The 72,089-nt window shown below is 32.9% G+C and overlaps 1 long non-coding RNA gene across 5 annotated transcripts; it reads right to left on the bottom strand.

The window, feature by feature from the left end:
* Nucleotides 1-27,643: 27,643 nt before the first annotated feature.
* LOC102667568 (uncharacterized) lies at nucleotides 27,644-40,652 on the bottom strand. 5 transcript variants are annotated; one of them, XR_005889578.1, is made up of 7 exons: nucleotides 40,011-40,447; nucleotides 39,495-39,859; nucleotides 38,768-39,145; nucleotides 36,118-38,650; nucleotides 28,245-28,288; nucleotides 28,009-28,168; nucleotides 27,644-27,911 (listed from the first exon to the last, which is right to left on the bottom strand). It is a non-coding gene; the product is annotated as an uncharacterized lncRNA (long non-coding RNA). The 5 variants fall into 5 exon arrangements; XR_001386308.3 differs by having other exon boundaries at nucleotides 36,118-36,211; nucleotides 36,496-38,650; nucleotides 38,768-39,859; XR_001386304.3 differs by having other exon boundaries at nucleotides 38,768-39,859; nucleotides 40,011-40,652.
* Nucleotides 40,653-72,089: the final 31,437 nt, after the last annotated feature.

The raw sequence follows: 72,089 nt of genomic DNA on the forward strand, positions 1-72,089 counted from the left end.
AGAATATTTTTGCTCGATTTGGGGTACCTCGAATCTTAATCAGTGATGGTGGTTCGCATTTCTGTAATAATCAAATTCAAAAGGTGTTGAGTCAATACCATGTGAATCATAGAGTGGCATCCCCCTACCATCCTCAAACTAATGGGCAAGTCGAAGTATCCAACAGAGAATTAAAGAAAATACTAGAAAAAATAGTGGCGTCAACTAGAAATGATTGGTTAGCAAAATTGGAAGATGCATTGTGGGCTTATAGAAATGCATACAAAACTCTAATTGGTCGGTCTCCTTTTCAACTGGTGTATGGAAAATCATGTCATTTACCAGTTGGAATGGAACACAAGGCATATTGGGCTCTGAAATTTCTGAACTTTGATGAGAAGGCATCCAGGGAGCACAAAAAGATCCAATTGTTGGAGCTAGAAGAAATGTGATTAACAGCTTATGAATCTTCAAGACTTTACAAAGAAAAAATCAAGACTTACCATGACAAAAAATTGTTGAAGAAAGACTTCAAACCAGGACAACAGGTACTACTTTTTAATTCAAGATTGAAATTATTTCCTGGTAAGCTGAAGTCCAAATGGTCTGGACCCTTTGTTATCAAGAAAGTTCGATCTTATGGTGCAATAGAGCTATATGACCCACAATCTCAGAATCCTGATAGAACATGGGTAGTAAATGGCCAGAGGTTAAAACGGTACCATGGTGAAGAATTTACAAGGGCATATAACACTGTTTATTTGATCACCCATTGAGGTAAAAGCGTCAAGCTAATGACGTTAAAGAAGCGCTTCCTGGGAGGCAACCCAGTTTTAATTTCTATTATTTTTGTTTTTCATGCATTATATCATGTGGAACTTGCTTTATAATCTGTACATTGGAGTATATCAGCTTATCCTTGAATGTTAGATACAAGGGTTTCAATTTCTTGAGAGAAGGACTGAAAAATAACTTAAAAAATATTTTCTAAAAAACAGTCCTTTTGCTAAGCGCAAGCCTCGCGCTAAGCGCATCTTTGGTCATGCACTAAGCCGCAAGTCTCAAGCGCTTAGCGCTCAACCCTTGCATCTTAGGCTGATTTGGTCCACTAAGCTACCCAAGGCTGAGCTAAGCCAATTTCAATTCGATCTGAATTCGGCTAAGCGATGGCTTGACCGCTAAGCGTATTGTATTCTTTGGCTAAGCGCGACTCGTGCCGCCAAGCTCATTTCCTTGCGTCCAGAACTGGGGTTCATCGAGCTAAGCACCAGTCATGGAGGCTAAGATGAATTCCTTATGGCCTAAACTGGGTTTCATCGAACTAAGCGCCACTCATGGCAGCTAAGCTCAAATGCTTGTGACAGTGTTAGCGCTAAGCGATTCCTTTTCTGCTAAGCGCATGCTCCTCTATACTCAAGATGCATCATTTTAGCTAAGCCAACCCAGAGCCCGGCTTAGCGAGAGTTGCTCGGATTCCGGCAAGTGCACCGGATTGCACAAGTAGTATAAAATGGTAAGAACCGAGTATCGAACTCTCGGGGAACTTGTGTTATTTGGTAAGCTATTTCAGCAAATAAGTGTCTGGTGTGTAAAGATAAGTGTGAATATGAACATGTGTATAAACTATTTGTGCAAAAAGAAAGAAAATCATGCTAGAGAAATAATGTGTAAAAACAAGTAGAAACACGTTGGACTTCCTAATAGGTGTCTGATGCTGAAAAGATATTCTCTATCTAACAATGCTCATGTGTTCTTATGGTGTCTCCTGAGATACTAAACCCCGATTCCTAATGATAGTTTAGCCTAATCCTGATCAAGCATCATCTGCAAATTCCTCTTGTAAGACTAAACTCAACCAGGATAGCATTAAGACACACATACACAACTAACTTATCGCACCCCAATTCCTCGTGATAGTACGACAACTTAGCCCTGTACTATCAAGGACTTTAGAGTCAGACCAGTTTTCACTGTTAAATGACCCTAACAAAGCATGCATCTACGTGACCAAGGTAAAGGCATACTGGAGCAAAAAGCAGATAGCACAGAGAACACATAAAACATCATTAAATAGATAGAAATATATTTACATCAGGTACCTACAGGGAAGATCCAATAGAGGATTTAACTTTCCATACCAGGAAGCCTTCTTTACAACAAAGAGAAGAACAAGATGAAAGATTGCAAAAACACAAGTGGTAAGGATGTCTCCTTAACCTCTAGGATCTCACAATCACTCATAAACTCATCTCAAGCTCTCAAACCAGCTCCTACTTCAAGCTCTGGTCTATGCAGATCTTCACACAACAAAATCTCTCAAAACTCTCTGGAATTTGGACCTTTCACTCTCTAGAAACTCTAGACATGCAAAGATCTGAATCCCAGTCCAAACTCCCTCTCTAAAATATGATTTCAGGCTTAAATAGGTGGCCTTGTTCGTACTCGTGCGCTTAGGGCAATTATGGACCGCTTAGCGCACATTAGTGAATTTTGGCTTAGCGCGTGCCTTTCTCGCTTAGCGGATGAACTGAAGCGGTGCGCTTAGTGAGATGAAGCGGTGTGCTTAGCAAACCTGTACAACTCATCTTTTTCCAGAGTCTTCCTCGTGCTTAGCCCATGAGTGGTGCGCTTAGCGGATGCTCGCTAAGCCAGCAGATTGGCCTAGCGAGAAGGTGAAAAACAACATTTTTCAAAGCTTTCCTAATTAACCTGAAATTGAGAGAAAATGATTATTAAACACACAAAATGGAAGTACTAAGTATTTAATACCTATACTTAACATAAAATACTTATAACACTACAAAATAACCATAAATTGGAAGAGTTTGATACAATTTACACAAGTTTTATACATAAAAGTTAGTCGTATTCACCGACTAACAAGAGTTGCAGGTATTTTGTTCTCCAGAACTCGCTAAGCGGCCATATCTTCGCGCTAAGCCAATCCCTTTTTTTGTGTTAAAAAAAATTGAATTTGAATTTCAAATGTGGGCTAAGCACGCAAATCCACTAAGCAAGCCTCTTTGAGACAAACGTCTCTCTGACTCGCTTAGCAAGACATTCTGCTAAGCGAGAGGGTCAAAAACTACTTAATTGAGTGTAACGTCAGTTACACTCACATTTATCCAAGATTTTCGCAAACACTTCCCCTGCTCTCTCTCTCTCCCCCAAAATTTGTGCACCCTGCATCTGTGCTTTCTTTTTGCATTGTCTACTTCCAATCACAAAGCATCAACAATACAAGTAAGTTCCTTACTCCCTTTATTCTTCTATTCCGTTGAACTTTAGGGTAGAAAACCTTAGATTTAGCTTTAGATTTTTAGTAGTTAAAGATTAGGATTTTATATATATTTGTACTGTATAGATTATTTGGGATGGTTTGCATGTTTGATATGCCTTTAGAGGCCTGAAAAATGGAAGAAAACATAGTGCGTTTTCTGCATTTTTTTTAAAAATGTGAAGAACTCGCTAAGCGTGCCTATCTCGCTAAGCGAGTTCATCTTTTAAGGATGAACACTCATCCTCTTGCTGAGATGCCTGTGGCTAAGTGAGGCTGAATTGCTAAGCCCAGGTGACTTAGTCAAAATTTTTGTTGGTAGCCGCGCGCTAAGCCGAGCTTTCCTGAGCCAAGCGCATTTCGTCGCGGCATCCGTTGGGCTAAGCGAGCCCCGCTCGCTAAGCTCCCATACTTAGTGTATTTTGTGAACTGCATGGTGCCGCTTAGTGCAACCTATGAGGAGCTGAGCGCATATCCTTGCGGCAGACGTTAGGATTAGCGGACACTTGCCAGCTAAGCCAATTATGCAGAAGCTGAATTTCTGTAACTTCCGCTAAGCGGCCTCACATGTCGCTAAGCGGTAATGTGTTTTTTGTGAAGGTCAGCTAAGCGAACTATGTCTCGCTAAGCGCATAGTGTCTTTTTCAGTTTACTTTTTCAGTCTTTGAACTTGAATAAATTTGGTCTAAGAAGTTTTGAGTTCTTTTTAGTTGCAGATGGCTTCAAGAAAGAGGGCTAGAACCGATGACATCCCTTCATCATCCATCCCAGCTCCTCAGTCAGCATCCATAGGACCAGATGTCCAACACTCACAAACCTTAGTCCCTATGCTACAAAGCTTATTCAGAGGACAACTTATTATCATGCACAGCCTGCGAGAGTTGGCTCACAACAGGCTAATCATACCTATGGAGCATTTTCTTGAGCAAGTAGCCTGGCCTGAAGCTCAACTTCCATTGGTGAGACCCAATGAGGCTGCTACTCTTGAGCCCGCACCGGCATGAGTTGAACCAATGCCAGCTGAGCCACGATCTCCAGCGGTGAATCCACCTCCTTCTCCTGAGCTTGAAGTGGTTCCCCCATCTCCACCTCTGATTATCATCTCCGATGAATTATCGAATGAAACTTCTGCCCTTCCTGATTCATCAGCTGGAGAAATAGTTGATCCCCTTGATTCCCCAGTTGGAGGAATTACCGATCTTTCTGATTCGTCATCTGGAGAAGTTACTGCTCTCACTGATTCCCTAGTTTAGACACTATTGACATTGTTGATTCCTAATGATGCTTTTGCTTTTTGGATTATTATTATTATGATTATGGTTTCAGTACAATATTTCTTTTATGTTTATATACACTGCTATTTTTGTTTATGAGTAGTTGGTTTGTTTATTCTGAAGCATTTAGAACAGTTTGACTTGATTTTGATGATATTGCAGTGAATCACTTTTATCTTTTTGTGAAAATTGGTGTATGATTTGATTTTGAATTGAATGCATGATTGTGATGGAGTTTGTGTTTCTTTTCATAAGTTTGAGCAAATGTGCATGTTAGAAAAAGAAAGAACAAGAATGTGAACTTGCACTTAGAATTGTTAGTCAGTAGACAGATTGATTGAGAAAGAAAAGCTTGAACCAAAATCGGTGAGAGTGTGATCTTAAACTGTGAGTGAACGACTAGCTGTGAGTAATAATCTTTGCATCAATCTCTGAATTTTAGAATGAAATGTATAAATGAAGACATGATGAAGGCCATGATTGTGCATATACAAGCCTTTTGACCAAAGAGCTTACCTTGAATGATAATTGTATCCTTTGCACCCTTTATGAGCTGAATGATATTGTCAAAAATTTGAACCCTGAACTTCAATAATTATCTCCAGATACCCTACTTAGATTGTAGGAGAGCATATGGTTCAAGGCAAATTTACCCCAAATTTGGGGGAGTGGAGTATATTGGGATGTAGAGTAAAAGGTAAAGCATCAACACACACAACAAATAAGTTGTATGTTAAAAAAAAAAAAGCAACCAAAGAAAATGTGTTGTTATAATAAGGTCAGAAGCAAATGAAATGAAAAGCTTGTGAGCAAGCTAATTGTTTTGAAAAGATCACTTGGATAAGTCTAGGATTTGTGCTCTCTTAGAATCTAAGCCTTTGAATCCTAGAAAAACCAATGAATTTTTATAGCCAAGCCTTACTACAAGCCTGGGAAAGTCCTTTTGATTCTGTTTATACATTTTTTACTTTATGGCAAGAGATGAAGTTCAAAGATTGGACCTCTTGCTAGTTGTTATTAATGAATAACTTAAACACTTGTGCTTGAGTGAAACAGTAGCAGTGAGACTGTGGTTTAAGCTACTTTCCTTAATATTTGTCTTATGCCTAACTTCATCTAATTGTACAGGTTACATTTTATTCTTCTCTTTGAATAATTGCATATTTTGTGAAAGACAACAGATGAGAGCATTTTGCTTCATTCTTGTGTAATGCAATCAGTGACTTTTGCTACATACACCTTTTTACATAATCACGGCATGTTATTGTCACTTAAGGACCAATGAACTATTCTTTATTTGCTTGAGGACAAGCAAAACTGTAAATTTGGGGGAGTTGTTAGTCGATGAATACGACTAAATTTTGTGTATAAAACCTAGGTAATTTGTATCAAACTCCTCCAATTTATGGTTATTTTGAAGTGTTGTAATTACTTTTGGGTAAAGATAGGTAATAAATACTTAGTACTTCCATTTTGTGTGTTTAATAATCATTTTCTTTCAATTTCAGGTTAATTAGGCGAGTTTGTATAGTGCTGATTTTCATCCTCTCACTAAACCAACCTGTAGGCTTAGCGAGCCATTCGCTGAGCGCAACACTCCTCAGCTGAGCGCAAGGAAGAATCTGGAAGAAGGATGAGTTGTGCATGTTCGTTGAGCGAAGGGTCATCCCGTAATGCGCACCGCTTCAGTCCATTCGCTGAGCCAGAGAAGCCCACGCTAAGCCAAAATTCACTAATGCGCGCTAGGCGATTCAGAATTGCGCTAAGTTAGTTCACTTTTAGGTGCCTTTTCTTTATTCATTATTCTTTGATTATCTGTGAATATTTGTTCTCAATTCATATTTTTCTTCTCTTATTGAATTGGATAAATGTTGTTTCTGTTAGTATTTTGTATGTATAGAATCTCCTGTAGGTGGCCTAGTTATTCCTAAGAAAGACAAATCTCTTACTACTGTATCATGAAGATTGTTATCTCTATTCCACTAATAAATTGTGATTTTGCTGGAGGAGAGCATTACTAGGACAGTTGTTACTTTTATTCTATAAATAACTTTGACCGGAGACAGGAACTGGCCATGTACAACTATCATGAGAAAGGAAGAGCTCTTGATCTTGAAAGTGTATTGGCAGACTTCATGACATACCAAGCTAGCTCTAAAGGTGACTATTATTCCATGCAACAACAGGGAAATCAGTTTGAAAGGGACTATTCTTCTGCAGATTATCAATAGGAGTCAGAATGGCAATCTTATTATCACAATGAAGTAGAAGGATTGTCTAATCTTGATGACCTGTTAATGCAATTCAAAGATACTATAGATTCAATGCAACAAGCCTTTAAAAGAACTGAAACTCAGATTGGCAAGTTGGTAGATGACATGACTAAAGTTGTGGTCAAAAGAGAAGAAGAGTATGCAGATATTGAAGCACATCAAGAAAGCATTCTTCAAGTTACCACAATCCATCATGAAAGAATAGTATGCATAAAATCAATTTGGAAGCCAATTACAAGCCCGTGAGACAACCTTAGAGAAGATTGAATCCTATAATGAAAGAAGAAGTAAGAAAAAAAGTACTCAAGTTACTAGGGGCAGGGCTCATCTGTCCAATTTCAGACAACTCATGGGTTAGTCATGTTCAAGTTGTTCCAAAAAAGGAGGGATGACAGTGGTAAAAAATGATAGAAATGAGCTAATTCCTACAAGAACAGTCACCGGATGGAGAATGTGTACTGATTATAGGAAGTTCAATGAGCCCACCAGAAAAGACCATTACTTGCTTCCCTTCATGGATCAAATGCTTGAGAGACTTGCAGGGCAATCTTTCTACTATTTCTTTGACGAATACTCGGGTTACAATCAGATTGCAGTAGATCCTCAGGACCAAGAAAAGACAGCTTTTACATGTCCCTTTGGTGTTTTTGCTTATTGCCGCATGTCGTTCGGTTTATGTAATGCCCCTGCTACTTTCTAGAGATGTATGATGGCAATTTTTGCTGACATGGTAGACAAATGTATCGAAGTCTTTATGGATGATTTTTTGTCTTTGGTGCATCTTTTGGAAATTGGTTAGCAAATTTAGAGAAAGTGTTACAGTGCTATGAAGAATCTAATTTGGTGCTTAACTGGGAAAAATGTCACTTTATGGTTCAAGAAGGTATTGTGCTGGGACACAAGATCTCTAAAAGAGGAATTGAGGTGGATAAAGCAAAACTAGATGTTATTGATAAACTTCCACCCCCAATTAATGTAAAAGGCATACGCAGTTTTTTGGGTCATGCTGGATTTTATTGGCAATTCATTAAAGACTTCTCCAAAATTGCTAAACTCCTAAGCAATCTGTTGAACAAGGAGGCTATGTTTGTGTTCAATGAAGAATGTTTAGAAGCCTTTAACACTCTCAAAGCCAAATTGGTTTCTACTGTTGTGATTATAGCACCAGACTGGGGACAAGAGTTTGAATTGATGTGCGATGCAAGTGATTATGCAGTAGGTGTTGTGTTGGGGCAGTGGAAGGGCAGAATGTTTCATACCATATATTACGCTAGCAAAGTTTTGAATGATGCTCAGACTAACTATGCCACCACTGAGAAAGAATTGTTGGCAATTGTGTTTGCACTTGAGAAATTTCGATCTTATCTGGTGGGATCAAAGATGGTGATTTACACTTATCACGCAACAGTTAAATATTTGTTGCGCAAAGCTGATTTCAAGTCGCGGTTGATCAGATGGATACTGCTGCTTCAAGAATTTGATTTAGTCATCAAGGAAAAAAAAGGTTCTGAAAATATGGTAGTAGACCACCTATCCAGATTGGTGAATGAAGATGTCACTTCAAAAGAGGCTGAAATAAGAGATAAATTTCCTGATGAATCTTTGTTTCTGATTGTAGGGAGACCCTAGTTCCCTGATATGGCTAATTACAAGGCAACAGGTGTCATACCTAAAGACCTCAATTGGCAGCAGAGAAAGAGATTCTTCTATGATGCCCGACATTATGTTTGGGATGATCCACACTTGTTCAAAGGATGTATTGGATGAAACAACTACAATTAAGCTTTTCAAAAGGTAGTAGTTGATTCTTGATATGTCTGCTGCATGTTTTTTGGTTGGACATTAATTCTTGGTGCATACCTATTTTCTTCAATTTTATTTATAAAGTTGTGGTAGTTTGTGTATATGAAATTCTCTCGAGCACATGTTATTTCTTTTGCACATTTAAATTCAACGAAAGATGCAAGAAAGTAAAGGATGTGCTTTGAGGATAGAGTGAAGGGTCCAAATCCATGTTTGTTTGTATTGATTAGTTTTGTAGTTCTTTGAGATTTTTGGAATTTTTTGGCTGGACATTAATTCTTGGTGCATACCTGTTTTCTTCAATTTTATTTATAAAGTTGTGGTAATTTGCTTATATGAAATTCTCTTGAGCACATGTTATTTCATTTATTGTACTTTATGTTTTTTATCATCTAGGAATTTGTGGCAAAGGCTACACTTCCTGGCGAGGAAAAAATAATGGACATCATGGGGATGTTGTTCACGTTGTTCAGACTTCCATTAGGAAGTCGCTGAAAATGAACTGAGATAAGAGTTCCTTAGCACAACATGGCCTGTTGTCTGAAGCTCTGGGATTATTAAATATATCCTTCATTTTATGATTCTCCTCCATGTTCACCTTTTTTTTCATGTGGCAAATAATATGAGCTCAAAAGAATGTTTTTTCTTTAGGAAGAAGTCATGCAACGAGAGATAATATTTTTGTTTATATACTTTGTTTTTGTTACCGATGTAACTACTACTTTTCTTTTCTATTTGATTGCTATATTAATATTCTTTTCATGAGTATTGTATTCAAAATCATTGTCAATGTTGTTGCTTTTTTAAGTTCTTCATATTATTAACTCTTCAATTCCAAGAACAAGATGCATCTTCAACCAAATCCACTGATCAATCTTATCCTGAAGTTGGTACGACACAATATGGTATTTGGATTGAAACCATGCCTTTTTGTATAACTCTGAATGTTTGTGCATATCAGCTAGTGTTTGATCACTTATTTCTGCTATCAGTGTATATATTTCCTATTGTAAAACTATATCAGTAGTCTCAATCATAATATAAATGAAATGGAGTGCTACAGGTAGATAAGATGGAGTCATTCAAAGCATGGAAGAACAAAAGGTCCAAAGAAGAGAGACACCTTGGATGTTGAATTAATTGGAGAGGAATAAGAAGTTAAGTTGTTCTTACTATATATATATATATATATATATATATATATATATATATATATATATATATATATATATATATATATATTAATTTAAGGCAAAAAGTTCATCATACATGCACCATGTTGATTGAAAGTACTACCTATTTTGCGGACATTAAGTAGATTGTCTACTTAACTATTTAAAGTAGAAACCTCTAAAAGAAATCATAGACTTAATGAAGTGTACATTGTTGAAAACTATGGAGTTTTCTCATGGACATGGATAAAGATTGAAAATGGGATTGTCATGGACATGGTTATGTGCAGGCTAAGTTGAAGGGTGTTTCCTCATGTTTTCTTCTTTAATGTCTTTTTGTCTACAAATGAGTTTTATATTCCTATGACCATTTCACTAATGTTAGTTAATGCTTATGCGTTCTAGCTTTTCACCACTATCACTGTTAATGAACCTGCTCCTGGTCTGGAGGCTATCTTTAGTTTCAAAGTTCCTGACCAAAGGTCTAAAAAGGTAAGATAGTCAACCATTTTGCATAACAAGCTTGGAAGTAATTTGTATTGTTTGTTTTATGGAACAGGTGGAAGTTCACTACTTGCATGACTATGCTAGAATAAGCACCAGTGTGATGGTTGACTGCAAATCCAATTGTCAACTTCTCTGGTGTTATAGGATCTAGTGTTCTTGCTCTTGGTGCTGATCTTTCTAAAGCTATTGGAGCCATTAGATATGCTGCAAATAAATTTGCTATACGTAGGATAAGAGAATGTTGTTAAGATTAGTCTTTTGTTTTAAAATGAAATATGAATTCATTGTGTTTATTATTAGTGTTCTTATCTCTTGCAACATTGAAATCTTCTTTTGGACTATGTTTAAGAATACCCTTATAGTAATTATAAAAAAAGAATACCTCTATAGTGATCGAGATTGCAATTGTTCTAAAATTAAGTACTGTTCTAAATTGATACTTCTGTTGTTGAGTGTTAATTATAAAATATAAAATGCAGAGGACCCCGACGATGAAAATCCAAACAAAGAAATCATGTGAGTGTTAATGAAAGAGAGATATATATTATGAAAATAATCTTTGGTATAAGACTTTCTCAAACTATAGAGTTGTGAGGGAAAATTGAGTGTCAATTTCAACTCAATTTTTTTATAATTTTTTTAGGTTTGAATTCAATCAAACCATAGATTAAATCGTACAATTACAATTGAAATTAAAAAACTAAAATTGTACAATTAAGTCATTAGTTTAACAAAAAAATATTTTCAAATTATCAAGTGTAAGTTTTAATGTTAGGAATTTTCCCACGAAGGACCGTGAGTTGACAAAGGTAAAAAAAGTTGTGAAGTGATGAAAAGATCTGGAATCTAAAAAGAAAATAGTACACGACACACACAAAAAAACTCTTCTTTACACACTGACAAGTAACACAAAAATATTTTCTTTTATTTTCGATAATAATAATAATAATAATTGGAATATTTTATTTTTTATTCATAAAAAACACACGGACATGGAGTTAAAAAATAAAAGAGAAGATTATCAGAGTTATAGCGTCGCTGTTCTAAGAAAAAATTGAATTCAATTTGAAACACCCCGTTACAGTTTTGATTTCGAAAGAATTTCAATTGAATAGGGTGTTTCCGATTTCAAAACACACACAAAAATCGTTTATAAAAGTTAGGTTTCCCAATTTCTTCTTCTTATTATCAAATCTTTGGTTTTGGATCCGCACAATAATCATGGAAAACATAATCAGCAAGCTCCACAACCTCGTGTGTATCCTAAAATCAATGAGGATTTCTTCAACTGCTCGCTCTATGGTGATGTCATCACACTTTCTTCCTCTATTCTCATGTTCTTGCTATTCTACTCCGAGCTCCGTATGACACCTCTTCTAGCATCATAACAATGACAATTCAACCTCTTATTACTGATATACACAATTAATTATTTTTTTAATTAATGTTATTGGGATTCATATATCCCTATTACTTACTTTTGATACAAAATACTATATTGCAAAGATATGCATCTCTGCATCAATCAGTGATCATGCTTCCATGCAAAAGTATAATGTAACATATAATATGAAGCATATCTTATATGCAATATTTATAATATTATTTTTTTAGATTACATGAGCAATTTCCTTAAAAAACATGAATAATTGGTTTATCATTGTAAAGTAGTTTCATGATGATCTATTAAATGTAAAGACATTTAGTTCCAAAAAATATTTGTGAACATAATCAAATTTTTTTCTATATTATTTTGATGTTTAATATATAAAAGTCATTCTAAAACATGCATAGAGATGAATGCAATCCATTCTTATGCGATGATTCATTGTACTTTTATAAAATTCATATTTTATTTATTCTAAAGATTTATATTGTCTACTAAAGTTTGAAGTAACCATTAATTATAATATAGATGACCTAAGATTATAATTTTATAACATTCAATTTAATTACATTTAAAATTAGACAAAAAATATATTGTTACAAAATAATAATCATTTTTAGTTGGTTAGGATGAAGACTAGACAAGTATATACAAAGTCGTGGATGGATACAAAAAATTTATCGTGGTCAAGTACAAGGAACAGGGGATGAATACGATATTGGGAAGCAAAAATGACAAATAACCTACAATCTGGTAGTGTTCCATTGTCATACTTATCATAACCACTATTTATACGGTTAAAAAAATTATATATAAACATAAGATTAAATAATTTTTTAAAATTCTTTGGGTTTAATTTTGTTTTCTAAATTAAAAAAAAAATACTTTGATTTGTTCTCATGTTTTTATTAAATCATTTATCATATGACATTGCCAAGTTGATGCTCCAGAAAGTATTGTAATTGTTCCTCAATATATTTATCCTGAATCTATTTCATTCAATATGTTAGCAGTTTTAGATTTTTACTTCATATTTTAGTCTTTTGTAAATAATATATGAACAACGCATCTAATGACAATAACCTCAATAAAATTAAATATGTATTTCATTGTTTATAAAATTTTAAAACATGAATAATTATGAATATCATCGAAGCTAAATAAACGGTGTTATTTTATAAAATATATTATATATTCCAATCATATTAGTTTTGGTTCTCATTAAATAAGGTTTACACCGTTACAATTATATTATACAAGTATCTATAGTAACTATTATTGTTATTAATTTTCATTTTCTCTCTTTTATATTTGTTTATTATCATCGTCGAGAATTAGGGACGGGATGGAGACCATGTTAGGGAACAAGTACAAGGAATAACATCCAATCTCTGGGTGGGTGCTCCATTGTCATGCTTATCTTAAAAATCATCTATACATTTTTTTAAAAAATTAATTATATATAAACATAAGATTAAATACTTTTTAATTTTTGTTAATTTTTTGGGTTTAATTTTTTTTCTAAAATTTAAAAAAATACTTTGATTTGTTCTCATGTTTTTATTAAATCATTTATCATATAATATTGAGAAGCTGATGCTCCAAATTAGTCTTGCAATTATTCTTCAATATATTTATCTTGAATGCATTTCAATATATTAGCAATTTTAGATTTTTACTTCATAATTTAGTTTTTTGTAAATAATATACTAACAACATATATAAGAAAAATAACCTCAATAAAATTAAATATGTATTTCATTGTTTATAAAATTTTAAAATATAAATAACTATGAATATTATCGAAGCTAAATAGACAGTGCTATTTTATAAAATATATTATATATTTCAATCATATTAGTTTTGGTTCTCATTAAATAAGTTTTTTATGGATACAATTATATTGTGTAAGTATCTATAATAACTATTATTGTTATTAATATTCATTTTCTCTCTTTTATGTTTGTTTATTATCGTTGTCTAGGATGAAAGAGGGAAAGGGATGGAGACGATGTTAGGAAACAATACTAAGAAATAACATACAATCTCGTGGTGCCCCATTGTTATGTTTATCTTCATTATCATTTATACATTTTTTTCAAAATAATTATATATAAACATAAGATTAAATATTTTTTTTTAATTTTTTTCTATTTTTTCGGTTTAATTGTGTTTTCTAAATTTTTTAAAAAAATACTTTAATTTATTCTCATGTTTTTATTAAATCATTTATTATATGACATTGCGAAGCTGATGCGTCAAATTAGTCTTGCAATTGTTTTTCAATATATTTATCATGAATGTATTTCATTGTTTATTAAATTTTAAAACATGAATAACCATGCATATCATCGAAGTTAATTAGATAATGTTATTTTATAAAATATAGTATACATTTCAATCATATTAGTTTTGGTTATCATTTAATAAGTTTTAAACAGTTACCATTACATGTATACAATTATATTTACCTGTTAGTAACACTGACGATTCAAGGGAGACAAAAAATGTGATTTTAGGAAATTCAAAGAAATACAATTTTAGAATGAAAGTATAACTGCATCCTAATTACCAACCTATTGAATATGTGAACTAAATGTGAACTCCGAAAGGTGTTCATTGGGGAAATTACAATATTGTTTCAGACCCGTGTATATGAAATAATTGAATATGTGAACTAAAAAGGGAAATTACAATATTGTATAATATTATAACTATATAGTTCACACATATATTGTAAATTGTATTTTTCATCTTATCCATGCGAATGCATGGGTCACTTGCTAGTTTTATATATAAGGAATGATTGCTTATGAATAAAAAAAAAGTTTTTGTTGCTTAAAAAATCAATATTTTAACGGTGAAACAAAATAATACAAATACAAGTATAAACTTGTGTCATTGTAATAAAATGTGAGTAAATTGCTTAAACATGACATGAGATAGTAAGACTTACTTTGAATATACTTAAAAATCTAAAGTGAGTTACTTAAAAGAGCATAATTAGAGATGGTCTTAGATAAAGATAGGAGTGTTTATTTACTAAATGTTGAATTCATTTAATTATAAAAAATAATTAATTTGTTAGATTAAAAAACTATTTGTTATTTGATAAATAATGAATTATTTAATATAATATTCAATCTATTGAATTACATACTACAAAGTTCACCAAGGAAGTGTAAATCACTTAATTGAGCAGAGTATATAAATCCTTGTAAATCTCTTGGTGCCTATTTTTTATTCTTAGAGATAAAAAAATACTACAAAGTTAATTTAGTAATCTTTGAATCAATAGTATTTAGGTATAAAAATATATAATATTAATCTTTATTTTATATTTTTAAAAAATATAAAATATAATATTCTTCGAATATTCATCTAAAAAATAGTGAATAGATGGATTAGATCATTTTTTATTAAACAAGTCATGGATAGAATACATTTTTTAATACATTATTAACAATTCATATATTAAATAAGGCTAAATAATCATATTAGTCATTTAATTTATTTTTTTGTTTAGTTTGATCATTTATCTTTAAAAAATGTTTATTTTAGCCATTTATATTTTTAAAATGATTCAAAATGATCAATCTGTCAAGATAAGCATAACATCGTTAATTAATATAAAGATATTGATGACTAAAAATTACCACAAATTGTCAATTTTCTTCTCAAATATCTTTATAATATTATTAACATATAGTGATGGTTTTTAACCGTCACTATAATATTTACAACTTTTTCTTTAAAAAAATGCAAGAACATGTTCTAACTACCAAGAACCCAAAACATCCCCCACAACCCATAACCCATAACATGTTGCATCAATTCTTAAAATTGGTTTAGGGCTTTTAAATTGTAGATCTTTACAAATAAAATTCAAACACAATCTTTGATTTTGATTCAAAAAATTGAGAGAATTTCTTATAAACTCTTGTGAGCTACAATTAATTCTAATATTTTGCTTTGTAAAAAATGAGTTAATCTTATGATGCATTTGATGATACTTAAATCCACTAATAATGTGATTAATGTTTACGGGCTTTGGACACCTAATCTAGTCCGTGTGGGAAACAATGTGGGCTTAACCATTGGGTCTTTAATGGGAGGTGTCTAGGGTTAATAAACAACAAGGCTAGATCCTCTTTGCCGTCACGTTATTCAATTCCTTGCTAGTGTTTGCCCATTGAAAACCTTAGTATTTGAAGCGTGTGGTTAGGCAAAGGAAGGCTTGACTTCTCGGTTTGCCCCATTAATAATGTTCTTGCAACATCAACAATTTTGATACATTTGATCTTGTCTTCAACAAGTAAGCATTTTAATTTGTCTTCTACTAGGAATTCAACAAAATTTCATTGACGGGATCACGAACCTCGTATTTCAGTTATTGCATTATGCTATTGGATTTCAATTGTTAAATTGATGCACTAATTATTGATTGCAACACACACACACACACACCCATTGTAAATAATAATTGCTACCCATATGATAACAATTGTCAAGTGCTATTACTACAATATTTGTTTTACAAGCTTGCTTATTACCCTTATGCTAGCTTTTGATTTTATTTACAATTATATTAATTAACTATGCAGATAAACATATGAAACTATATGTACAATTGTCCTATAAAGTTACGATTGTAAATGCAAAAAATTAAAGATTATATATAAAAAATTAGATTGTGTTTCTTTTTTATCTATAAAAGTTGAAAACAATACATTTAACTCAATCCTTTTTGCTAGGGTTTCCTTGATAAACCTCTCTTGTTGTTGGCTGCCATGGAATATCTTGTAATCTGTCCATAGGGCTTCCTTGCTACCCTAATGGAGCCTCCCCTTCCCCCTTCCTCTCCCATTCTTGTGCAACAACAATCTTTCACACAAACCCTCTGGTAATCAATTGGCATTCCTTTTAGTTAACTGCCATGCCCTTGTATGAAGGGTGAGTCAATGTCAATTGAGATATTTGAAGATGAGTACCTGAAAGGTATCAATGTTAGCAAGAATAATCTGCACGGTCACATCATTCTAGCTAAGTATGATAAACCACTCAAGCATGATTCCATTGGGTAAGGGATACCATGAATTCGGTTTTTCCTCTCTTGAAGATCTTCATAATGTTTGGACACATGTCTAACTATCATATTATGTCATGCTGATTCTTTACTCCCAGAAGATTTCACCTTTTGAGCAATTAACCCAAGTGCATCCTGTGAATGTATGTATACATGATTTTGATGATGTCAAAAGAAGAATCAAAGAAGGCTCATTTTGCTTCAAGATTAATACAAGATTGTTTCAACAAACAAAGCCTTGATTCAAGATTTCTTCAAGATCAAGCCTTGCCTCACAATGAAAGGTTTCAAGTCATTCAAGGCACATGTAATCGATTACCAATACATGTAATCGATTACCAATGGTTTGAAAGCGTGTAATCGATTACACATCATATGTAATCGATTACCAGAGACTCTGAACGTTGGGAATTCAAATTTTAAATGAAGGGTCACAACTGTTCAAGAAAAACAACTGTGTAATCGATTACACTAATTCTGTAATCGATTACTAGAGAGGATTTTCAAGGAATATCGCCAACAGTCACATCTTATCATTTGGATTTTGAATGGCCATCAAAGGCCTATATATATGTGTGACTTGGGACGAAATTGAAGAGAGAGTTTTGCTTGGAAAAAATGTCTTATCCTCTCAAAAGACAATGAGAGAGATTCCAAAAGAACTTCGTTGTCAAATGCTCTCTCAAAAGAAATCCTTGACCAAACACTTGCAAAATCTATAAGGATTCTTACATGATCTTCATTGTAATATTCTTCTCTTGAAGAGAGAATTCTTCTTCCATTCTTCTTATTCAATGAGATTGACTAAGAGACTGTGAGTCTCTTGTTGTAAAGCATCTAAACACAAGGGATGGGTTGTCCCTATGTGGTTCAGACATTGTAAAGGATTTTACAAAGATAGTGGAAATCTCAAGTGGGTTGCTTGAGTACTGGACGTAGGCACGGGAAGTGGCCGAACCAGTATAAAATTGTGTTTGCATTCTCTCTTCCCTTATCTTATTTATTTTGTTGCAATCAATTGTGTCTTGCATGTTTAAAGAACATTATTAAATTGATTGTTGTTGCTTCTTCAGCATGCTAAGCCTATCCCTCTTAAGATTATTGAGGCCACAAGGTCCAACAAGTGGTATCAGAGCAGGATTCTTGTATAAAGTTTAAGAACTTCAAGAATAGATATGGCCTCATCCAAATTTGCATTTCCTGAGGGAAATTATATCAATAGGCACTTATGTTCAATGGTGAGGGTTATCATTATTGGAAAACCCGTATGCAGATCTTTATAGAAGCCATAGATCTAAAGATATGGGAAGCCATTGAATTTGATTCATTTATTCCTACAATGGTAGAGAGAAATGCAACTACATAAAAAAAACTAGAGAAGAAAGAAGATGATGATGAAAGAAGAAAGAAGAAGGTTCCTCTTTAGCCCCAAAATGCTGAGTGCGATCAACTTGGGCACATGAGATTCAATTGTCCTATGTTTAAAAGAAGAATGGAAAAATTCGACAAGATAAATTTCAAAGAGAAGAAAGAAAAGAAAGGGTATATCACTTGGGAAGATAATGTCATAAATTATTCAAGTGATTCAGAGAAGAAAATCATAAGTTAGGATATCATGATGAAAGACTATAAAAATGGAGAAGAGCAAAGTCGATACATTGATAGCAATTTCTCCAAACACATGGCATGCATCAAAGTTTATTCATTTTTCTCTCCAAGATAAATGAATATGTGATTTATGGAGACAGCAAACGAAGGCCACATTTCTCCCCAAGAAAAGTGAATATGTGATATATGGAGACAACAAACAAAGGCCACTTGATCAACAACCCCAACAAGTAATATCAAATGATACCAACAGGTCACTTGTCTTGGATTGATTACTTTTGATGCTTGTTTTCTACTTGAGTTTAGACTGTTCTTGATGATTGTGATTGAATTTGATTGACTGTGTTTGATGATTGATTGATTGTATTTTTGATTGTGTGTTTGATTGTATTGTCTTTGATGTTTGTTCCTGATTGAGTTTTTGATTGTTTTTAAAGAATCTATTAAACTTTTCAAATTAGTTTCATGTTTTAAGAAAACTATTTCAAATTTAGAAAAGGAAATTTTGAAATTGAAAATTGAAATTTGAAATTGAAAATTGAAATTTGAAAAGTTAAATTTGAAAATTGAAAATTAAAATTTGAAATTTGAAATTAAAATTTGGAAGTAGAAGTTATTGGAAGTTGAAAGTTAAAAATGGAAGTTGGAAGTTGGAAATGAAAGTTATTGGAAGTTGAAAGTTGAAAATGCAGGTTGGAAGTTGGAAGGGGAAGTTACTAAAAATTGAAGTTGAAAGTTGGAATTTAAAATTTAAAATTTGAAATTTGAAATTTGAAATTTGAAATTTGAATTTTGAATTTTTTTAATAGAAATTATTGTGTATAGTTAGTTGATTGTTAATTTAATTAATTTGATTTGAAATATTTGATGATTGATTGTATTTGATTGTGTTTGATTGATGTGTTATTATACTTGTTTTTGCTTGATTAACATTGAATGATTGTTTTAATGCCTTTTGGTATCACTTGATTCTCATACATTGCAACAAGTGGTAACATCTTTCTCCTCTATTCATGATTTGTTTTTGATGTTGACAAAGGGGGAGAGAAATATAAAAGATAAAATAGTAAGAAAAATTATCTATTGTTTATGAGACAATTTGTTTACATATGAAAAATATGAAATCTTCAACTGTCTCATATAAGTAATCATTGCAAAACCAGGGGGTAGTAAACTATATGCAAATAGATATTTTTTCTTTGTTGTTGCTCCTAACCTACAGGTGGTTGTCATCATAAAAAAGGGGGAGAGTGTAAATCATGAAGATTTTGATGATGTCAAGAAGAATTAAGAATTTGCTTGAGAAAGGGGGAGAATGTAAATCATGCAAGCTTTGATGGTGTTGAGAAGAAATCACATGTTTGTTATCATCAAAAAGGGGGAGAATGTGAATGTATGTATACATGATTTTGATGATGTCAAAAGAAGAATCAAACAAGGCTCATTTTGCTTCAAGATTAATACAAGATTGTTTCAACAAACAAAGCCTTGATTCAAGATTTCTTCAAGATCAAGCCTTGCCTCACAATGAAAGGTTTCAAGTCATTCAAGGCACATGTAATCGATTACCAATACATGTAATCGATTACCAATGGTTTGAAAGTGTGTAATCGATTACACATCATATGTAATCGATTACCAGAGACTCTGAACGTTGGGAATTCAAATTTTAAATGAAGGGTCACAACTGTTCAAGAAAAACAACTGTGTAATCGATTACACTAATTCTGTAATCGATTACTAGAGAGAATTTTCAAGGAATATCGCCAACAGTCACATCTTATCATTTGGATTTTGAATGGTCATCAAAGGCCTATATATATGTGTGACTTGGGACGAAATTGAAGAGAGAGTTTTGCTTGGAAAAAATGTCTTATCCTCTCAAAAGACAATGAGAGAGATTCCAAAAGAACTTTGTTGTTAAAGGCTCTCTCAAAAGAAATCCTTGACCAAACACTTGCAAAATCTATAAGGATTCTTACATGATCTTCATTGTAATATTCTTCTCTTGAAGAGAGAATTCTTCTTCCATTCTTCTTATTCAATGAGATTGACTAAGAGACTGTGAGTCTCTTGTTGTAAAGCATCTGAAGACAAGGGATGGGTTGTCCCTGTGTGGTTCAGACTTTGTAAAGGATTTTACAAAGATAGTGGAAATCTCAAGTGGGTTACTTGAGTACTGGACGTAGGCACGGGAAGTGGCCGAACCAGTATAAAATTGTGTTTGCATTCTCTCTTCCCTTATCTTATTTATTTTGTTGCAATCAATTGTGTCTTGCATATTTAAAGAACATTATTAAATTGATTGTTGTTGCTTTTTCAGCTTGCTAAGCCTATCCCTCTTAAGATTATTGAGGCCACAAGGTCCAACACATCCCTTAACATAGTCGCATTCTATGATATAACCATTCGGGAAGACTTGAATTAAGCCTATGGAAGAACTGTGGTTTTATCGAAAATGGATGAGCATGGGTAATGGCTTACCTCAGTAAGGCTTGGAAAGACCTTATCTTATCTAGGAATTTGCCACCATGACAACATCCAACACTAGGTTGATGGTCATCTTAGCACCCCAAACTTATGTGCCTACTCACATGCGATGTCATTCCTCAATACATGTATGTTATGATCATTCAAATCAATATCAGAAGTCCTCATAAATTCATTCACCAATCTCAGCATCGTAAGAGTTTATAACATCATAGGTTCACCATTCATACGTTCATCACACTCATGAATCCACATATAGTTCAATAATCATAGCAAGATGTTCCAATACCTTGAATTCTTGCAAACAACTTGTATGAATATGAAACTCATGATGTCAACTTAAAGTCAACTCTAATAATAAAATAACATCAACTCAACTCATCCCATATCATCATCAATTCATTAAGATTCTCAAAATAATTAATTTATGCAAGGAAAATAAACATTAATCACCTCTACATCAAACTGGCCATGGGACTCAAAATTGGTCACTAGACTAAAAAATGGTTATTTGGATTCAAAATGGTCACTAGACCTAATTAGTCATTGGACTCAAAATGGTCACTGCACTCAAAATTGATCATTGGACTCAAAACTGGTCACTGGACTCAAAACTGGTCATTTGACGTGAAAATGGTCACTAGACGCAACATTGGTCATTGGACGTGACACTGGACACTGGACGCAAAAATAGTCACTGGACGTGAATTCTGTAGAATTTCAAAATTTATGTAGAATTACCTTTCATGGCTTCCAAATCATCCCAAAACAAACCCAAACCATTTCCTATCAATTTCAAATACATAAACAACATCAAAACTCTTCACAAAAGGAAATTTTGATCAATATTCATCAAATAATCAAGAACCCAAATTTCAAAACTCAAAACCTAAAATACTTAAACTTCCATTTTTAACATGATTCATTTTCTAGGAACCTTGAAACCAATCTACAACAACCTAAGCATAGAAAGGTATAAAGCTTCCCTTACCTACATAAACCCAAGATGTGACTCTTTGAAAAAGAAAGGAAAAAGGAGTGAGCTTTGAGTTCAAATGAGGAACTTTCCTTCAATCCGACAACAACCACATATACCAGCATCAACTGAACCCTAAAGCCAACCAAAAATAGAATCAAAACCCCTTAAAACCAAGCTTTTCCATGAAAGTTCATGTTTGCTCTAGGGAAATGAAAATGAACTCAAAGAGAGGACGAAGGGGAGATTATCTCGCATAGGGTCAGTCAACAACCACTAAAAGAAGGAGAAAATAGCTCTCTTTTTCAAGAACACCAAAGTTCAAGGTTCTCTAATGGTGGTTTCTTGGAGAAGAGAGAATTGTGAAGAGAAGTGTGTTGAGAGAGAGTCTCAGCACAAATAAGGATTAGCACAAATAAGGATTTTAAGGAGATATAGGGCTGAAAAGGTTTTTCCTTCTTACACCTAAGTATCTGCTAAACTCACACCCCTTTCGCTAACCATCATAAGCCCACCTTTCTCCAGGCCAAACTCACCAAAAACTCACTAAACACATACATATATAAGTAAAGCACCATCACATCAATCATTAATTAATCATAGGCACTTAAATATAATTTTAATTACTCTTAAAATTTAATTATATCACTTGAAGGTCCTCTATGGGAATATTAAAGGTATTGCCAACTTGGATTCTAGGTTGGTGTTAAAAAATATTTGTGCCATTCACAAGTCAAATTTCCTTCTTATTTTTTAGCCCTTTGATTGCTATAGATACATTTTTCTTTCCTTTTGGAATGAAATCAAGTTGTTTCTCTTTCCTGTAAATGACATGAATAATCTTTTGCCTAATCTTTAGTGATTATGCTCTAACAACTTTGCACCAAAGATTCTAAACATCTCAAGCCAACATGTTTCCTTCTTTCTGATTAAAGACTAGCAGAAATTTTCTTTGCAACCATCTATGCCAATACATCTTATATTACTTGTAGAACTTTGTGGACTTATCTGGCCTTTATGCAGTAACCTTGATGAGGATCAAACAAGGAACATGGAGAATGAATCACTACAAGGACTTGGTGGACTGATTTGCAAGATAAGATCCATGAAGATATATTATCTAGTTTTATTTTTCTATCAAATAAAGTTGTGAATATTTAATATGGCAAAATAGGAGTGGTTGTTGGCTTGCTAGCAAATTAATAAGGCACTAACTTAATATAATTACTATCATTAGGAGTTCACTATAATTAGGGACTCTTAATATCCCTTAGGACAACTATATGTACTCAAAATTTTATCAATGAAGACAAACTTAGATTTGGAAGAAATCAAAACTTAGCTTTGTGCTAAGTGTGAGAGAATTGTTCTTTCTTGATTCTTGTGTAAAACCCTAAATTCTTATAAAAAAATTCATATTCTTTGTGGCAAATTCCTATTCTTTGAGAGCATTGTTTATTTTTATTTCTCACCTTAATCTTCTTTTCTTTTTCTTCTACAAAATTTTCCTTTAATTTTGGGTTTGTTAATATGTTAAATTGTGATCCATGAAAAAAGGTTCTCATCATTTGGCATCAAAGCAAAGGTTTAGCATCAATTCTTACTGCCTTGGGTGAATTGCACTAAATCTGTCCTTGTGTTGTGCGTTTAGACTTGTTCTACTTTTGTGAGTTTCCTTCCATTTAATCCTTGATTTCTAGTTCTACTGGATGTTCACTCCTCATTTCTACTGCATTTTCATCAATTAATTTTATCACAAAATCTTATTGGTGCTTTGAAGTTCTAGAGTTGTTATGCGCGAGTGCATGAATTGTATCTTTAGGACTGTGCCTTGGTTTTTGTGCTATTATTTAGTCCAATTAATTTTTCGAGTCACTCATTATCAATTGGAATTCATTTTCTTGTTTAATTTTGAATTCATTCCAATTGGTTTGTCCTCATATGTTATTGTTTTGTTCAATTGAGAACATTCTCATGCTGGAATTACAATTTTTGTGCCTTGACCTGATTGGCTAGTCAATTTTTCCTCATTGTGTGTGTCACATTATAGTTCTATTGATTGAGTAAAAAGAAAACAAAGATGCACATATTCATAGTGTTCTTCATGTGTTCTTGAGAGACTTTGACAAAATTTACTTATTTGATCCATAAAAATTGAGTTTAGGTGAGTTAGTTGTAGACCAACAAATGTTGATGAGTTTTACCATTGGAAAATGTAAAGATGTTGTGTTGTGTGATGTAGCTCCTGTAGAAGCATGTCACATCTTGTTGGGTAAACCATGGCAAATTGAAAGAAATGTGAAACACCATTAGAAGACCAATAAGATTTCTTTTGTACATAAAGGACACAAGATCAAACTTGCACCACTTTCACCACCTAAAGAAGCAAGTGAGGATCAAGTTAAATTGAGAAATAAAATAGAAGATGAGAGAGAAAAAAGGCAAAATAAAAAGGAACAAAAGATAGAGAAATGAGAGAAAAAGAGAGTGAAAAGGAGAGAACAAAAGATAAAGAGAAATATGAATACTTTTTTTTTTGGCCCTTTGTTTGTTTGTGAAGATTCTTTGCTCAAGGGGTTTCGAGAAGAGCTTCCATGTGCAGAATTTAAAATTTGATGTTCTACATCATTGTTTGATGACGAAGTCTCTCATGTGAAGATGGAGAATGAAGATGGGGTTTCAATGGAGGAATGCAAGACTCTAATTCTTTCTTCTAATTTGAAAGATGAGATTAATTCGTATTGTATTTTTGTTTATGCATCTAACCATGCAATGTCTTTTGTTTTGTGCCTAATGAAGAATTGTACATCAAGGATCCATTGGCAAGACAATTTGGAGAAGAGGTTGATGCACATGAGGATCAAGGCAACCATTGGGAGAAGAAGATTTTGAATCATCTCATCTCTAGGCCTAATGTTTTCAAGAAATACAACCTGTGTTAATTCTTGATTTGCATAATACTTGTGATGTTCTTAATGCATATGATTTTCATGATATTGTTTTAGGTGATGGTGCCAAGTCCTTGAGTTTTGAGATTAATGCACATTATTTGGAATTGTGTGGTCATGAAGAGTATTCCTCTATGTGGTTTGATGTTTATATAGAAATTTAAAATTATGAGTTCTATAGGCATGAAAAACATATTTTGAAAGATGTTACATTTTATGTGCCTAAATCTTTTTTTCCTAATTCTTTGATTAGAGGAACTCATGATGAAAGTGTAATACTGCATGGACTTTCCCTGGGAACTTACATGGAACATGAAACAAATTTAGAATATCATGAAAATTTATGTGATGGTTATATAACAATGCTTACATTAGTCTCAACAAATGACTTGTTATTGTTACAAATTTAGAATATCATGATGATTTGGATAGTCAATTTGTTCACTATCCCTATTTGATTTTTTTTAATATAGACTACATGTATTCTACTAGAGGTAATCATATGATTGTTTACTAGTTGGATTGGTTTTAATTAGTTTATGGTGAAATTAAATTGGAACCAATCATATCTAATTTATTTGGTTTAGGTTTTGCTACTACAAAAGGCACATACAATGATGCTTGTATAAGACACTCAAAGATGGTTTTCAACTGTCTTTGTAGCCAATGTCGTTGAAAGTCAATAATTTCAATGACGGTTCCAAGAAAAAATCGTCTTAAAAAAGGATACATTTCTAAGATGATTTTTAGCTAAAAACTGTCTTAGAAGACTACCCTTCTAAGATGGTTTTTTAAAGAACCGTCTTAGAATGTGTTTTTTTTAAAAAAAAGTAATGAAAATAATATCTTAGAGCTTTGCCAATATGCATTGTGCTTTATAATGCATATGCATTTACATATTTAAACTTGCTCAAATATGAATGGATTCACAACAGTATCATGACTGTATTCAATTTCATATTCAATTTATCTATGAATGTCATATTCAATTTCTTTTCAAATCAAAACAATAAAAGAAAACAAGAAACTAGGAAGTAAAAAATTAATTAAATAATTCCTAATATAAAAAAGAATTCAACGAGCTACAGTATAGGGTCTCGAAAAATGTAGCCTACCTTGCTGCTACCAGCCATATAGCTTGTTCATTACTGCTGCCATTTTCTTTTGCTTCATTTGTTCCAATATTATCAACATGTAGATTATAACATACAAAGTTGTGTTAACGGTTTGGCAAGTGTACCAATAGTCCCAGTAGTAAAGACTCGGAAGTCCGAGTGTCGATTTCCATAGGGACTTTGTTTTGTACTTGTATTGGATAATTTTCAATTTATAAGAGGAAAAGATAAGATGAGGCAAAGGAAAAGTAAAATAGAACAGTAACTAAATAATAGATATTAGTAGACAAAGGAGATAATAGAAAACAAAAGAGTTAATAGGGAATTCGATGAGATGAGAATGTTATAACCTAGCATGCCTTATTTGCCTAAGATAGAATACTTGCCCCTGATGTCTCACGATGACAAGCCTATTTTACCTATCTATCTCCTAAATGTCTTTGCAAAGATTCAATAGATAAAATGCATGAAGTTCTAATTCTAGATACTTGCTTTGATGCATGGGCATAATGCAATCATTTTATGTCTACCAATGATTTTATTAAGATACCCATTTTAGTTCTATTAGAAATTACCCTCTATCGAGCAACTAATTCCTAAAACGGATGCATGCAAAACCTTTCTTGTATTCCTATTAAGGATCACCCTCTATCGAGCACCTAACCCCCAAAATAATGCAAGGATGAATGATGCATGAAATTAAAAGTAAGAAATGATAATACAAAAGAAAACACTTGTTGAATTGATAAATATGAAGTATACAATACATCTTTTGGCTTATTAGGCCTTCCAGGCCCTAACTAAGGGTTTAGCCTCTCATAACCATAAGGGTTACACTTGAAAAGGAGTTTAAAAAATGATGGAGGAGAAGGGATGGAAAAAGGGAATAAAAAGTGATGAGAGAGAAGAAAGAATTCCCTAACTGTGCATTTGGATACAGTAATTTAACGAAGCAAATCAATTATTTAATGAATTTAAATTACTGTGCAATTTGTTAAGTTGTTTGGATAAAGCATTTTGAGAGAATTTGAATTCACGTCATTTTGGAAAAGAATTCTGATCACTTCAAAAGGTGAGAATTAAAATTAAACATAAATAAAGAGAATTTGAAATTCTCTCTCACGTCTCCAACGACTCTTCTCTCTCATTGACCTCATTTCTCCTCTTTCACGGACCTCACTTCCTCTCCAGTGACCCTTTCTCTCGTGTGACTCTCGTTCTCCCTCACTCGGTTCGCTCTCTCTGCGGTGGGTTCTTCTCTCTCACAGTGGCTCATTCTCGTTCTCCCTCACGTGCTCTGTTCTATTCTCTAGGGTTTTGTTCTCCACACTTTGTTCATCACTCTCTGGTGAGTCTTCTTTTAATTGTATTATGATTTTTTCCTTCAATGTCTCATTTAGGGTTCATCACCCTTTGTAGTGTAGCTGCTTTTTTTTTTGTTTGTTTTTTGTCAATGAAGGGGTTTATGTTTATTAAATTGGGAGTTATTATTTGTTGAGCTATTTTATGTCACAATTGTCTTATTGGGGGATTGAAAATGTGAATAGGGATTGATGTGCTTTCTTCCCAAATGGTTCTTTGACTTAGGAGCAGAAGAAGGTTTTATGAATTGTTTATAAGCATAGTGTGTTTGCTGCCAATTGGTCCAAATTATATGTTTTCATCATATGTGTGTGTACCTAGCATTCTGCTGACCATTATACGAGCACATTTGGCATGTCTCAAGTTTTTGTGAGCTCCTCTACTAATTGAGTCTCAATGCTCATCCTAATATAGCACACTTGGATAGTGAAACATACAATACAATAGATACAATCACCATTTAAACCTATTTATGAATATTAATTCAAATGAAAATTCTAACCCTGCTATATTCTTCTAGCCAGCGCTCCTCATCACATGCTAACTTCCACTTCTCCACTTTCTCCATGATAGCCTTCCTGCTAGAAGCCTCTTCTTTTGATCTTGATATCTGTTCATCCATGCTCAGGAGGAGATCATAATGATCAATCTCCCCTGTTATAGATGTAAGTCAATTTCTAGGCTGGTCTTTTAAAGTAAATAAACACCTATATTTTTTGAAATTGAATACACACACATTAGTTAGATTCACCTGAGTTTATGAGGTTAATTATATTGTTCATCTCTTCCCTTGAAGGAATCTCCACATGTGATTTCTTGCATATCAATTCCAGTTCCTTCCACTTCTTCTAGAATAGCTCCTTCATCTTGCTTGATTTTAGTTGATCCAGTCTCTTTACTTCAGCTTCAATCTTGTAAAAAGTTGTAGACTTTTTAAATATTTGAGTTTCTAATATTTTCTATGGATCATTTAAGTTAGATACCTACCTGCTGGACTATTTCTAAAGTAAGACTTCCCGAATTTGTTACTTCTGCATATGAGAGTGACAACAAATTGATTACCACCATCTATTAAAAATATACAATACTGCAATATACTAATAAGCTACATTTAAAGAATCAAAACATCAATACTAATAAGCTACTATAAATGATCGATGAGATACTGGGATACGTATAATAATATACTTATTACAGACAGATGCTAATGAATTTAGCTGGCTCCAAAAGATGTTTAAATATTTTTTATGGATTTGTAGATCCATGTATCCATATCAAGCAAGACCAAATCCAAATAGTTTTACTGGAGTTATACGGGACATTTTTAAAGATTTTGGTGCACTTATAATAGGTAACAAAGTTTTCTTTCTAGATTTCTAACTTACATGGATTTTCTTTATTAAACTAAACATTTTTACAAGTGAAACATAATGATAATGCATTCAATGAAATGTAAATTAGGTTCTTGTTCACACAGGCAGATCTTATTTTCTCACAATAAGCTAATAGTTATAGCTTCCATATTTCAAACGTAATTTCTTACATAGCAACACTAGCAGGTTTCCAAACACACTAGTAGTAGGGATGCAAATGAGTTGGTCTAAGTTGAGCTAGGCTTCATAAGGATTCATCCTAACTTGCTTTCCTAATAAATAAATAAAAACCAAACCTAGCTCATTGAAATTTTTCACTACCTTTTCTCTCTGTCACAATCTGTATTTTAAGGCAAAAAAGTTGAAATTTAACAAATTTTTAGCCACTTGCTTGCAGTCTTTCACTCTTTCCATAGGTTGTCTTCTCCTTTTCAACAGTACTTCTTGCAGCCTTTTTTGGGTGATCTAGTTTAGGTTTTACACAACATGTATAATCATCATGGTGAGAGTAAGCAAGAACTATGTAATCTTCTTGCAGCCTCCTTTGTAGCACTTTGAAGATTTTCTCTACCTTTTCGCTCTATCATCATCTGTATTTTAATACCTACAAAATTACAAATTGAACAAATTTATAGCCACCTACCCATATGTCGTCTTTTCCTTTTCAATAGTACCTCTTGTAGCCTTTGATGGGTGACTTTGGTCATTGTATACTGAAGTGAATTATCATGGTGAAAGTAAGCAATTAAGAAATCTATAATCTTCTGTAGGTTAGAATATATTTTTAGATTGCTCTTGATTACTTAATTGGTGGCTTGCTGAATCATTGTTTCTTGTTTCATTGAACTGATAGTAAACTTTTTTTTGTTGAGTAAATTGATAGTAAACTATGATCACTGCAATCTGATGTTTTATGTTGGTCATTTGGAACTATTGAGAGAGATGACATTTAGTGCTATGCAAATGAATTAGTATTAATGCCTATTTTGGGAAAGAAATTATGATAAATGGACAAGTGAGCAGATTCAGGCTATGGGATTCTATGAGAATTCTTAATTAAAACCTGAAATTACAAGATCTTCTTTCCTAGTCTCGGTTACGAGTAATTGAACACCTATTAAAAGTTAATTATTATGACACTTTGAAAGGAAAAGTGAATGGCAGATTATAGAAACCAATTGAGTACTATTAAAAGAGGTAAATAAGAAATGACTTTCTTAGTAAAGTAGAAATAAATAAAAGTGATTAAAATAATGCTTTGAACCAAAACGTATAACGGTAAAACACTCTAAATGTAGAACAGTAAGTGTACAATAACAAGTGAACTAATGATATTAGGGGACTTGAAGTGATTATAAATAATAGTAATTACATAATTGGCATATGAAAGATAATACACTAAGAGTAAGTGTACAATAAGTATTTTTTTTATAATTTTTTATATATGTTGAATCTAAAGCACTTCATTATAGAGTTAATTTATCAGTACTTTAATTACACACTTCTAATTCTAACAGATAATTTTAACAAATCTTAAAAGTAGTATATCTAAAACCTGTACAATCATATATACCATATCAATCACATCCCCTTGGCAATTGCCTAAAGTGTATTGGTTGGATCAAAGGGACTAGCAAGTAGCAACAGTGATTTATACGTATGGGGATAGGGAACCCTGCTAGTATCCGATTTTTATGAATGAAACTTGTATGTGATACATCTATTATCTATCAGCCACAAATCTATAACAAGTTGGTCGATGCTTCCATATGGAAAAGCCACAAATCATTAATATGAGTGGAATTAAACTTGAATTTCTTAAGCTCCCTATGTCTCGAGTTTAATTTTTTATTATAGGGGTCTAATCAAACCCAAAAAGAAAACAAAATTTTACTTCTTTTTTTGTTGTGTATATATAGTTAAGAGACATTTCTTGTTATCCAATTTATACTCTACTAAAGTTAACCTCTAGGCTCTTGCTTGTGACAACCTAATGTAGAAAAATATGGGCATTAAAATTTAGAGCTTATTTACATCTTTTACCTACATATTTGTTTTAAATCTCAAAATATTATCTTATGTCATTATCATGCAGTTTGGATTGAGAAGAAATGGATCCTAGCATAGTTGACACTGTAATTACTTCAAGAAAACGTAAAAGAGAAAAGTATAAGAAAATAATGTCATCAGTTGCTGCTTGTGTTGTTCATATGGTCATTGGTGTAGTGACATAGTATCATAATAACTATTTTGTTAAGGAACCAACCCGTAATTGGGAACTAGAACATCACAACTTCCTTAATCGTCTTTATAGGGGGGCAAATAAAGATTGCATTGAACAATTGAGGTTAGTAAAAATGCATTTTGTAACCTTTGTAGAATTTGACAAGAAAATGGTGGATTAGTAAGAACAAGAAATGTTCCAACGACTGAAGCAGTAGCAATGTTTTTACATATCCTTGCTCACAACCTAAAGTATAGGGTAATGCAATTTAGTTATTGTAGATCTAAAGAAACCATAAGTAGGCAATTCAATGATGTCTTGAGAGTGGTAATGAAAGTGAGCAAAGACTATTTGAATTTTCAACCTTGTACTTTAGAAGGAGCGGAAGCAAACAAGTGGAGATGGTTTGAGGTAAGTTTATCAATTGTTAGGAGAGATTTGTTAATTATAAAATTTTCTTAGAATCTAAAAAAATTGTCTTGTTTGTAAAGATGTATTGGAACACTTGACGGGACTCATATTCCGGTTTCAGTTTCTCCTGATGAGAGACCTAGATATCGTAATAGAAAGAGTGATGTCTCTACATATGTGTTAGCTGCTTGTGGTCCAGATTTAAGGTTTATTTGTGTTACCTGGGTGGGAAGGGTCTGCAAGAGATTCTCGAGTATTACGAGATGCATTACGTCATCAAAACAAACTTGAAATTCCAACTGGTAATATTTCTTGGAAATAATTTTTTTCTTTTTTTTTTGGTCTAGTTTAAGCCTATGTTTATTATTTTAAACATTGTAAGTAAGTACTTTCTTGTGGATGCGGGATATACCAATGGTCCGGGATTTTTAGCACCATATCGAGGGACTAGATATCATCTCAATGAGTGGATTGGAAACACCCCTCAATGTTACAAAGAGTTATTTAATCTTCGTCATGTAAGTGCCCGAAATGCAATAGAAAGGTCATCTTGAAAAAAAGATGGAGTATATTAAGAACTCCTTCATTTTTTTATATAAAGACACAAATAAGAATTATCAATGTTTGTTTTGTGTTACACAATTTCATAAGAGACGAACAACAAACTGTTCAACTTTTAGAAGTTCAAGACTTAGAATTCTTCTCTGTTGTTGATGAAGAGTTGGTCCATCAATCAAGGAAAGGAGTTCAAAATAATGTCATAGATTGGATTTGACTTTTTCCTTTTTTTCCAGACGCCTAAATGATGCAATCCTACCCCGCAAGGGCATTGGATAGAAAATTCCAAGTAGATTGGGCCAGAGATGTAAGAGAAGAAGACCATATGGTTCTTATGAGCTTTAGGGTAGATTTCGAGCCCATGGGCTAAGTACAAGCCCACTTATCTTTGTAAATATTAGATTAAGGTTTCATTATTTTTTGGCCTTGTATTTAGGGCTCCATAATGGAGGTAGGGTACCCTAGAAATATAGGATTTTTCATCCCTTATATTTTAGGGCACCTAGACTAGTTTTTGTATTAAGGGTAGTTTTGTAATTTCACATGCACTGAGTGAATATTTGATGTGTGTTGGAAAATAAATTTAATTAAATTGGTAAAAGCCCAATCCAATTAAATTTTAGAGGGGGAGGAGAGCATTTGCTTACTACACCTCATTGCCACATCATATAGTCACACTTTGTGCATGTTCTTCATGCTTTACATGCCTCATGACACCTAAGCACACTTAGTGGAGAATCTTGTAATTGATCTTGGATTAGTGGGCTGAACCATAACTAAAATTTACTAATCATAATTAGTGAAATTTTGGCTCCAAAGTTTGGCTCCACAAATTCAATTTCAAATTCAAGTGAAATTTGAATTTCCCTCCAATTTTGGGTGACACTTAGACTATAAATAAAGGTCATGTGTGTGCATTTTTTTTAACTTTGATCATTTGAATATTAAATTCAGATTTCAGAGCTCTTTTAGAACACAAAATTTCGTGCTATTCTCTCCCTCTCCCTTCATTCATCTCCTTTTTCCTCCAAGCTCTTATCCATGGCCTCTTATGGTGGTGAGCTTCTTCTAGACTCATCTTCTCCTTGAAGTGGCGTCTCCTCTCTCTTCCTTCTCCATTCCGCTGCCATTTATCTTCCAAGAAGCAAAGGAATCCATTGATGAAGAAGATCCTAGGCCTACAAGCTCCAAAGGAGCTTACATCAAATTTATTTCCCAACACACATCAAATAAATTTAATTGGATTGGGCTTCTACCAATTCAATTAAATTTAATTGGATTGAGCTTCTACCAATTCAATTAAATTTATTTCCCAACACACATCAAATATTCACTTAGTGCATGTGAAATTACAAAACTACCCCTAATACAAAAACTAGTCTAGGTGCCCTAAAATACAAGGGTTGAAAAATCTTATATTTCTAGGGTACCCTACCTACATTATGGCGCCCTAAATACAAGGCCCAAAAATAATGAAACCTTAATCTAATATTTACAAAGATAAGTAGGCTCGTACTTAACCCATGGGCCCGGAATCTACCCTAAGGCTCATAAGAATCCTAGGGCCTTCTCTTGCATCTCTGGCTCAATCTACTTGGAGTTTTCTATCCAATGCCCTTACGAGGGGTAGGATTGCATCACTAAACCATTTCGATTCAAGGTACTTCAAAACTGGGATGATATAGTGGATTTGTGTGCTAAAGATAGAGTCACTGGTCATGGAGTTGAAACTGCCATGGATGCTGAGATGAGTAGAGAAACAAATGAAGTGGAATTCATGGGGTTATGTGATACTGCTACCATAAACTTAGAAGAACCAAGCTCTAATACAAAAGAAAAAAGACAAGGTTCAACTTCTTCGGGCACACATTCTCACAAGAGAAAGATGAGAGAAAAAGTAGGAATAACAACTTCTTTGGATAAAATGGTCGACTCTTTTAACCGAATGGTAGAAAAAATGGATGGTAAAGTTGATGATGAAGATATTCAAGAAGTGTTACTTGAGGCAGCTTTGATACCAAATCTTAATAGACAACAATGGGCTAAAACTATTAAATGGTTAGTTGACGATCCAAAACAGTTAGCTATTGTGAAAGCCCTTCCAATTCACGAAAAGACAGATTATGTTTTAACACATCTTGCAGAATGAAACTTGGTGAATAACCTTTTTTATGCCTAGTTGAAGTCATATTTTCACTATAGTTATTTGTCCTGTTGTGACTTATATTATATTGTTTCTTCTTCCCTAAATGGCAACATTGGATGTTAATTATTCAGGCTCCTCGACCTTTACACTTGATGATGAATGAAGATTAAGGAATGAAGAACATTATTTTTTTAATTTCTTTTAGTTATTAAGATTATTATGTACTCGGTTAGTTGATCTTAATTTGGACATTGTAATTCTTGTTTAAGATCTTTGTTTGGAACTTGATTAATTAGGACCTGCTTGTGTTGATTCATGTTTATGCGTTGGTGCATTATTAGCAATTTGAATTTTCTTCCCTCAGGAACAATGAAATTAATATCATTTGAATTTTGTATGAGATAATTGTCCTTAAATTAGATAATTATTTAATTTTAATTTTTTTTTTAAAATTATTGCGAGACTAGGTAATTAATTTTTTTAACAAGAATAACGAATTACATATCATTCATCTTTTAATTTTGCATTATTGTTTAATCTAAGTTTTTTTGTGTGTTACTTCAAGAATATTGTATAAGATTCAAAATTGTTTAGCATTAAAATTATTTTGATTATTTAATTATTAAATATTAAAAAAATTTATTATTATATATTGTATAACATTAAATTTATTTTGAATATTTAACTATTTAAAAATGACTCATGTTTATTTTCATTCAATATTGAAATTTTAATTTTTAAATAAATATTTAAAAATGAAAATTTGAATTTCATTGAAATTGAATTACTTTGTCCAAACAAGGATATTAAAATACAAGAAATTGAATTGTCTCATCCAAACAAAATATTTACAAAATGAAAGGAATTTAAATCAAGACAATCAAAATGCTATGTATTTGAATTTCCTAGAAATCTTTAAATCCCTCATCCAAACACATGGTAAGGGATAGTTTTAAGGCTTTGGGTGTGTATTAGAGTGCTCTGAGACTTGATGTGTCTTTTCTCCTTGGCTTAACTCTTTTTTTTATAACTGTTGGAGTGGACTTGGACCTACGTGCGGGTGCTTCTATTCGCGCTTAGCGTGCCTCTCGCCAGTGCTTGTTTTTGTTTTCGCGCTGAGCGCGCAATGGGCTGGGCCTTATTCAACTTTTTTTTTTTGCTTATTTTCTTTAGCTTTTATGTTTTTAATCCTTCATTTTCATATCTGCAAGCCATGAATAAGAAAAACATCAATTTTTAACAATTAAGCATGAATAATTGCTAAATAATCATTTTTAAAGATATTTCCATTATATTTTTATCATAAAAAATAACTCATATTTAGCCGTTATCAAGTTGGTTAATGATAATAACATACAATGTTATGGATAAAATGTCTAGTGACAATTAAATTTGTCTTACAAATAATTAACAATAAATAAATGTTTGTATACAATTACCAATTCATGTTTGTGACTCTAATGATTAAATATTAAAAGTGTTTAATAGTATAATGTCATAATATTATTAAAATATTTAATGGTATATTTAATTTTTTTTACAAGTAATTAAAAATAAATGAATGTAAATGTTGTATACGGTTATTGATTACACTTGTGAAACTAATATAGTTAAACTTAAACATGTCTCAAATAATTTATACTATATCACGTTATTATTCAAATATATCTAATAATATAAAGTGGTTAAATTAAATGTCAGGGGATGTTGAGCGAACAATATTTGTCAAGAGACATCTATTGCGTATATCTAAAAGGTTTAATACTTGATGAATAAAGTGAACTCAAATAATTAATAATCCGAGATGTATAAGAAATTAAGTCATGCAGGCTACAGCGGACATCTCTTCTCGTAGTCTAACCTCCCCTACATTGGTCTAACGTCCAAGTATAAACAAGCTAGTTAAGCAAAACCTACCCCATAGTATGCTTTCTTTATTTCAGGGGAAAGACCAAAATAGAAAATGCATAGCTAATTCAACAAAAGTAGCATTAACTTCAGGCCACTTCTACTTCATCACCAAATCAAAATAGTAGACAAAATGCAAGCTATGAATAACCAAAGCAGCTTTCCAAATGCATTTCCATGTGACTCCATAAAGAATGAAAGGTAAGGCAACCATGCGAAGCATAATTCAATATTTTATACCTGGCCCACGAATGAATCTAGATGTCCCCCAATATGTATTTGTGGCTCCAAAAAGCAAATAGTTCTTCAAAGTTCAAATTACCACCATTTCTAACTGCAATTGGATAGGGCGGCAAAAGATCAACAAAAACAACACCAAAATAATATAGCCTTCATTTTTTTTAATAAAAAACTCAATATAACATCACAACAAAAACAATAAGAATAGGACCAATAATTGTCAAACTAACCTATTCAATACGTTCTCATTCCTCTATATGATTGCATAACCAAATCAAAAAAGAAAAAAAATCGAAACTTGACTAAATAATTTTAACACATACCATTTGGAGAAAAATTCCCAACTGGATGGATTACAAAGACCTATTACAGACATACCTCCAAAAGCAATTTGTTTTGAGGCAAAGTTCTGACACCATCAATTAAGACATCTTCAACAACATCCACACTGTTTGTACTCTTAAAACCAAGGAAGGAAAAATGATCAAAAAAAATAGTTAACTACACCGGACAACAACATTCATCATAAAAGTGATAGATTTTTTATATTCTCATTTTCCATTTTAAAGAACTCTTCTTTGTATAATTATGATATGATATACCTGCTTCAATCCTTTGTCAGACATTTAATAAAAATAAAGTTAAAAATAAAAAGTTGAAAGAACTTATTGACTACACCTAACAACGACATTCATCATAAAAGTGACATTTTTTCTTGTTTCCATTTTAAAGAACTCTTCTTTGTATAACTACTATGATATGATATGCCTACTTGAATCTTTTGTCAGAAATTTAATAAAAACAAAAGTAGAAAAAAGTTGAAGCTTGAAAGAACTAATTGTTATGACTAATGATAGCCTAGAAGGTAACAAAGCCAATCTTTTAACTCTAACCAAAGTGAAGTTTGCATCCTAAAGCAACACATGTTAGCCCCATTCGCATCTCAAGGTTATGCTTCTTTTAGATCTTTTATTTCCTTGGGTTTCAATGATGGTTACCATATTAAATTTCGAGAGGACCATTGGGTGAGAAATGTTCCTCTTTATTATACTCAATGATATAAAATATTTTATATGGAAAAATAATTGTCATTAAATTACGGAACTAAAGGATGTACCGTGTGCTTTTAGCTCAAATTCCTAAGGAAGTATAGAATATAGATTATTCCCTCCGGTGAACTTTTCTATTGTACTTGGATTCTCACTAGTTCTAATTGGATTATCATTAGTAGTGACATCCAAATAACTAAATTGCATCTAATTACAATCTAGAAGGAAGAAATAAAAGAAAAAAGGAATATAAGAGTGTCTAAAAAGGACTTTATCACTGCATATATGGGCCTAACTGACTGAATTCAAATAAAAGAAATAGCAGCAAATAGATGATTCTTCCTCTCGTTTTTTTGGTTTAGAAATAGAGAATTTTGGGGGGAGATTAATAAAAGTAACAGAGCCAAAGAGGCTCTAAGGTTTTACACAATACTCCTAGAAATGACTATTGTCAGACAAATTTGTTCATTAGAATAATATTCCCAAGCATGATATTCTTGGAAATATGATTCCCGAGAATAAAATTTCTTACCTTGTATTAAAAGCATCTTATTTTTAAAATACAGAGAAAGATCTTATGAACCTAATGTTTTAACACTCTTTTAAATTCACTTCTTGATTATTAACAAGAGAAATAACATAATTTATAAACTAGTCCTGAATATAATCTATATGGCCTGTGGCCAATTCCAAAAAAACATATTGACATTGGAAATATTGGTGCATCAAGAAGCACACACCTGAGAACTATTGCAATAAAAGCATGAGAAGAGTTATAATTAATTCAGAGCCATATTGGGCAGATATCTCTACAGTGTGTATACTCATGCTTGTGTGGGACCTATCTTCTTCAAGCTCAGGCCGTCAAGGACTTGTAGGAGTTGTTTCAAAATTAATACTAGTACACAAATCCTAAGAGAGATGTTGAATTGAAGGTTCAGAATCATCAACAGCATCACAGAAGACATGACTCGTTATTTTAAAATTATTGATGCAGTTTCTAAGTGCATATACGGATATACCAGTATGAGCATGACTTTATTGAGATTATTTACTTGAATTGAATTATCATTAGCAAGTGTTAAATTCGGATGCTGAGACAGGTCCATCTCAAGTTTTACAAGTTATAGTGATCTCAATTAAAATTTGTTAAAAGAGAACTATGTCAAGTTTGTGAAGGTTATATTATGTGTAGTGGGAGAGAACAAAGGTTACAAAGTAGTGAACCCAAGACAAGAAGAACTTGAAGATGGTTGATCTACTGCAACAAACAAGGCACAAGAAAAAGGGACAAGGAATAAACTAAAAAACCCTATCCATAAAAGATTAAAACAAGAACTACCATGAACTCCTTTATCACCAGAGATGGTTAAATCAAACTGAACTTGTAATTGTAAGTGAAGTAAATAAGTACCTGAACAAGCCAACAACAAGGAAAAATCAGGTTAAGAATGTTACAGAAGAGTGGTAGTAGTGTTTTTTTCCTGTACAAATGAAATTTAGAAAAAGAAGCCAACACATAATAAGTTTGAGTGTGGATTAGAAAATTAAAAAACATCTAAAAGAAAATATATGTCATGGATTACCAACATGTCACTTACAATTATTACCAAAGCTAACAGTTATGCTAAAGTAATTGGTAGTTTCAACAATTTGCTTTGAATGTGACAGTGAACCTCTCAAGAAGCTGCACAGATCCTGCACCCTTTGCCTGCAAAGAGACCATATGAATATAATGCTTTCTTTATCATATGAATATATGATAATCAATATTCAATAGTGGCCACATAGAAGCAACAATCTAAAATTTCATTTTATGTCATATCTGAGAATAGAGCGAATCATGACCACGATGGAAGGCAAGAAAATCAGGAATCTTTTGTGTGTTATTCAGCACAAAATTCAGTCAAAATTTGACACCATAAAAGATAATCACATGCGAATTGGATCTGGAACCCGAAAATGGAATATAGCATAATCTGCACAAATCATATTGAGACCATTAAAAATGAACTGCAGTAGGTATGCTTGCACTTGTTATAGTGATGTTATTCCTGAAAACCACGTTTTCATTTTTCCTTTCTTTATCACTTATGTAAGTCATATTATGTTCTACATAACATTAAAATTAGCATCTATAAAAAGTTCTGGCAATGCTGCAACTTCAAATGTCAATAAAATTAGGTGGTCAAAGTAATCAATCAATGAAAGAAATACAATCAAAATAATTTCTAAGAATCCAGAGAAGTTAATAAACTACTCAAACAATTATCGCAACAATCATCATAGCCAGTAAAGAAAAAGAAAATATGGGGAAGTAAAGTGTACATCTCATCCACATGACTATGTACTTAGATACCCTTTGCTTCATTGGGTACTGGAATTAGAGTTTATCCTTTTAATGCACCCAATTTCAGCCTTGTTCTACTGTAGAGTATATATGGTTCAGATTAATTCGCCAAAAGTAATAATCCATGCGGGCTAGCTCCCTGACTGAAGTGGTGGAATCAAGAAAAATAAGAGCTTTTCAAAGCCTCTAATAGTAATAATGAATTCTTTCTCTCTTTTGTTTCTAAAAAAGATGAAGATTCGGGATCAATGTTGCTGTTGTAATGTAGGAAACACCATGGGAGGAAGATTGTGTCCATGTTTGTGCAATACCGAGACCAATTCTGTTAGAAAATAGGAGATACCTAGATAAATATAATTAGAATGAGTCAAAAACCAATTAATTGATTAATTAATAAGCAATAACCAATTAAGACTAGGTTAATCTCATGATCATGTTTAAGAACACAAAAACAGGGAAATGAAAATCAAACTAAACAAAGACCACAAACTCACCTTATCACTTTCTTCTTCGTCATCTTCCTGGTGATTTTGGGGAAAACGGATTTTGGGAAGAGAACAAATATTGTGATGCTGTACGAGCAACATCCGACAGCGCAGGGTTCGAAGCAAGAAATGATGGTGGTTCCGTCGCTTTCAGCCGCCGTAGGGCTTTGACGCCAGCGTCATTGCTAGTGTTCGCCATAGCAGGGTGCTCTGATAGTAGTGCTACTCTATTCTTTCGACAATATATGGGTTTGGGGTTTTAGGCTTTTAGCCCAACTAAAAATAATGGTGATTCCTCCACTAGCTCCACTAGAGGATATCTTGTTTGGGTCGAACATAGTTACTATGGCAACAAATCTCTCCCTTAGAGTATTTAACGTGATTGCATATATAAAAGATTCAAACTTGAAACCTTTGATTCAGCTGGAACAACTCTACATTAGTTGATCCCCACATTTGGTAGTACTAAATAATAGTATATAAGATCATAAGAAGAATAAAATAAGTGAAGGAAAAAAAATACAAAACTAAAAGAAAATTTTATGTACCAAATAAATATTGTTAAATAGCTAATATTTAGGGATCATGTTCCATATTATATGCTTAATTGCAGCATCCTTATGACTACAAATAAACCAACATGCGTATGGTACAATACATAGTTTATGTATACTATAATATGGTATCACAAGTATCCTAAGGTTCAATCTTCCCTCTTTCTTTCCTTCTCGCAATGGATGCCTTTTTCTCCAACACGACCCAGGGATCGGAACCACCACCCTCTAACGTCAGAGACTTGCCAGCATCCAACCTCTGATGCACTGCCCCTCTCCAACGTATGCATTTCATGCACTTATAGCAGATCAGTGTGTGACAATCTTTCTAGTTAGACTCATTCATGTGAGGCTTTTGCTAGCCTCATCTCCTTTCGACAATCCCCCACCTATAATTATTTGGCATCGCCCGCACTCCGACAACCCTTCTTGCTACTGTTTCTTCACATCAATAGCCAAATAGCGGTGTGATGCTCGCACTGCTGACCTTCCTCCAAAGAACCCAATGTCACCAACAGTGACCCTTTCTGCCACCTCACTCATCGCCCCACCCCGGTGTGTGAAGCTCAAGCGCTTGCAACACTTTAGCACGTGACTCACTTCTTCTTCTTCATCGAACCTGTTTAGGCTTTTGTTTGGCCATAATTAGGTTCTGTTTGGCCTTGTTTTGCTACATTCCATGGTCCACAATGGCATCTCTGATTCCACTTTATTTACCAATGTGTCGTTAATCCCTTGTGAAAATTGAATGGGACAGCCAACTACAACCCCAGGCTGCACTTGCCCCACCTACAAATGTAACTATTTCCGCCTTTTATTATACGTATTTTCTTTGATTTCGAGCAGCCAACCAACCTACCTCACCTGTTACTATCGTAGCTCAGTCTGGTAATCTAGTAGCCTTTGTCTCCCAATCCTCTGCCCTTAGCACTTGGATACTTGATTCTGGCGCCTCTGATCATATGACTGGTAACCAATCCCTTTTCACACAATTGTCTTTTTCTGATTCATTGCCTTATACTACCCTCGCAAATGATTCTCAAATTAAAGTTTGTGGCATTGGTTAGACTTGTCCACTCCTTAACCTTTCTTTAGATTCTATTTTGTTTGTTCTTGGTTGTCCTTTCAATTTAATTTCTATTAACAAGTTAAGTCCCTCACTATACTTTTATGTCCTTTTCGTTAGTAATTTTTTTTCTTTTCCAAGACCGATGTATTGGATGAATGATCAAAATAGGACATGAGCCTCGAGGATTGTATTAGCTTTCATTATCGATTGTCTGCGTCTCCACTGCCTCCCCAGATCTAACTCACCAGCATCTTGGTCATCCCAGTTTGGAAAAATTGCGTCTTTTGATTCCTAGTCTCTCTACTCTTAAGTCACTATAGTGTGAGTCGTGTCAGTTAGGAAAATATGTTCATCACTTTTATAGTCCTCACGTCAATAAAATTATCACATTACCTTTTATGTTAGTTCATTCTAATATTTGAGATCTTATTCGAGTATGTTCCTCTTTAGGAATTTACTATTTTGTCACTTTTATTGATAATTTTTCTAGTTGTACTAAGGTTTTCTTACTGGAAAATCAATCAAATGTTTTCTCAGTCATTCAAAATTTCTCACATGAAATTCAGAATCAATTTGGGACATCTATTAAATTTTTGGGGACTAATAATGTCTATGAATACCATGTCTTCCCAATTTAGTCTTTTCCTATCTCACATGGAATTATACATCAAATGACATGTGCCCACACAACACAACAAAATAGTGTTTATGAATGGAAAAATTGTCACCTAGTTTTGATGATGCCAAAGATAAGCGCTTCTCAAGTTTGATCCAAGTCAAGAGTCACAACTCTTCAGAAAATAACACCCAAGAGTCACAACTCTTCAGAAAATAACTCCCAAGAGTTATATTTGTTCAAGAGATTTTTGAATAATCATCAAAGGCCTATAAATAGGTGACTTGGGACACAAAATTTCTAAGAGAGTTTTTCTGAACTAAATTGTCTTATCCTCTCAAAACCAAAATGTCTTATCCTCTCTAAAATATTCCTTGGCCAAACACTTGCATATTCAATAAGGAATCTTGATTGATCTTCAATTGTAATATCTTTCTCTTAAAGAGAGAATTCTTCTTCTTCTTATTCAAAGAGATTTGGTTAAGAGACCAAGAGTCTCTTAAGATGTAAGGATTTCTGAACACAAAGGAAGGGTTGTCCCTGTGTGGTTCAGACTTTGTAAAAGGCATTTTACAAGATAGTGGAAATCTCAAGCAGGTTGCTTAGGGATTGGACGTAGGCACAACGCGTGGCCAAACCAGTATAAAAATTGAGTTTGCATTCTCTCTTCCCTTAAACTTCTTTTATTTATTGCTATTTATCTTTTGCTTTAAAGAAGTTTATTTTGAATTGTCTTTTGAGTAATTCATATTAAGGGTGCATTGTTAATCCAAAAAGAGAGAGTGAAATTTTTAATTGGGGAATAGTTTTTGTACCTTAATTCAACCCCTCTTTCTTAAGATAACTGAGGCCACTTGTCTACAAGTGGTATCAGAGCTTCATTTCTGTATAAAGTTTAGAAGCTTCAAGAATAATGGCTTCAGCAAACTATTTATTTCCCGAAGGGAATTCTATAAATAGGCCTCCCATTTTTAATGGCGTGGGTTACCATTATTGGAAAATCCGCATGCAAATTTTTATAGAGGCTATAGATCTTAATATATGGGAAGCCATAAATATTGGACCCTACATTCCCACTATGGCGACAGGAAATACAACCATAGAAAAACCTAGGGATCAATGGAGTGAAGAGGAAAAGAGATTAGTTCAATACTATTTAAAAGCCAAAAATATCATTACATCTGCATTAGGAACAGATGAATACTTTAGGGTGTCAAATTGAAAACATGCAAAAGATATATAAGATACCTTACAAGTAACCCATGAAGGGACAACAAATGTAAAAAGATCTAGGATAAATACTTTAACTCATGAATATGAGTTATTTAGAATGAATCCAAATGAAACTATACAAGACATGCAAAAAAGATTTACCCACATAGTAAATCATCTTGCATCTTTAGGAAAAATATTTCCAAATGAACATCTTGTCAATAAAGTGTTAAGATGCTTAAGCAGGGAATGACAACCAAAGGTAACAGCCATTACTGAATCAAGAAATCTTACTAACATGTCTCTTGCTACCTTGTTTGGAAAGTTACAGGAACATGAAATGGAATTGAAGAGATTGAATCAACATGAGAAGAATGATAAGAAGAAGAAAGGAATGCTCTTAAAGCTTCATCTTCAATCCAAGAAGAAAGAGATAAGGAGGATTCAATTCAAATAGACGAAGATGATGATCTTAGTCTTTTTGCAAAAAGATTCAACAAATTTCTAAAAGTCAGAGGAAATCAAAGAAGATCAAATTTTAAATAAAAAAGAAGGGCAGAAGATTCATCTTCTACTCCAAAATGCTATGAATGCAATCAACCTGGACATCTGAGGGTTGATTGCCCAATATTCAAGAAAAGAATAGAGAAATCTGAAAAGAAAGTTGTTAATGAAAAGAAGGAAAAGAATGCCTACATTACATGGGATGACAATGATATGGACTCATCTGAAGATTTAGAAAATGAAATTGTAAATCTGAGTCTAATGGCCAAGAGTTATGAAAGCGATGAAGAGGTATCCTTGAAGAAGAGTTGGTACATATATAGCGGATGCTCTAAACATATGACGGGAGATGCATCAAAGTTCACTCATATCTCTCCCAATAAAAGCGGACATGTGACTTATGGCGACAACAATAAAGGTAGAATTCTTGGAGTTGGAAAAATAGATGATGTTTCAGAATCATTAGAAGTCATGCATATTCATGGAGAAGATCACAAAAGAAAAGAAGATGGAAATAATGAAAATTCTCAAATTGATGAAATCAAAACAAATGATGATCTTCCAAGAGAATGGAGAGCTTCTAGATATCATCCTCTTGACAACATCATTGGTGATATATCAAAAGGGAATTCTCTCAAGACATGCAAAGTGAGTTTGAAATGTCAATGATGGGAGAACTAAATTTCTTTCTTGGGTTGCAAATCAAGCAAACCAAGAATGGAATTTTTGTCAATCAATCAAAGTATTGCAAGGAGTTGATTCACAAATTTGGGATGGAGAATGCTAAGCATATGGCCACACCAATGAGTACTGCTTGCTATTCGGATAAAGATGAAATCGGTCAGTCAATAGACATTAAGCAATATCGAGGTATGATCAGATCACTTCTTTATTTATCTGCTAGCAGACTAGATATAATGTTTAGTGTGTGTATGTGTGCTAGGTTTCAATCAAATCCCAAACAATCACATCTTAGTGTCGTTAAGAGAATTATAAGATATATGTTAGGCACTATGAATATAGGATTATGGTATCCTAAAAATTCCACATGCGATTTAATAGGATATTCTAATTCTGACTTTACCAGTTCTAAAATTGATAGAAAGAACACTAGTGAAACTTTTCATTTCATTGAATCTGCTCTAGTTTCTTATCATAGTAAGAAACAGAATAATGTTGTTTTATCCACTGCTGAAGCGGAATAGATTTCTGCTAGTAGTTGTTGTGCCCAAATTCTTTGGATGAAGCAACAACTTTCTGATTATGGAATATTTCTTGATCTTATTCCTATAAGATGTGATAACACGAGTGCTATAAATCTATCTAAGAATCTTGTTCAGCACTCAAGAACCAAACATATAGAAATAAGACATCATTTCTTGAGAGATCATGTTCAAAAGGGAGATTGTGTTCTAAAATTTGTTGACACAAAGAATCAGTTAGCTGATATCTTTACAGAACTTCCTCCTAAAGAAACATTCTTTGTTGTTAGGAGAGAATTAGGTCTTCTAGATGTCAATGACCTAAGCAATAGATAACTCAAATTGAGTCTTATCCTCCTTATGATCAATAGATTGTCTATGAGTCTAGTTGCTTGTGTTATTTGATTTTGTTTGTGAATGATGATTGTTGATTGAATGTGTTTGATTGTTCTTCTGATTGAATGTTTTTTTATTGTGTTTGTGATTGAATATGTTTGATTTTGTTTGTGATTGAATATGTTTAATTGTGTTTGTGATTGATGATTAAGTGTTGTATTTGACTTGAAATAGTTAGCTTTAAGTGAAAAAGCCTTGTTTAAAGGGTCTGGTAATCGATTACCATTCCCTGTAATCGATTACATAAGAACAACAAGGTTGTAATCGATTACAGAAGCCTGTAATCGATTACCAGTAGGCACTATTAGTTACAAGTTACTCTTATAATTGATTACAATGGCCTGTAATCGATTACAAGGCGTCCCTGTCTATAAATATCTGAATTTTCGCAAAACCCTTATTCTCCCTTTTCGTGTGACGGCGCAAAACCTTCCCCAATCTTCAAATCCATGTATCTCTCTCATTTCTTCACCAAATCACTTCAAACAAAGCCCAATCTTCATCATTTTTCATTCTCTTTCAAACCCACCGATCAAAATCAGCTACAACATCTTCAAATGGCAAAATCATCGAAGAAATGAAAAAGGTCTTCCTCCACCACCACTATTGTTGGTCACCGCCACCAAGGAACCTCTGGAGACCCATCCGCACCAGTTCCTCCTTCTCTTTCATCTCCTAGATCATCCACATTGTTTTCCTCGGATGATCAACATCAAAGATACTATTCTCAATTCTGTAATAGAGTCATTCTAGATCCTAAGTACCTTGACCTTGAATTCTTTGATGAAGAAACATTTAATTGTTACCAAGTGTTTCAAAATTCTGGTTTGATTGATTTCATGTCTTTGAAACTGCTGTACTTTCCTGAATTAGTTAAGGTGTTCTATAATAACTTGAAAATTCAGGATGGTATTCTTTACTCTGAGGTGCATAATATTCCCATTGTCATTGATCAGTCCTTGTTCTTTTCCTTGACTAAACTGCCCAGTCAAGGTGTTTCTTTTGAAGGCACCCTTGTTGATGACTGGAAATTTGATTATTTTAGTCATGATGCTCGTAGAATGATATGCAATGACCAGGCTGACATGACTGGAAGATTACTTGTTGGGTCATTAACTTTTGATTGTATGCATTATATTACTGTTCATATTTTGCTTCTTCGGTCTTCAAACCTTGCCCAAGCCTTTGAGGAGGATTTGATTCTAATGTGGGCTTTTCAAACTGGTCGTCAAATCGACTGGGCCCATTTAGTTCGGTACCAAATGCATAAGGCATTACGGGCCAATGCACCTCTTCCTTATCCCCACCTTGTTACTCTTTTTCTTCATCATTTTAATATTCCTTTGGATGATGAACCATATGTCAAGGTTAAGAGATCTTTTTCTATTGGTGTTGATGTGGTTACCTCATTTGGTTACCGAAAGGATGTTAATGGCCAGTGGATTCGCAAACAAGACTTGCCTCCGTCTATTCCTTACGAGCGTACCCCATCTCCTCCACCACAATAGGGTGATTCCACTTCTCTTCTGACTGAAGTCCTCACAAAACTTTGCGGTCTTCGAGCTTTTCTGGGTGAACGCTTTAATGCGATGGATACTCGCCTTGATGCAATGGATACTCGCTTTGATGGGATGGATACAAGGATCACTTGACTTGAAGATGATATGAGCTTCATTAGGCGTTGCTTCGATCCCCCGACCAACTCTTAGTAATCTTTATTCTAGTTTATTTCCATAGTTCTCTATTTATTTCAGCCTTGTATTTTGGCTTTTATTGCTTTCGTACTTTGATTATGGTTATCCTGGTTATTTATCATTATGTTTTGCTTTGTGTTTGGATAATTTTAGACTTTGTTTTGGTTAATTAAGCCTTGTTTGGTTTATTTTATGGATTGATTTAGTCTATGGATGGCATTTGATATGGTTTTGATGCTACCTTCGCTCCTTGTAGACGTTTTTTGGCTTTTTGATGTTGCCAAAAGGGGAGAGAACAAGGGAAGAAATCATAAAACTTTAGGCATAAATTCCAAACTTAAGGGGGAGTAAGTGTTGTGAGCACGCTTTATCAATTGTATATAGTTTATCTTGATTTCATGTTATTGTCATCATCAAAAAGGGAGAGATTGTAGAAACATATATGATATGAAGTTTTGATGATGCCAAAGATAAGCGTTTCTCAAGTTTGATCCAAGTCAAGAGTCACAACTCTTTAGAAAATAACTCCCAAGAGTCATAACTCTTCAAAAAATAACTCCCAAGAGTCACAACTCTTCATAAAATAACTCTCAAGAGTCACAACTCTTCAGAAAATAACTCCCAAGAGTCACATCTGTTCAAGATATTTTTGAATGGACATCAAAGGCCTATAAATAGGTGACTTGGGACACAAAATTTCTAAGAGAGTTTTTTTGAACTAAATTGTCTTATCCTCTCAAAACCAAAATGTCTTATCCTCTCAAAAATATTCCTTGGCCAAACACTTGCATATTCAATAAGGAATCTTGATTGATCTTCAATTGTAATATCTTTCTCTTAAAGAGAGAATTATTCTTCTTCTTCTTATTCAAAGATATTTGGTTAAGAGACCAAGGATCTCTTAAGATGTAAGGATTTCGGAACACAAGGGAAGGGTTGTCCCTGTGTGGTTCAGACTTTGTAAAAGATATTTTACAAGATAGTGGAAATCTCAAGCGGGTTGCTTGGGGACTGGACGTAGGCACAACGCGTGGCCAAACCAGTATAAAAACTGAGTTTGCATTCTCTCTTCCCTTAAACTTCTTTTATTTATTGCTATTTATCTTTTGCTTAGTTGTCGTTGGGTTTATACAATGAAGGTTGGACCGGATGGCAATATTGGGCTATACCCATATCTTTGGCCTCGACTATGAGGACACTTTTCCCCTATGACCAAGATTACATTTGTTCTTTTGTATCTTGCCATGACTTCCATTAACCATTGGCCACTTCACCAACTAGATATTAAAAATGCCTTCATGCATGGTGAGTTACAAGAAGAGGTTTACATGGATCAAACATCTAGTTTTACTGCTTCTGGTGGATCTCACCTTGTTTATCGCCTTTGACACTCTCTCTTCAACCTAAAGCAGTCTCCTTGTGCCTAGTTTGTCCATTTTAGTTCTACCTTTCTTCAATTTGGTATGATTTGTTGAGGCTGATCATTCTATTTTTTCTCTCCATTCTCCACCTGGTCTGTGCATTTATTTTGTTGTTTATGATGATGACATCGTTATTATTGGTGATGACTATGATGGTATTCGCTAGCTCAAATCCCATCTACACAGCCAGTTTCAGACAAAAGACTTATTACCGCTCAAATATTTCTTAGGCATTGAAGTTGATCAATCCTCTACTGTCGTTGCTATTTCCTAGTGGAAATATGCTTTGGATATACTTAGAGAGACTGACGTGCTTGATTGTCGCCCTAGTGGCACTTCCATGGATCCCAATGTCAAGCTTCTTCCAAATCACGGGGGAGCCATTGGAAGACCTAGGAAAATATCGATGACTTGTGGGTGGACTTAATTATGTCATTGTCACCAGACCAGACATCACATTTACAATAGGTGTGGTAAGCCAATTTCTGAATTCCCCTTGTGATAGCCATTGGAAACTTGTCATCTACATTCTTTGATACATAAAAAATGATAAAGGTCACGACTACTATATGAGGAAAAAGACAATGTCAAGATTGTTTGTTACTTTGATGTTGATTGGGTAGGTTCACTGTTAAATAGAAGGTACACGCCTGGTTATTGTGTTCTTATTGGAGGAAATCTGATTTCTTGGAGAAGCAAGAAAAAAATACAGTAGCTAGATCCAATGTTGAAGCATAATACTCTGCTATGGCAGCAACTACATAGGAGATTATTTGGCTTAGGAAACTTCTCCAACATTTACAATTTGGAGACACTAAGGACACTAAGCTTATTTGTGACAATCAAGTTGCTCTTCACATTGCATCTAATTTTGTCTTCCATGAACAGACTAAGCACATAGAGAGCGATTGTCACTTTATGAGAAAGAAAATTCTCTCAAGAGAAATCACCACCAATTTTGTCCGCTCCAATGATCAACTAGTGGATCTATTCACTAATCTATCGAGGGAACTTTGTTGATTATATTTGTAACAAACTTGGTTGATATGACATATATGCTCCAGCTTGAGGGGGAATATTAAATTGCTAATATTTAGGGATCATGTTTCGTATTATATGCTTAATTGTAGCATCCTTATTATTATAAATAAGCCAACATGTGTGTTGTACAATAAACAATTTATATATATATATATATATATATATATATATATATATATATATATATATATATATATTAAAATATCTTTCTCAAACTTTTAAAATAATTGATCAGGTTATCCATGGTGTTGGTTCAAATTGAAAAAGATAAATTTGAGAACCAAATTGATTATAATTGGTTTGGTTTACATTTAGGGTGAAATCAAATATGATCATATTTAATTTATTTGTATTGGTTTAGATTTTGAATTTTTTTATGTCCAATCCAAATCGAACCAATTAGTTGTAATCATGTTAGTTTAGTTTAGATGATCATCTTACGATAAATATAAATAAATTATAATATTTTTTATAATCTTTATCTCTCATTATTCACTATTTTAAAAAAAATAGCAATTTGATATTAATGAAAGTAAAAATATTATTGTTCTTTAATGACTAATATTTTATTTATTTAATAATTACCACTATACATCTAGTTAATTTATTTAATCAAAATATAATTAAAAAGTATACAATAAATGTGACCAAACTACTACAAAATAATAATAGAATTTGTAGTGTTAAATAATTTGAGAGCAGTTTTTTTGTCTTCTTTGTTAAGAAATGAAACTGTGTAATGCTTCCGATACTAAAAAAATATATATTTCAAAGTAATGTATAAAAAAATGGTCATATATAAATTTTTGATTGAATAATAAAATGTAAAATTATTGTTTATTGTTTATTGTTTATGATATAATATATTATATTTTTTATATATCATATTATAATCAAAACATAATGTTAGTAAATAGAAGTGTAGATAAAAAAAGAAAAAAAAAAAAAAAATATATATATATATATATATATATATATATATATAAAAGAAAATATAAAAATATAAAAAAATGGGGAGAAACATAAAAAAATGTGAAATGAAAAAAAAAACATAAAACAAAAAGTTATAAAGGAATAGTTGAAACTCAATCGGGAAATGTTTCAGCTTTTATTCCTACTAATATAATTTCCATTACAGATGGCCAAATATTTTTATCTGCCGATCTACTCAATGTTGGAATCAAACTAGCTATTAATGTTGGTATTTTCATATCAAATTGAAAAATGGAAAGATTTATACAAGTTATACCCTTCGTCGAAAAAAAAGTTTGATAAAAAAAACTTTCTAAATTTGTGACACTTGTAGTTATACTCAAATACATAGAAAAAAAGTTTGAGAGAAAAATTTTCTAGATACTTTACTTTTCTTATAGTTATATTCATAGACATTGAACTAAAATTTAAGCTGATAATAAATTACAATTTAGATTTGGTCAGTTTATATTGACTTGATGGTGTTAGAAAAATATATATTTTGTGACTATTTAAAACTACTTAATGATAGTTTTAAATCGTCACCAAATGCAATTTTTTAACACAGTTCACCCAATTTAGATGATAGGACTTAATTGAATCAATTTTAAAAATCAGAGGACTAAATTAAACAAAAAAAAATAACTAGAGGACCAAATAACTAATTCAACCAAAAAAACTACTGAAATTTATCCAAAAAAATCAATCTTAATTCTTTTTATTTTAGTATGGACTATAGGTATCTTTCATTCATTAGGAAGCACAAACACATCTTTTGAACAACATGTTGGCGTGTCAAACACTTTCCCAACATGTGTATGTCACGTGCTGAATACCTCTCAACGGTGTCAGAATTTAAAATTTGTTGACAAAGTTTGGACACCTCTCTTACACGACTAGAGCGCGAGTTAAGAGAGTGAGCCAACATTTGTTCTTGGCTAAAGATTTCCTAGACAATCCTATCATTAAAAGAAATAGAAAAAAAAAGTCAACTTACATTATAAATATTGCAAGGCTCATAGTATTTTTTTAGAGACTTGTTTTCATTAGACTTAACTAGTTGTTTTAACTATTAAGAAATTTGTTTCTTAGTATATTCTATGTAAAGGCAAATATCAAAAGAAGTACAGTTGAATTGTGATTTTAGAATTTTTTTAAGCCTTTTTTGTGAAGAACAAAGTTACAGTCTAAAAAGAAACTTTGTAAGACATATAACATATTTTTGCAAAAATATATTTTCAAACGATGAAAACAAATTTTGCTAACATACAAAGTTTTCAAAACAAAAACCAATTCAACCCCTAGGTCAATTTAAAGCATAGAAGAAATGAAAACACATAAGACACAGTGATTTATACAAGTTTGTTTCTACCACTCAGACTACGTCTAGTTCTTGGCTAACCACCATGTTCCACTAACTTCAACAAGTTACAAGTATTAATCATTGCCACTTCTGGCTCTTACAACTCAAGCTTTACACCAAGCATGTTACAACTAGTATTCATAGCCCTACTAAGCCACCGCTAGTTTTACACTAATAAAAAGATTTGTAGTTTGGTTGCACAATGACTAACTCTTAATTATATTACAGACAAATATACAATCTCAACACTTAGTCTTTTTTCTCAAGGTGTTCAAGGTGTTTTGAGAACTTTTTTTAATTATACAACAATTTACAAAAATCTTTTTATAGAAAGAATTTGAATGAAAGCATGCAAGTTTGTATGCATTTCAAAGCTTCTGATATTTATCAGCCTTCTTCAACAAGTGTTTGTTGTCTCTAAATGGATGGATTCCTTCACTTAAGCTTGCATTTTAAGGTTGTGATGTTGGAAAACCACTCTTGTGAGCTTTCGTTTTGACCACTTAAGCAGAAAATCACTTGCTTTAAGTCAGAGAGCGGATCTATCACCAGTAGTGCACGTCTTCTTATGGTGTTTGACAACTTCCAGATTTTGAATTTCATTCATTCTTCATAGGATTTGATATATCCTAGGAGAATGTCTCTACAAAATGAATCTCAGACACAAGGCAATAAATGAATTCTTAAATGGAATCGATTTAATGTTGAATCAGATCATGGCATGTCTATTCTATCATTTGATAATACAAACAAAGATGTATGAGGCATGATCTGATATCACATAAGACACAACTTTCAACCTTTGTATTTATTTGCATATAATCAAAATATTTAAGGGTCTTAATTCATCTTAAGACACAAATATCTTTTGACTTAACTTTCTATGTGAAGGTTATAATTATATGAAAATTGTAAGGCTTAACAACTTTGATCTCAAAATACATATAAGCAGCATTCTTATGTCCTATAATTTGGACATTAGCCATGTTTGAGTGTTTGTGTCGGAGTCGGTGCTTAATTTATCCAAAAATAATTAAAGATTAATTTATATACTAGAAGCCATAAGTAATAATCTAATAGATAAAGGCCTATTTTTGGACTCCTTACGCGGTCAATTAAGCTTTCAGGTGATTCAACTTTGATTCTTGATCTTCTAAACTAAGTACACAGTAGGGAGTTACTATTGGTCCCACTCATATTGTTATTGGCCCCTACCAAGGGGTTGACCCCTTTTTATTCCTAAAATGTCATTCCTATGGAATCATGGTTTCATTGTAGGTTATCCACAACAGAACCATGATTTCATTGTGAAACAAGTTTTGCACCCCCCCCCCCCCTTAACACAATGAAATACTGATTGTGTTGTATAAGGTTCAATAAAATCACAATTATGTTGCATATTTTTGTCATCCCAAACAATTCAACGAAATCACGATTCCATTGTTGTTTTTTGGCACCCCCTTAACACAACGAAATTGTGATTCCATTGTAATTTTTTTTCGCAACACAATAGAATCATGATTTCATTGTGTTAAGGGGGGTGACAAAATAGAAACAACATAATCATGATTCTGTTGTATTTTAAAAAAAATTGAAAAAAATAAAATTACATTTGACATTTTTTATTGACTAAACATTTTAACATTGTAATAATTGACTAACTAATACTTTTTAGGATACCTATTGACTAAACACTACTTTTTTTTATATGCATACAAACCATATTAAATATAGATCCAATCTAAATCGTTATTTTTTCGGTGCGATCTCAATCGTTGATATGTCTCACGAGAGAACAGTAGATCATCTAATATAAATAGCAATAGGAGTTTGATGCAACTCAACACCTTTGGTTGATATTCACCATATTGCTGAAAACATTGGGAGTGTATCTATTGTTGTGTATTGCGATGGTGACATGATTTCATCATCTGAATGGTATTGTTTGAATGCCCTAGTAGTCCTAAAGCCATCACAATAAGTGAGGACATGTCGCTTGATGCTTTACGGAAAACAATTACGTATGCCATCGAAGGTAGCAGAATTTTACTTGACCTTTTTTACTGCCAACCTGTTTATGTAGGTAATGGTTATATTGAATACAGGTGTATGGAGCTTAAATGTGATGATGATGCGGGAAAAATGTTTTTCATTTTTTGGAATTTAGCAGCAAATGTTTTATTTAGTTCAATGCAACGTTTGATCGACCTCTAGATGAAATTCTTTCCCTATTGTACCAACCAAGGAAACCAAGATCTGCTTATTAGATCATTGCTCTGATGCGTGATAAGTTTGTGTAGTCATGTTTTTACTTTATAAAAATCGTAAGCTGGTTTTTTTTTTAAAAGAAAAGTTTGTATCAATGTTTCTATAGTTATTTATGTTTGTTTTATGAATCAATTGAAGAGACCGTTGTTGTTACATTGCTAGGTGTTGTTGTTTAAACAGTTGGTGAACACAAAAAAAGTAACTTAACTAAAACATAAACTGAAAGAAAATTCAAAACAATATAAAATATTGTACATACTACATCAAACCATAAAAGCATAATAATAATAATAATGATAATAATAATAATAATAATAACAACAACAATAATAATAACAAGAATAATAATAATTATAATAATATATGTTCAATACAATAATCAACCGCCTCTACAACCCTTGCCACCATCCTTGTCAACCCTCTTCTTAGATCTCTATGTGTCTGTCTTCCACTCAACTTCTAAGTCCTCCTACAACAATTGCAAAGCTTTCTATAGGACCCGATGATGACTCATGCCCTTTGGCATAACTCTGATATCTAGCAAGCTCTACATAGCTCTTAAAATAATCCATAATTGATTTAACAATAACAACAATTACAATTAGTAACAATTTTTTCGGTGATAATTTAGGGAAAAAATCAACAAAATCCAATTTGCATTACCTGGCAAAAGCAGTCTCAACCTAGTTCATAGTTTGTCAATGGCTACCCAGGCTTTGGCTATCATGGGATGGGTGGTAAATGTACAAGACTACATGGTGGTTGTCCCTTCGTTGGCGGAATGACATAAGGGTGAGAAACCTTGTAAAACCAAGGCAAATAGTCTGAGGTGCAAGTCCAATGACCCTGAGGTGGCACAACATTGCCTAAAAGAATGATATGTCATTGCCACTCCACCTATACAAAGGATTGGGAGTGGCTGGCATGGAATCATCTGTACATGGCCAAACTACCTCAGTAACCTCTCTAGACGATAATGCCTCACGCCAGTCCCACATCTGATGAAGCTAGAGAAAAGGGTCTCCTATGTGAAAGGCCTCAAAGATCTATGTTCCTCATATGGACACCAGATGATAGAATCCATTTATGGGTCATCCAGTCTCTCCCTGACCCGAAGGGCAAGCTCGGAACCTCCCAATGACTTCCATCTAGAATCCATTATCAATGTAAGCCTTTGTTTTCCTATAACCAATAGTTGGAAAATGCTCAAACACCCATGCTTGTAAAAATAAAATTTTGTTTAAGTACAATAATAAAAAAAAATATTAATGAAAATAATGACAATACTAAAATTATTTCATTACCATGAGTAACATTATATAACCTCTACCATGCTTATTGTTGTATTGGCTCGCATACGAGAGATGGTCATAGGGGTACGCTAGTACAACTACTCCCTATGTGTACTCGTGGCAAGCAGTTAGGTTGTTGAGGAAGAGGAGGTAGGCGACATGGACATGAGTCAAGCTCTTGTCACCAAATATCATACTAATAATTAAGTGCAAGAGATAAGCCCTCACATCCCAAACATATGAGACTGACATAACATATCTCTGATATATATCTATCAGCCACCTTAACCCCACCCAGGCACTTACGTTTGTTGTCGCTATAGTCTCTATCTATCGAAATGCCAAGATGAATCATCAACAGAACCTTCACTGCCTCTCTGTCAAAGAGCGAGGGGAGATGATCAATGGGTCTGTCTGTCACAAGCAAGTGCAGCAGACAAGAGGCATTATCCAGAGTGATGGTCATTTCTTCAACAAGCAGGTGGAAGGAAAACATCTCCTAGTACCACCTTTGCAAAAAGGCATTCACCAAGCCCTTGTTTTGGTAGTAGGATATCGCATCATACCAAGGGTTGCTAAGCCCGACCTATCCACGTAAGCCCAAACTTGTAGATAAGTAAGGTACAGTAGCACTTGGGCACCATGACTGACAAGCTTCGGCTCTGGTTGCTCCTGACGAATCCAAACATGACCAACATAGTGGTCCATGTATAACCAATAAGTGACAAATCAACTAGACCTCCTCCAAATGGAGGTCCATGGATCTTATAACAGTTGGCCTTAACTCTCTCTTTGCCTCTGTCATTGGTTGTTGTCGTCGTCGCTCGTCATCACAACACGCACGCGCTGATGCAGTCACCCTATAATGCCTTTGTACAACATCTTCCCTTTCATGTGAGAGGTCTTCATGGTGGGGTGGCGAGGGTTGCCTCCTGCAATGTATGGTGTCTATTTCATGAGAGCCATCACAAATTAGAAATAAAATTAAAAACATTACATTAGTCTAAATACACTACAGATTCATGTTTTCTTCATGCATTTGTTCAAAATACACAATAGAAACACAATTTTTCATGAACTTTGTCCAAACACACAACGACATTGTGATTTCATTATGTGGTTTGATGAAACACACAACAAAATAGTGATTCTACTGTGTCACTGAAAAGACAAAAGAAATAAACAACGAAATTGAAATTACGTCGTGTATTTCATCAAAATACACAACAAAATCTTGATTTCATTGGGTGTTCATTTTTTATTTTTAAAAAATAAAATGGAAACGTGATTCTTTTGTAGACGTATGTACCATGAAATCACAATTTTTTTTAACACAAATACGAAGAAAAAAAAATATTACCAACAAAGGAGAAGGGAACGAAAAGGCTGGGAGAGGAGAAGGGAAGAGAAGTGTTAAGCGAGGAGAAGGGGAGTGAAGGGTCAGGAGAGGGATGTGAGTTTGTTGACGAGGGAGAGAAAGAGAAAGGGGGCAAAGAAGGTCCGGGGGGGAGACGGAGAGGTGGAGAAATTTGAAGTTAGGGACATAAGAGTATTTTCCCACTAGGCAGGGGCCAATAACAATAATGATAGAGGCCAATAGTAACACCCTACACACTATAAAGTGTAAAACTGAATAAACTTGTGGATTGTCTAGGAGGTTTGGGCTTTGAACTCTTGAGCCCAATCACATTTAATAAATAGGTGTGACTCTTCTTAATCACTTCAGGTCACATAGAAAAGGCTTACTATAATGTTTCTTGAGAACTCGTTAGTATCCCGTATGCTTGACGTCAACCAAACTATTATGTAAAAATCAATTGTTCAAAATTACGAGTGGGAATAGGCCAGACCGGCCTACAGGGGCCTACGACCTGACCCACATAAAGCCTAGCCTGAACTGGCCTATTTAATTAAAAGATTAGGCTCAAGCTTTTTTAAAAGCCTATTAAATTAAATAGACCTGGCTTAGGCTTGTTAAAAAGTCTTTAATTACAATTTAGGTGTGAGTCATGTGTCCTTTTATATTACTCATTATTTTTATTGTCTTTTCTATTCTTGTTAACGTTTCATTTTCCATTAACTTTCCTATTATGTTCCTACTCTAGATCAAAGAAATATTTAATGTGAAGAAGACTTTTAAAAAGGCTATCAGGCTAGGCTAGGCTTTTAAAAAGGTCAAGCCGAGCCAAAATAAAAGCCTTTGATAGGCTATAGGCCAGGCTCAGGCCTTAAAAATTCATCATAGGCTAGGCTCAGGCCTTTTAAAGCCTAATCTGGTCTATTCCCACCCTTATTCAGAATTGAAAAAACAATCCATAAATCATCTTCACTCCACTTTATTCAAAGGTTAGCACAATGCAACTAAGATAAAACACATTATGTAAGTTAATTTGTCTATGGCTTTAGGCAATAAGTTAGGACATTTCACGGTTATAAAAGACATGTCATTGCCTTTTTCATGTCCTCAATGACTGAGCTTGACCAAATATTTTAGAGGGGTCAAATAATTAAGATTATAATATATAAATTAAATTTCATATTTTTTAATAGTATAATTTCTTATGGATAAACGTTAATTATTGATGATATTATATAAATATTAATTATTTTTATAGTATCAGATTTTTTTCTACTTAATTAATTACACTCTTTAATATTTTGAAAGACTTTTGTACCCTTGTTAGTTACTAAATAAAAATAAAGAATTTATCTTTAAATTCTTTTGTGGAAAATATACAAGTCAAATTAAGTTATAAAATTATTTAATACAAAAAAATGTATGAGAATACCAAAAATATTAAAACTTTCAATGAATTTTTCAAAATATTTAATGAAATAATCTCATTAATCCCAAAATTATAGCAAATTTTGAAGAAAAATTTATAAGAAATAAAAAAAATGGACATAAAAAGCCTACAAGAAAATTCTTCAAGGAAAAACAATTGTAAATCTAAGTTACATTATAAATTTTCCGATACAAAATTAGAATATTAACGTCATGAAAAATAATTTTGAAGAGTGCAAAAAAGTTTTATATATATATATATATATATATATATATATATAAAGATAATTAATTAATAAAATAGTTAATGTATGAAAAATATTAGTAATGCTTAAAATTGGCCATAAGTATTAATGATATCAAAAATAAAAATTTAAATTATAATATTTACATAAAATTGTCTATAGTGATTATGACGATAACTAAATGTTACTTTGCATAAAATAGCCATGATCCCTTTCCATCCCTTAGAAGATCCGTCACTACATGTGATCAACTTAGACAAACATAATTAGATGTAGGCAAAAATCCTCAAATGGTGCTCTTTTACAAACTTATTCCCCAAATGGGGTTGTTTTCAAACTTATTCCTGAGGGGTGCAGTTTTTTTACGTAAACCCCATGCATGGCGCCACCACCATTGGCGCTTTCGCGTAGGAGCTGACACGAGGCCTTGGAGACACCAGCAGCACCAGCGCCTTGCCTTTATGCTTACGTGGCGCATTGAGGAAGGCGCCAGTCAAACTGGCGTGTTGGGTGCAGCAGAGATGCACAGAGTGTAGTGCTACAGCAGGAAGCTGCAGTTGCAGCAGGAAACAGGAGCAGGAAGCGCCATTGGAGGCTGCGGGTTGCGGACAGGTGGGAGGTGCCATCACGAGGAGCGCTTTGCTCCTTTATATTCAGTTCTCATCCACTGCATTGCTACCCGTTCTCCTCAGCCTTCGACTTTCTTCAATCTTGCTTCCTTTGCTTCTTTCGTTTCTGCTGCTTGTAACTTCTTGGTAAGTTTATTTTAATTGATAATAAATTTTATGTATGTTTAGGTTTTAAATTTTAAGTGTTATGTGTTAAGTATGTTTAGGTTAGGTTTGTTTTATATGTTATATGTTATGTATGTTTAGGTGGTATTTATAAATTTTAAGTAGTAATTCGAAATATTAATATTATTTATATTATATGTATATGTTATAATTTTAGTTAGTATATTACTATTTGTATTATAGGATACATTAGATTTAGTTTATTTGTTAATATTATTAGTTATGTTCTGTATTTTATATAGTAGATTAGATTTAGTTAAAAAATTTATATGGTAGATTAGGAATAGTTTTAGGTAATCTAAGTTATTAATTTTATATGATAAATTAGGAATAGTTTAAATTTTTATATGGTACATTAGGTTTAGTTAAAAAAAAAAATTATATAGTAGATTAAGAATAGTTTGAGGTTTTGAAAAATATAATTTTAGATTAGGTTTAGTTTAAATTTTTTGTATGGTACATTACATTTAGTTTAAATATTTAATATAATAAATTAGAAATAGTTTAAATTTTTATATGATAGATTATGTTTGATTAAAATTTTTTATATAGTAGATTTAAAATAATTTTAGGTTCCATAATTTATTAATTTTAGATTAGGTTTAGTTTAAATATTTGATATGATAAATTAGGAATAGCTTAAATTTTTATATGGTAGATTAGGTTTAGTTAAAAAAAAATTATAGTAGATTAAAAATAGTTTTAGGTTCCGTAACTTGTTAATTTTAGATTAGGTTTAGTTTAAATTTTTTATATGGTACATTACATTTAGTTTAAATATTTGATATGATAAATTAGAAATAGTTTAAATTTTTATATGGTAGATTAGGTTTAGTTAAAATCTTTTATATAGTAAATTAAAAATATTTTTAGGTTCCGTAACTTATTAATTTTAGATTAGATTTAGTTTAATTTTTTTATATGGTACATTACATCTAGCTTAAATATTTGATGCTAAATTATTTGACTCGTAAGTATTTTAAGTTATTAATTTTGTGTATATATATATATTGTTTTAATTTATTTGTAGAATATATTTAAATTTTATTGATTGTGTAATATATTTTGTTATTGAAATATTTGGAATTTGAAAAATAAAATTTGTTATTTATTTGAAATTTGGAGAGTATGTATAATTTTTATCGTCAGTTCATTGTATTTTATTTTATTTTGTTGGATCAATGGCATCTTCGTCGTCATGCTCATCAAGTATACAAACTAGGTCTGGTCCAATTGATGGTGACGTTTTGTGGATGCAACCCAAGCATGTTTCAAAATATGTTTGGAATGGGGAACCAGACAGAAAATTACACATCAGCATTGAACATGTCTCAGTAGTTTTAGTAACTAAATCCAAACTAAAGTAGACCATAGTTCATCATTGTAGATAGTTCTCCTTTAGTATCAATTTGAATACCCTTAACTACAGCATTGGACTTCCCATTTTCACTGAACCTAGGTTTAGGGTTGAGGTGTTATGCTGTAGGGTTCATCGTTTTAGGGTTTGAGGGCTAGGGTTTAAGGCATTGGGTTAGGGTTCGGGGTTTATGGTTTTCGGTTTGGGTTTAAGGTTTATGGCATATGGTTGTGGATTAGGGTTTAGGTTGAGGGCTTAGGGGTTACGGTTAGGGGTTTAGGGATTAGGGATTAGGCTTAGGGGTTACGGTTTAGGGATTAGGGATGTGGGTTAGGGCTTGGGGTTTGGGTTTAGGGTTTAGGGGTTTGGGGTAGGGTTACGGCACAGGGATTGGCACTAAGTGTATTGGTTTTCGGGTTTGACCGATGCGTTATGGTTTAGGTGTTTGGGGCAGGGTTAGGGTTAGGGCTTAGGGGTTTGGATTAGGGGTTAGGGTTAGGTTTTAGGGATTAGGGACGTGGCTTAGGGCTTGGGGTTAGGGTTTAGGTGTTTGGGGTAGGGTTAGGGTTAGGGTTAGGGCTTATGGGTTTGGATTAGGGTTTAGGGGTTAGTGGTTAGGGGTTAGGGTTAGGGTTTATGGTTATGTTTTTAACTAACGAATTAATTGAACCCCAAAATAAGTAATGTACACAAATCAAAATAAGTAATGTTATAAACTAACAAATTCATTCAACCCGACAAATTCAATACATTTAAGAGAACTTAAACAAATACAAGTCAATTCACTAACATACATAAATCAATCATTTGAACAACTCCCATGCTCAGATTGCATTGGACAGCGACGCCTGTTGTGCCCTTCGGCTCCACATCTACTACATTTTTGTCGGTGCTCAGATGGTTCGACCCAATCCATCTCATTTCTTATCCTTGTTGATTTTGGCCGACCTTTCGCACGAATTGTAGTTGGGTCAGGATAAGTGTCCATGCGTCATTAGAAGAAGGAATAGCTGCTTCATTCCCAAGAGGCCACCATTGTGCGGAGTAAGCTTTTAAGATGTGTTCATTTGTGTAAACAACATCTATATATTGGTAGTAGTTCATGCTCACGTAACCACAAGCTGCAATAATGTGTGAACATGGATAGTGAAGTGCAGAATACCTTCCGCATTAACAATAATGACCATTCAAGTTAACAACCCACTTTTGTCCGCCACGTTGCGTAATAGGATTGAAGGTCTCCTCAACTTCAAACCTTGTGGAGTGGATATCATACACACGAACGATGTGTGAAGAAGGTTGTTCTTGATTTTTTCTAAGTTCTTTAACAAGCTTTGAACAATATACTTGTCCTTCATTTAACTGTCTTTGGGCTTGGCGGCCACGCTCAACAAAGTATTTTCAACACCTACTGTACGTTGATTTGACCAACGCTGTTATGGGAATGTTGCAACAATCCTTCAAAACCTTATTGATACATTCTGAGAGGTTGGTTGTCATGTGGCCATATCGACATCCTTCTCTATCATAAGCCATCGTCCATTTTTATTTTGAAATGCAATCAATCCATGTTGCTATAGCTGGACTCAGTTCACGAAATTTTTCTAGATTTTGATCAAAAATGTGCTTGCAAGGAGTGTAGGCTGTATAAAATTAGTTATGAATAACAATTTTAAGTATATATCAAATTTAAATAAACGTGACCATGAAATATGAAATCTTACCCAATTTCTTCAACATTTCTTTTTGTTTGGCATTATTGAATTTCCGATTGAAGTTGCTTGCTATGTGTCGCACGCAGTAGACATGATATCCATGGGGAGGTTGCCAACCAAGTGCTTCGTTAGCGACAACGGACTTTATACTCGCATGTCGATCAGATATTAGACAAATATCATTTTTATCTGTGACGTGTTCACGCAAGTGTGTCAAAAACCATGATCACGCTGTCAATGTCTCACCTTCGACCACCGCAAATGCTAGAGGAAGGACACCACCATTTCCATCTTGTGATGTGGCCATCAAGAAGGTCCCACGGTATTTGCCGTACAAATGTGTGCCGTCAACTTGTATGATTGGCTTACAGTACTTGAAAGCCTCTTTACATTGGTCAAAAGTCCAAAAAACTCTATGAAATTGACGATGTTCGCGACTAACCGTATTCCCAACAGTAAAATCGTCATGTAGTATTTGAAAATGTGATCCAGGGGAATGATTTTGCATATGTGTTAGCCACGATCCAAGTTTCGCATATGACTCATCTCGATCGCCATATTCAATTGCAATGGCTTTTTGTTTGGCTAACCAAGCTTTTTTATATGACACCTTGTAGGCAAATTCACTGTTAATCCTCTCTTAAATCAAAGAAATTTTTATTGATGGATCTTCTCTGATCATGCCTGTCAATAACATAACAAAATTTAAATGACAATTAACAAAAATGAACATAATATGAACATAAAATACGTACCTACTACACAAGTGGCAATTAAATTTGAATCAAGTTTCTCGTGATCTTGTGTCATGGTCATATTCAGACATGTGTGTGGTCCACCCCATTGTGTGACTTTCCACGTATCTGTTTTTTTAAATAAAATTGCCCTCATATAGAAAGGGCAAGGACACTCTGCACTTTTATTCATGCAACAAACCACATACTTGTTCGATTTGCTTTCAACAACTTTGAAACTTTGATGCACCTTCATAACATATTGTTTGACTGCATTTTTGACCGCATCTTTACTATCAAATTCCATGCCAACATATAATTCTTGGTCAATATTAAAGGTCGACGACAACTCCAAACCGCAAATGTCCTCTTCATCAGGATAACTCCTGTTGATATTGTTATAATGCATAGCATCATTCCAAAATGGATTTTCAATTCGTTGTGCACCTAACAGTTCAAAATAAAAATTCAAATCATACTTATTTAGCATTAAATAGAATTTCCATCAAATAATAAATGTATTGTCTAATTTTTTTTACAGCAAATTATACCTTTTGTTGGGTGAACAATCCTTACTGGTTGAGGAATGTTGGTGACTTCATCGTCGGTATCAGATATACCGTCAACACTGTCATCTTCGTCTAAAGACTCTTCAACGTATGAGTTAGACACAAGATAATCATCATCATCACCATCATCGTCTTCGTCAATATGTAAATTGCTCATATTTATTGTCGGTTGTGTCTCATCATTAGATAAATAATTTCCACATGATGTAAGCGAATTTGCAGAATGAAACATTGAACCACCAGCCACATCCTTTTCTATGTACAATTCCAGAACTGACATTTGTTCTTGTTGTTTAAAACTTTCCAACATCGTTTCAACGTCTTCGTCATCACAAATTTGCAAAGCAATATATTTTCCTGACACTAAAAATCTACAACTAATAGCAGAAATAATTTCATTATTTTGTAACTTTACCTTGTCTCCAATTTTTTTCTTCAAAGCATTCAAACTAATTTCACGTTTAATCTGAATGACTTTTTTACTGCCTTCAAATATTACACTATCATTATCTTCATATACCCTTCCATTGAAATACAATACTGTCATAACTGAATTCATCATGTACCTACAAAAACAATATTTTAACACGTCAAATAATTTATAAAATGGGTATCACAAAAAAAATTTGCTTGAACTTCAAAATAAAACTTTATTTTAAAAAAAAAATTCACTTCAAATCAATTTCACATTAAGACACTTTAAATAATTAAGATGTAGTAATTTTAATGTACTAATTTTAAACTAATCAAGATGTAATCAAAATTATTATCTTTAAATAAATTAAACGTCAACACACTTAAATAAGACAAACAATTTTATAAAACTTTAAATCCTAACTAATAAAATGTAATCACAAAAGGTTCCTTTATGGGAACTTCACATTCAATTTTTGTTTTAAAAAAATTTAATTAACCATTTCAAGATACTAATTTTAAAGACAATAAAATACATCATACTTCATATTGGAATTTTTTTCTGCACTAACATACTTACTATAAATAAATATAATGCCAAACAAAATTTATTTTAAACACCATTCAACTTCAACGCTTATAAATTTTTAACACACACCAACAAACCATAAACATAAACCTAATCTAATTAAAAAATTACTACAACTTCATATTAAAAAAAATTACTACAACTTCATATTAAAAAAAATTACACTCAAAATACTTACTTCAAATAAATATGATGCTATAAATATTTTTTATTTTAAACACAGTTAAAAGTATAATATTCAACAATTTTTATTTTACATACACAAATTTTTAATATTGATAAAAATTATTTTATTTTACATACACAAATTTTTAACATAGAGAATATTGATAAAAAAAATTTATTTTACATACACAAATTTTTAACATAGAGAATATTGATAAAAAAAATTATTTTACATACACAATTTTTTAACATATATAATATTGATCAATTTACTTAAACTCATAAACAAAGTTTCAACACAAACAAATAGGCATATAACATATAAAACTAATTTATAAAAAAAATTAATTCAACAAAATACTGAGCAAATTTAAACGAGGCTAACAGTGCTTGGTTGGGACTTTCAACAAAATGCATGCTAACAGTGCTTGGTTGGGACTTTCAAACCTTGAATAAAACTTTGAAGATTGATAAATTTAAACGAGGCAAATTTGGACGATTTTGAAAACTTCTCAAGAACGCACTGAAACTCGAAGAACTGAAATGGTAAGTTTTATAAACACTAAGCACGTATATAAAGGCCTCAGCAGGTGCAAATCGCCATTGATATGGGCGATTTCCATGGCCTCAGCAGTGTGCAAATCGCCATTGAAATGGGCGATTTCCATGGCCTAAGTCGCCAGACCAAATGGCAACTCTCCCCTAAGCCCAAGAAGTCAAAAAGCAGTTGCACTGCGTCCTGCACGTCCTGCAAATTTTCCTGCTCCCCTACTGCTAGCCTGTCGGAAATCGCTAGTCAGAGCTGCGATTTCTCCACAGCCATGAAGTCGCCAGCACTGCTGGCGGGACAAGCTTCCACGTGAAGTCGCCAGCAGCACTGGCGGGTTGAGCTTCCACGTGTCCAATGCCCACGAAGTCGCCATTGGAGCTTGCGTTTTGCATGCATTTTGCATGCAGCCCACGTAGAAAACAGCACCATGGCAGAAATTGTTCAAAAAGGACCCCATTTGGGTTTGGGGAATAAGTTTGCAAAAGGACCCCATTTGGGGAAATTTGCCAACCACCAGCCACATTCTTTTCTATGTACAATTCCAGAACTGACATTTGGTCTTGTTGTTTAAAACTTTCCAGCATCGTTTTAACATCTTCGTCATCACAAATTTGCAAGGCAATATATTTTCCTGACACTAAAAATCTACCGCTGATAGCAGAAATAATTTCATTATTTTGTAACTTTACCTTATCTCCAATTTTTTTCTTCAACGCATTGAAACTAATTCCACGTTTAATCTGAATGGCTTTTTTACTGCCTTCAAATATTACACCATCATTATCTTCATATACCTTTTCATTGAAATACAACACTGTTATAACCGAATTCATCGTGTACCTACAAAAACAATATTTTAATACGTCAAATAAATTATAAAATGGGTATCACAAAAAGTCATTACTGGAACTTCAAAATAAAACTTTATTTTTTAAAAAAATTAACTTCAAATCAATTTCACATTAAGACATTTTAAAAACATTAACGATTTCAATGTAGTAATTTTAAACTAATCAAGATGTAATCAAAATTATTAACTTTAAATAAATTTCACATCAACACACTTAAATAACACGAACAATTTTATAAAAATTTAAATCCAAACTAATAAAATGTAATCACAAAGGTCCCTTTATTGGAACTTCACATTCAATTTCTCTTTTAAAAAAAATTAATTGACTTCAAATTAATTTCACGGGACACACTTAAAAAAAATGAACAATTTCAAGATAGTAATTTTTAACACAAAATAAAATAATTCATGAACGAAGTTAAAAGTATAAATAATTAATCTTAACAATAATAACTTCAAAATGAAAATAGGTAATTACAAAATTACTACAAATATATTAAAATAAATATGATACAAGAAACAACAAAACATCATCAAATAACACTTTCAACTTGAACGCTTATCAATTTTTAACACACAAAAAAATGAACCTAATCTAATTAAAAAAATACTACAACTTCATATTAAAATAAATTTCGTACTCAAAATACTTACTTCAAATAAATATGATCTACAATTTTTTTTAAATGAAAGTTGAAACGTTCATCAATTATTAACACACTAATAAATCATTAACACCAACCTAATCTAATTAAAAAAATACAACAAAATTCATATTCAAAATACTTTATTTTCACTGATAAAATTTTCTTCAAATAAACATTATTACATAATTTTTATTTTATTTTAGACATTTAAACACACACTAACAAGCTTAGCAAATATAACAAACTAATTTAATTTTTTTAAAAAAATACTTCAAAATAAATCTTTATTCCAACCTAACAAAATAACTTACAAAAAATATGTGATACCACAGAAATTTCGAAAACCACCTAACAAAATAACTTACAAAAAAATATTGATATCACAGAAATTTTCAAACCCACGAAAACGAAAGCAACTGCAAGGGAAAACAGTTGAAAAAAATGGTGAAGGAGGAGGTGTATTTAAACACCCTAAAACGCCAAAGCCGATGGCGTTTTCCATATTCTTACAATGTCGCCAACCCCATTTGCGCTTCCATGCTGTTGCTGAGCACTGAAAAGCTACTCCTGCTCTCCTGCCAAAGCTGCTCTTGCTCTCTTGCCAAAGCTGCTCTCCCTGCTAAAGGTAAGTCACCAGTTTGACTAGTGCCATTGCTCTCCCATGCTGAACGTGCCATTGCTACTTGCGCCTCCAGCTCCACGTAAGCACAAAGGCAAGGCGCTGGTGCCACTGGCGTCTCCAAGGCCACGTGTCAACTCCTACGCGAAAGCGCCAATGGTGGTGGCACCATGCATGGGGTTTACGTAAAAAACTGCACCCCTCAGGAATAAGTTTGAAAACAACCCCATTTGGGAAATAAGTTTGTAAAAGAGCACCATTTGAGGATTTTTGCCATTAGATGTACATGCATATCGAGCAGTAATTTTCAAACAACCAAAATAACAAACCGAGTCTCGAGTTTGAGTCTACGCATGCAGTTGTCTTAAATATTTAGGGGAAGAGCTTTATCATTTATAATGATCTTATCCCGTTCGAATAAGATTGTCTCGTGTAGAAGATACCTATGGTCTATATACATATTTAAAAAAGAAAAAAACAAAATACTGATGTGTTTCTTAAAGTTACAGCAACAAATACCTTTGGTACACTTGTATAAGTGATGCACTTCATTATGCACCTTTCCAAGAAGAAATTACTAGATTCTTTCCATGTAGCTAACACCCTTGATAGGATATGCTCAAGCAAAGGACTCAAGCTCTGCCACTTCTTATAATGTTAGTTTGTCAGACAAAGCTCCAATGTGTAAATTGTAATTAAGTTCTCGATATAATTTGGTGGTTGGACAGTGGACACACACCTTTTCCTTGGTGACGAACCTTGTCCAATGCAAGCTGAGATGGGGTGCATCCCTTCTTTGTAGCCATTTCATTAACACTCTCATATTAGGCAATTAGAATCCAGGTTGGAATCTAGGCAGAGACTTCAACAGATTTAAATCCATACACAGAAGATTATATTTAGATAGTTTTTCCCTGATTTGCCTAAATAGTAAGATGAAAGGTGCCAGGTATGGAAATTCCTTATACCAGGATCAAGGGAAGCAATGACAGGCCATAGCATGTTAAGTAGTCGTATAAATATTTATTGTATGTTTCTAATTTCTTTTTTTTGGCACATTATTGTGCAGTTGAATCATAAGAAATTCTTATGTTGCATCGGATTATATGCTGTGCCAAAACCCAATTTACGGATTATGTCACCTAAAACTAATGTGTACAAAATATCATAGCTTATTTCCACTTCACGAGCACAGAGTGTCAAGAATCATCTAATTCAGGATATAAATAGAAACTAAAATATTAGCTGACAGAATTCAAATAAAAATAACATTTGAGAAAAACTCCAAACATAGTTGATCCTAGTTAGCATTTGCGTAATTTTTTTTTATTAATTAAGGCCCAACATTAACTTTGCAACTGTATTTTTTTGTCCTAAGCCGGCAAACCCGTTTATTTCACTTATTTAAACCGTATTGAGTCACTCAAGTACAATAATGCAATTCCAATTTCATAATAATCCTTTTCCTCCCACCAGGTCTAATCGGAGATCTACAGCAATTGATTATTTTAACTGCTGTTCCTATTAATCTAATCCATCCCAATTTTATACTCCAATTTCACACATTTAAACATATATTATTTTCATATTAATTATTTTATAATCGATTTAAACAATGTATTTTTAGATAACGATCTGAACAATGTTTAAAACATCAAATCACATCTGTCAAAAAAAAAACATGAAATAACATTTGATTTTTTTTATACGTTGGAAAAATTAACAACGACCTACACAGAGCTATCTAAACAAACAAAAGCAGATAAAGTAGGGGATGGCTCCCTCCAAATGCGCACAGCTTCTGAAAATTAAGAACTTTGGATAATAATAAATTCAAAAAATTATTGAATTAATTTTGAAAAGATTTGAAGTTAGGAACATTATAGTATTGAATAGATTTGGCCATAGGCCTGGTATCTTCATTTTTTCCTGGTGCACAAATCCGCTCGCATGTATTTTGGGCTAGCTGGGATGTCTTGATGTTTTGGGGTGATAATAATAGATTCTTTGAGCTTCTACCCTTTTGCCATAGGATTATACTTAGCGTACATCTTGTCCAAATTTTTTTGTACATCCTATTATCTTTACCATATACTATTGAAGATCATGATTTATATTTAGAAATAATATGGCAAAAGTGCAAACAGAAGAAAATCATAATCTACAAAAAGTATCAAATTATGATAGTAATTTATGCACATTGGTTGTGTAAAATATTTATACATAAATATTGAATTATATTTGACCATTTTACCAGGTCTTCCTATTCATTATTGTGATATAAAAGTAAGGTAAACTCATGTAACATATGTGCATATATATTTTACTCTAATTAACGATATATATAAATTAAATTATTAAATTATATATAAAAAGTTATGTTCTTCTTAAACGACATTGCCTTTAATAGGGGTGTTCAGGGGTATAGGTCACCCGTAAATCCCAAAATAATTCAAATCGATCCGAACAGTTTGGGTTGGATTATTTATGTATTTGGATCAAAATCAAACCGAATCGATCATAACCGTTCATATACAGGTTGGATCACGAGTTTAGATTTATAAATTCCATCAAAACAAAATCAATCAAAACCGATCAAAATTTTTAGAGTTGTTTGGTTTGGCTTTAAATATTGCTAACATTGAGACTCTTGGTGGGTTTGAACTCCAAGTGTTGGGCCGGTGTGTTAGAACTTCTTAAGGTATTACTTTTAGATACATTGATATTTGTTTCACCTTTTTTTCATATTTATTTTTTCTATCATGTTTCTAATATTAATGGATCATATTTTATTCATTTATTTCAGCAAATCTAATCGTAACAAATCTTGTTGTATCAAATTTGGTTGCAACAAAGCTTATTACAAGAAATTATGTTGCAGCAAATCTGATTGTGATTCAAATTATTATAGGAAATCTCATTGAAGAATATTTTGTTTTAGTTTGTACTAGTCTATTTTAGAATATTAGATTGATGATATTAAATGAATAAATTTTATAACTTTTAGACATTTGATAATATTATATTAATTGTATTGGATATTTTGACAAATCATGATATAAAATAGTTTTGAGAAAAAAGATCAAATTTAAATAAGTAACTCGTTGAGCTGAATCAAATCAAATCGCTCATAAATGTGTTGGGTTGGGTTTTAAAAAAAATTATGAAAATCGAACCGAACCAAATTGATCAAATTTGATTGGGTTGGATCCTAAATTTAATCAAAATCAGCCCAAACTGACCCGTAAACACTCTTAGCCTCTAAAATATTTTAGCTAATACTTATAACTATTGATACTGTTGAGAATAGTTTTTTCAAATTAAAATTACTCAAAATTTATTTGAGATTAATTACGTTAAATGATAAATTGAATGAGTTTGTTATTTTATATGTTAAATGACAAATGTTAGAAATGTTTAATATGAAATTTTGATTATGTTGTAGTTGATAAAAATAAAAAATTTAATAAATAATTAGAATAGACAGACAATATAAATGCTTTACAATATTATCTAATCATACATTTTGATAAGTTCATTGAATATTATAAATTATTATCTTTAAAAACATAATTAAAATAGGTTCTAATTAGTTGAAAGTATAATTTTTTTTACTGCACATATGAAACACGGATTGTTAATCACGGGCCAAGTGCATGTCCCTAAGAAAACCCCTAAACAGATCCCACCTACCCCTATACAGAAACCACCTTCTCAGATCTTTAAAACTCCCAACCTTTATCTTAAATTCGCTCTACCTCTAACCCACCTCAGAAATTACATAAACATCATAACCAACCTGGCACGAGTAAGGTAGACGATTGGAAGGGTCGCTCCTTTGAGGCTCCTTTAGAAAACCTTCACCTCTTAAAGGACTGTTGGGTGGGGATTCTTAAAGATCCGACTGTGTTCGACAGCATGCATGACCTCTACAGTATGAAAGACAATCAACAAGTTTCATTGAAGTATATGGGAGACAATCTGGTTCTAATTTTGGGACTCTGCAAAGAACAGGTTCACAACCTCTGCACAGCAAAGGAGGAAAACTTCCTCTCTATCTTCAAATCCATCCAAAGCTGGAACAATTCCATCGTTTCTACTAGTAGATTGGTGTGGCTCAAATGCTATGGAGTGCCAATTTCACTATGGAATGCAAATTGCTTCTCAAAACTATTTAGGGATTTGGGAGAGCTCCTCCTCGTTGACCAAGAATTGCTTCTTCTCAAGAGGGTGGATTTTACCCGTATTTTAGTAAGAACCTCAATTTCTCAGTTCATCACGAGATGCTTCAAGGTTCACATTAATGGTTGTTTTTCTCAGGTGAGTTTGTTTGAGGATATAGGGACACAAGGACCCACTATACCTACTATAGAGATGGCACATCTCACATTTGCAGTGACATCGGTTTGGATTTGGGCCCCTCCTGCTCGGAGTTCTCTTCAGATTCA

The sequence above is a fragment of the Glycine max genome, chromosome 18 (assembly GCF_000004515.6).
Source record: "Glycine max cultivar Williams 82 chromosome 18, Glycine_max_v4.0, whole genome shotgun sequence".
Lineage (NCBI taxonomy): Eukaryota > Viridiplantae > Streptophyta > Magnoliopsida > Fabales > Fabaceae > Glycine > Glycine max.